The 64,845-nt window shown below is 47.4% G+C and overlaps 2 protein-coding genes across 3 annotated transcripts; both read left to right on the forward strand.

The window, feature by feature from the left end:
* Positions 1 to 3,266: 3,266 nt before the first annotated feature.
* LOC310693888 (uncharacterized protein) lies at positions 3,267 to 35,759 on the forward strand (the record flags this gene model as incomplete). The annotated part of the gene is made up of 20 exons (XM_083476283.1): positions 3,267 to 3,671; positions 6,281 to 6,384; positions 8,047 to 8,201; positions 10,007 to 10,175; positions 11,301 to 11,424; positions 12,291 to 12,409; positions 14,110 to 14,324; positions 14,674 to 14,782; positions 15,272 to 15,475; positions 16,418 to 16,494; positions 20,860 to 21,380; positions 23,035 to 23,138; positions 24,561 to 24,715; positions 25,695 to 25,863; positions 27,043 to 27,166; positions 27,784 to 27,899; positions 28,773 to 28,987; positions 30,739 to 30,847; positions 31,740 to 31,943; positions 35,168 to 35,759. The coding sequence occupies 20 exons, from the start codon at positions 3,267 to 3,269 to the stop codon at positions 35,322 to 35,324; spliced, it is 3,555 nt and encodes a 1,184-aa protein (XP_083332409.1). The 3' UTR covers positions 35,325 to 35,759.
* A 4,573-nt stretch (positions 35,760 to 40,332) lies between these two features.
* Positions 40,333 to 59,853, forward strand: LOC310694639 (solute carrier family 22 member 6-A-like). 2 transcript variants are annotated; one of them, XM_083477939.1, is made up of 10 exons: positions 40,336 to 41,076; positions 44,671 to 44,774; positions 45,226 to 45,380; positions 50,239 to 50,407; positions 51,789 to 51,912; positions 53,433 to 53,548; positions 55,079 to 55,293; positions 56,512 to 56,620; positions 57,940 to 58,143; positions 59,307 to 59,853. In XM_083477939.1, the coding sequence occupies exons 1-10, from the start codon at positions 40,660 to 40,662 to the stop codon at positions 59,401 to 59,403; spliced, it is 1,710 nt and encodes a 569-aa protein (XP_083334065.1). In that variant the 5' UTR covers positions 40,336 to 40,659; the 3' UTR covers positions 59,404 to 59,853. The 2 variants fall into 2 exon arrangements, with proteins under 2 accessions (XP_083334066.1, XP_083334065.1); XM_083477940.1 differs by lacking the exon at positions 59,307 to 59,853 and having other exon boundaries at positions 40,333 to 41,076; positions 57,920 to 58,089.
* Positions 59,854 to 64,845: the final 4,992 nt, after the last annotated feature.

The following is a 64,845-nucleotide window of genomic DNA, read 5'->3' on the forward strand; positions in this document are numbered from 1 at the left end:
AGTGTTTCCCAAACTTGGGTTTCCAGGTTTTGTTTTGTTTTTGGACTACAACTCCCATCATCCCTAGCTAGCAAGACCAGTGGTCAGGGGGACAATGGGAATTGTAGTCAAAAATCAGCTGGAGACCCAAGTTTGGGAAACACTGGGTTGTGGATAGATTCTAAAGATAGCTCAGTTGGTAGAGCATGAAGAAGAAGAAGAAGAGTTTGGATTTGATATCCCGCCTTTCACTCCCTTTAAGGAGTCTCAAAGCGGTTAACAATCTCCTTTCCCTTCCTCCCACACAACAAACACTCTGTGAGGTGAGTGAGGCTGAGAGACTTCAAAGAAGTGTGACTGGCCCAAGGTCACCCAGCAGCTGCATGTGGAGGAGCGGGGAAGCGAACCCGGTTCCCCAGATTACGAGACTACCGCTCTTAACCACTACACCACACTGGCTCTCAAATCTCAGGGTTGTGGGTTCAAGCCCCACATTGGGCAAAAAGATTCCTGCACCGCACAGTGTTGGTTTAGGTCAGTGATGGCCATACTTGGCCCTCCAGCTGTTTTGGGACTACAATTCCCATCATCCCTGACCACTGGTCCTGTTAGCTAGGGATGATGGAAGTTGTAGTCCCAAAACAGCTGGAGGGCCAAGTTTGGCCATCACTGGTTTAGGTGATCCTCATGGTCCCTTCCAACTCTATGCTTCTAATGAAAGCTGGCTCTGTGCTGCTGTCACCGTGAAATGTGGGCAGCCTCGTTCATATCAAACGAGGACTCCAGGTAGTTACAAGTGCTGGTGCAACAAGTGCCATTTAAGGTTTTACAGTTGGGCCCATGAAGAGTTTGGCAGTGCGTGTTGAGGGCAGGGCAATTTTATCCACCTAGAGAGCATGTTACTATAGTGGTACCTCTGGTTACGAACTTAATTCACTCTGAAGGTCCGTTCTTAACCTGAGGTACCACTTTAGCTAATGGGGCCTCCCGCTGCCGCCGCATCGCTGCCGCGCAATTTCTGTTCTCATCCTGAGGTAAAGTTCTTAACCTGAGGTACGACTTCTGGGTTAGCGGAGCCTGTAACCTGAAGTGTTTGTAACCAGAGGTGTTTGTAACCCGAGGTATCACTGTAGTGTCTGCAAGTGACACGGAAGGCACCAATGAAGTCAAAGTTGCACCTCATGAGAGCTGTGTTTATGTCTGTGAAAGAAAGACTTCTGATGAATGTAACATCTCAAGACTTCTTACTAGTAAGATATAGTACATTCCTTGAGGAAGGGTGGTAATAAAGACCACTTTCTATGGTGGGCTACGTACTGGTGACCTCTGGCCCCATTGTAGGCATTGATTTTGGAGCTCTGATTTTCCCTTTGATATGTATGTTAATTTTATTCTTATACCTATTCCTGTTTTTAAGAAAGGGAGGTGTGTGGTATGACGTCCCTGTAAGATTAATGAACAGCTTGCCAGCACAGGTGAAAAACATTTCAACAGACAAGCTCATTTCCTCATGGTGTGTTATGTTTGCACCTGCTTATCTCTGGATATGTGAATAAACTTGCATGCCGTATTTATGATGCATTTATTAAATGTGTATAACTGCCCTTCATCCAAAGATCTCAGGGAGGTTCCTAGAATAAAAATACAAAATAAAAATACAAAATACATAATAAAAACAAGAATATGAACAAAACAAGAACCCTCCGTCCCACAAACACATCTAAAAGGACCCAGCCAAAGGCCTGGTTGAAGAGGAACGTTTTCGCCTGGTGCCAATGAAGGCTTCCCTGGAGAGAGCATGGCACAAATGGGGAGCCACCACAGAAAAGGCCTGTTGTCCTGTTGCCGCCCTCCGAACCTCTCATGGAGGAGGAGGAACAGGAAGAAGGACCTCAGGTGATGGTGGTAGGGTCCAGGCTGGTTCATATGGGGAGAGGCAGTCTTTGTGGTATTGCCATTTGGGAAGCCTGGGCATTATTGAGTTGGTTCCACAGAACCTTTGAGAACCAGATCTTGAACTCTGACAGTGCCTCTTGCTGGAGGATGGAGAGGTGAGTGTGGCCTGTGTACATTGAACCCTCTGGCATCTAGAATGAGGAATCTTATGGCTAACCTAGTGTGCTACCTGTCACACGATGTGTTCACCTTCTGGAGCTCTGCTCAAGCGTGCAAGGGAATATGGGCAACACCAGATCCTGTGATTGGCTGGCAGCACGAAGCCTTAGCATTGGCCAGGCATGTTATAAATACTGGAAGCCTGGCCAAGAGAGCAGTGTTCTTCTTCCTGAATTTCAGATGCAAAGCTTTGCAAAGCATCTCAGCTGAAACTGATGCCCCCAGTTTCAGCCCTTGACCTCAGAGACCCAAGGCTGGAAGGAGACACACTCTAGGTCATGGGTGGCAAACCTCAGGGTTCAGTGGTGAGGAGAGTCAGGAGAGAGGGAAGAATGTCACAAAGGGTCTCTCCTGCACCCTAAGTGCCCAATATCCTCCTCCATTTTGACAGCTCCAGATCACTCTGGGTGGATCTGACTCAATGGGGGTGATCAAAGGCTGTTTCAAACCATCCATGGACCGGCCCCTGGTAGCTTCAGGATCCAGGATTCATCCAGACTGGATGCAAAGCCCTAGATCTAATCCCTAGCTCCATCTCTCTGCTTTGTAGCCACCACTAGTCGTCCTCAAAGCAAACCCACTGAGATTAATGGGAATAACTGAATCCCATTCATCTCTGTAGGTCTTCTCTGAGAATGACTTAGCGCGATAGCTCTTGTTATGTCACCCGTGTGATGTAACATGCCAAGGTCCACTGCTCCGGTCCACTTCCCCCTTTCCCAATAGATGGAGCATCTTCCATTTAAGCTGCCACCGCCCCCTTGGAAACTGCTCTCAGAGGTAAAAAATTAACCGGCCCGAAGCTTTTATACAAAGTGCTGGCTTTTCAAAGCATGTGGATTGGCCAGGAAGGGTCCTATATACTGAAGGCATCTTCTCAGCATCAACACGTAGAGGCCCTGTTCTTAAATTCTCTTGGGAATAAAGGAGAGCTGGAGAGAAGAGCAATATTATTGATAGGTGAAGAGAAAAGCAAGGGGCGACAGCGGGCTTTTGGTGATTTCAGGCCACGCCATCTGGGAACTGTGGATTGCCACGTTTCTGCCTTCTGAAACACAAGAGGCCAGTTCTCTATAAACTCCAACCAGTGTGCAGAGGCTTGAATCCCATCAGGGTCTCCTGGGAGCCCCTCTCCTCCAGGAAACTCTACTCGGCTGACCACCAACACCACCATGACTTTTGCAGATATCCTGGACAACCTGGGAGGCATGGGCCGCTTCCAAAGGATGTCCGTCGCCTTCCTGGCCATCCCTCTGATGTTTCTGGCCAACCACAACCTCCTGCAGAATTTCACGGCAGGGATCCCCGAGCACCACTGCCGGCCCCGCATCACGGCCAACCACACCCGCCATGCCAGCAACCTCACCCAGCAGCTGGGAGCCGAGAGCTCTCTCCGGATTTCCATCCCGATGGATGAGAACAAGCAGGTAGAGAAGTGCCGCCGCTTCGTCACCACCCAGTGGCGGCTCCTGGATCCAAACGCTACCCTCCCCAGCAACACCGTGGTGGACACTGAGCCATGTGTCGATGGGTGGATCTACGACAGGAGCATGTTCACCAACACCATCATCAGCGAGGTGAGAGAGAGCAGCCCTCTATCTGGACCATCCTTGAGAGAGTGGGGTTGAGGATAAGTGGCTGGCAGGTCCATCGTGCAGTGGTAGAGCACCTGCTTGGAGTGCAGAAGGAGTGTCCCCTGCCTGAAACCCTGGAGAGCCACTGCAAGTCCACTACATGGACCAGTGGTCTGATTCAGTAGAAGGCAGCTTCGCAAGCTCCTTTGTTAAGAACCATGAGGTCTAGAATCTTAACTTTTTAAAAAAGGAAAAGGAGCATATATTATTTACATACAGAAGGTCCCTGCTTCAATTCCCAATGGCACCTGGAAAACCACTGCCAGTCAGTGCAGCCAGAGTTCCCCAAACCTGGGTCTCCAGCTGTTGTTGGACTACAACTCCCATCATCCCTAGCTGGGAAGACCAATGGTCAGGGAGACCCAAGTTTGGGAAACCCTTGTGTAGACTATATACTGAGCCAAATAGACCAATGGTGTAACTTGATGTAAGTAAGGCAGTTTCCTGTCCTGCCATGGACAAATGAGGCAACAGTTTTTCATAGAGATGAAAAGAGTCATAGGGCTGGAGGATAGGTTTGCTTTCACCCAAAGGTCCTTAATTTGCACTTTCCGAAACAATATGCAAACCCCTAAGCAGCTGTCCTTCAAAATTCACACTTCTCCAGAGATTTGGGTGCTGTTCGCTTGCCAAATAAAGTGATCAAAAATATGTGACTCGCGGGAAGCTGCACATAAAAATCCACCCGTTAGCAGAAAGAGCATGCAATATTGCATTATATGAGGAAATTGCTTGCAAAAATGTGTACATTAGGCAAAATTACACATACGTATATTAGAAGAGAGAGTCACACCAAAATGCTGATGAATTCTAAAGAGCAGCTTTAAAAGACAAAAGAAATCAGAACAGATGCTCATTCAAGACTGAACATTTTATATTTTTGGCATAAAACTTGTGTGAGCAAATCAGTTTTTGTACACCTCATTCAATTTTGTAGACCCAAAACACCTTATAGCAACAGATCTGTCAGGGGTGTCAGCTATAACAGCCAGAGGTTCAGAGTGTGTGGAGTCAAAATGTAACAGCGAAAGGGAGGGATTTCTTCACATCTGGCACATAATGCTATGGTGTTTTTCAAGCCTAGGAATCTGTATTTCAGTCTCTACAAGTGGGATCTGTAGCAAAATGTCCAAGCTTCCTGCCAGCCATGCCTTTCCTCAGAGATCCCATCCATTCTGCATTGGCTCCCAGTGCATTTCCGAGCACAATTCAAAGTGTTGGTGCTGACCTTTAAAGCCCTAAACGGCCTCAGTCCAGTATACCTGAAGGAGCGTCTCCACCCCTATTATTCAGCCTGGACATTGGGGTCCAGCTCTAAGGGCCTTCTGTTTTTGTTTTTTTAAAAAGATATTTATTAAGGATTTTAAACATTCAATTCACCAAACACATATAAAACCATCACCCAAGTACAACAAACAAAGAAAAACAGAAAAAAACAAAAAGAGTAACATATAATAGAAAACATACAACAAGATCAAATATCCAACAACCATATTTTCTTAACCTTTTGGACTTCCTCACATCTCCCATCCCTGCGTTCCCAATTATAAAATTATAAACAGCAATTTATCACCTTGTTTCAACTCCTATTTTGTGATTTTCAAATATTATGTCTCCGACTTTAAATACTTTTATCAAAAACTTAAATACTTAATTTAGACATAATGTTATTCCAAAATTTATCTTTTTCTCAAATATCACTTATTCTCATATTTCTTTCAACTAAATTGCTGGTGCCGTGTTGCCAGCTCTAAGGGCCTTCTGGTGGTTCCCTCACTGCGAGAAGTGAGGTTACAGGGAACCAGGCAGAGGACCTTCTTGGTAGTGGCGCCCGCCCTGTGGAACGCCCTCCCTTCAGATGTCAAAGAAATAAACAACTTTCTGACTTTTAGAAGACATCTGAAGGCAGCCCTGTTTAGGGAAGTTTTTAATGTTTAATGCTGGGGAAACCCAGCCAGATGGACAGGGTATAAATAAATTTTTTATTTTTATTTTTATTTCCCCCCAATCTACCAGCTAGCATGCTAAGTGCAAATTGGACTATGGGGGGGGGTGTTCCTCTGAGCCAGATTCCTCCCTCCTTGTGCATGGATTTTGGATGCGTGAGAGAGCGAGGTTACTATTAGTAGGTAGGATGAATCGGTAGCATCAGAAACATGGACATAAAACGTTTGCACCTATTTGTAAATGTACAAACAAATAAGCAGCTTCCTTAAATGATGACTTCCCTAAGTTACTCCTTATCCCCTTTCAGCACTCTACCTTGTTCACAGTTATATTATCTAAAGGGGGATATTTAGGTATGATAAGGATTGTAATGATTCATTGTTTTCAGCACCTTTGTAATGAGTCATTGTTTTCATTGCCTTCACCTAGAGCCCAAAGTTCACCAGTCACATAATTTTTCCTCTGGGACACTGGAAACAGATTCCGCGAGGCACTGAAAATAGATTTCCAGGCTCAGAAATTAAGCCTCGCTGTGAGGCTGCCTCAAATGTTATGTCCACCTTTGTTCTCACAAAGTCTCTGCTCCCCCCCCTCTCGATTTTTAGTGGGATTTGGTGTGCGATTCCCGGACCCTGAGGCAGATGGCCCAGTCCATCTACATGGCCGGAGTGCTGATCGGATCGGTGCTGTTTGGCAACCTCTCGGACAGGTGAGGTCCAAGGCCGGTTGCCATGGCTACAAACAACAAAGCTGGATGAATCTTCCCCCATTCCCCAGTTCAATCTGTGGGGGGTTGGTTGTCCCCTTCCTCTGGGGTATAATAACAACTCTTGAAATCAATGTGGTTGGGGTTGGGGGTGAGAGATGTGGGCGTGGCCTGTTGCGTGGCCTCCTGGGTCAAGGGGTGGAGCCTAAAGCAGGTCTTATGGTGAAGCCAGCGGGCCTCTCAGGCTCCAGCAATGCTGAAAGTTTAAACTCTCTGCAAGTCCAAATACTTCTAGGAATCCTAAAGAGCTACTGTGGGCAGGGACGATGGTAGCCCCAAAACTGTCATAGAATTCTACTCAGTATTGATCCAGAGCAGATTCCAACATATAGTTAGCAGAGTTAAAAACTTAACCATGTTGCAGGATTGCCAAAAATAAATAAATAAATAGACCAGAGGTGATTAATATTTCATCCAGCAGAGCTTTACTGCTACTGAAGGCAAATGAGCATAATGGTCACAAATCCAATACATTCAGGATTGGCCCTTCCACAAGAAATCCAGTTGCAACAGACTTAACTTAAACTTGCAATAACTTATAATAAGACTAAACCTTAGTCTTGTGGTACCTTGGTTCTCAAACTTAATCCATTCCGGAAGTCTGTTCCAAAACCAAGGCATGCTTTCCCACAGAAAGTAATGCAAAATGGATTAATCTGTTCTAGACTTTTTTTAAAAAACCCCTAAAACAGCAATTTAAAATGAATTTTACTATCTAACGAGACCATTGATCCATAAAATATAAGCAACAAACAATGTACTGCAGTCACACAATCAATCAATCAGTAGTTGAATTGGGTTCCATACACTCACAAAAACAAAATAAAAAGAGCCGCAAAAACAAAAACGCAAAATAAATTGCAAAAACAGACAGACCTCAGCATAACACTCAAAACAAAAGTGTGGCACTCATAACGGAAGTGTAACACTCCAAAGAGAGCACGTTCGGCTTCCGAAAAAGTTCACAAACTGGAAGACTTACTTCTGGGTTTGGAGTGTTTGGGTTCCAAGTTGTTTGAGTACCAAGGCGTTTGAGAACCAAGGTACCACTGTATACAGAACACCACACCAGAGATAGAAAGAGAAAGTGAAACCCAGGCTCCTTCTGACCTTTCTTTTATGGTCAGCATGACCTTGACAGAAGAGATAAGAGAACCCATTTAAACCAGCTGTACTCAGCTTCTCTGAAGGAATAACCCAAACATCATGAACCTTCTGCTTGCTTCTTTCACACAGAGAAGCTTCCAGAACCCTCTTGAATTAATTAGACTAAGAAAGATCTCTAGACATCAGGTCAATACTTTCTGCACTAAGAAATGGAAATTGGCAACAACATCAGGAGGGTCCCATCTCTGCAGTGAAGAAGGGAGACGGGCCGTAGCCAAATGGAAGAGTATCTGCTTTGCACACCTGAGTTCCCAGTTTCATCCCAGATGTGTTCAGGTGGGGTTGGGAAGCTCCCCTGCCTGAAACCCTGGAGAGTCAATGCCAGTCCATGGAGACAACAGTGAGCTAGATAGACCAATGGCCTGATGTGGTATATAAGGGAGTTTTTTTAGGCTCCTCTTAGCTTCACATTAATACATGTTCAACTCCATCATTTAGGTTTGGCCGGAAAGCCCTCATCGTCTGGAGCTACCTGCTGATGGGGGTGGCGGGCACCTCCACTGCCTTCTCGCCAAACTACACGGCTTACTGCGTTTTCCGCTTCCTGTGTGGAATGGCCATGTCGGGGATAGCGATTAACTCCGTCTCCCTGTGTGAGTACTTCGACGCTCCTCTCTCGCTGGCCAAGTCCTCAAGCAGCCCTTCACAAGCCACCTGAGAAGAACAGGCCCACTCCCATTTCATCCTACAAACCGGGGATTGGGAACCTCAGGTCCCAGGGCCAAGGGTAGCCCCCAAGGCCTGTCTAACTGGCCGCCGTGACTCTCCTCAGACACACACACCCCTTTCCCTAGGCAATACCTTTCGCTGGCCCTGAGGGGTTTTTGTCTGGAGGGAACGTGCCCTTGCACTCTGACAATGCCTCTTACTTGTGGATATTTGGTGGAGCATGAGACTCTTCATTTCAGGGTTGTGGGTTCGAGCCCCACATGGGGCAAAAAGGGGGTTGGGCTAGATGACCCTTGTGGTGCCTTCCAACTCTCTACATTATATATATATATAACCAAACCCAGACCCTCTCCACAGATAAATTACAGACACCATCCAGTAACCAAACCATAGTGGCACCTCCGGATGCTGCACCCCCCTGCAATCCCTACACAGATCTGGCTGGCACAGGGCACAAAACCACAGCTCGCCCCTATACACGAAGCCAAGCCAGAGCACAACTAAGTGCAGTACAGCCATCTTCCCAGAAAAACTCTTCACAAATTCAAGAGGTCAAGACACGAAGGCTTTAGCAACTAATCCACACCTAATGACCCACCTAAGTGGTACTCAGAATATCACTCAAGAAATCACTCAAGATATCCCTCAAGTAATTAAGGAACAAAAGAAGAAAAGAACACTAGCCTGGGAACTTCCCCTCTGCCCAGAACTTTTGAGGCAATACACCACACCCCTCTACAGTATTTATAGGAACTCAAACACTGAGATCCCGCTCTGTTCCAGTAACAAGAAGCCGAAAGCACCAGCCTGAAGATGACGAGTGAGACCTCGTCGAAACGTCGCCTAGACACCCCAACTTTTACACGGGAAGACACCCGAGGACACCAAAACCTGCATATATATATATATATATATATATATATATATATATATATATATGTTTTTAACATCTTCAACAGTTATTAAACATACTTTTATATCTTATACAATTTTTTTTACTTCCATCAATCACATCTGAAAATTTTCCAATCTTTTCCACTTAATTTACATTTCTTACTTTCACTATTACATTTAAGTATCATAAGTAATGTCTCTCCTCTTTATCTTCTTTGCAATATTTCATATATTCCTCCTTACAAAACTTCTTGTAGTCCTACTAGCGTAACTTGCTCTTCAAATAGTTCGTATATTTCTTCCAATCTTCTGTGAATCTCTTGTGGTGCCTTCCAACTCTATAATTCTATGACTGTCTGGATGGAAAATGGAGAGGGTGTGTGTGTATTTAGAAACAAACCTACTTTACAAGGGTAAAAGTTTATATTTTAACTGTACTAAGCCAGCACTTCTACACACTTTACTTTTGTATTTTGAAACATTTCTCCCAGTTTGAAAAGAACTACCTACCCCTTTTTAATCTACGTGACTATAACAGCTCTGTGTTTCGGTGCCCTGTCCACTCAATCAACTCCCATGGCACTTAATCAACTTGAATTTGAGTCAACAGCTCAGGTTCAAAGGTGCATCATGGGGAAAAGAAAACGATATCCTAGCTAGGCAACTAATGTACGACTCCTACTCTGAACAGCAAGAATTGCGGCAAGAAAGTGGTACCCATAATTGTTACCTGCACACTTTTATTGTTTTTACTCACCCTGCTCCTCTGACATCGGTTGCCAACCTGAAAAAAGCAGCTTTTTTAAAAAAAATGTATCCTTTTCTCCTTCCCCAGGCATGGAGTGGATTCCGACCAAGTACCGTGCCATTGTTGGCACCATCAACGGTTACGGCTACACCTCTGGGCAGTTCATCCTGGCTGGACTGGCGTATGCCATCCCTGGCTGGCGCTGGCTGCAGCTGACAGTCTCCCTGCCTTTCTTTGTATTCTTCCTCTACTCCTGGTAGGTCAATGTGGTCTGCTGGCAGTGGTGCCACCAGGGCAGGACTTTGGGGCAGAGAAGCCCAAAGCTCAGGAGCAGGAGGGCTCAGGCCGCCCCATACATCAGGGCTGGCTTGACACATTTTGCAGCAAGTGAAGTAATACACATGGCTGGGTCCTGCTCGCCACAGGTCCCAATCCCAAACACTGAGAATGGAAGGTGCTCCAAGCTCACTATGGGTTACTCTGCATTTTTAAATCGGTCCCAGTATATCCTTCCAATAAGGGTGGGAAAACATTTCGGTCCAAGGGCCACATTCCTTGCGAATGACTTCCCTGGGGCCACAAAACAGTGGTGGGCAGGGCCAAAGGGAAAAGAGGGCGCGGCAGCAGGTGTGAATCTTACCTTTCTCCAGGAGGCTATCTTTCAGCCACGCCAAAATCAGACTTCTCCATCCAGGCAAGCAACAGACAAATACTAGAAGGCAGAAGCAGTCAAGGAGTGGTGGGATGCAGAGGAATGGTGGGAGACACAAGGTGGGGAATCCCCAAGGGAACCCCCAGGGGAAGAAGGCTCAGAGCCCAAGGAGTGATAGTGGGATGATAAGAGGTGGACAGAGGGAGCAGACAGGGAGGAGGAGGTGTCGGAAGCAGAAGAGGTAACAGGGTTTAGTGAGCAGGGAGATTCAGTGGCAGAGAGAAGTCCAGAATTGGAAGCAGCAGTGGAGGGAGCCCAAAAGGCAGAGATGAGTCAGGCTGGTGAGGAACTCAGGGTCTCTCTCTCTCTCTCTCTCTCTCTCTCTCTCTCCTGCTGCACCAAGCTCCCCTCCCCCATGGTCTCCCAGGACCAGAAGAGGTATGAAGAGGGAAGAGCAGAGAGAGGCACATTGGTGTAGTCTCAGATTGTCTGGGAAGGATCTGGGAAAGGAGGGGACTTAGGCAGCTGTGGGAAGGCAGAGACATTCAGCCTCCACAACTGCCTCATAAAGGCAAGACCAATAGAAAAGAGTTGCTGTGCTCATTAGGCCTGGCTCCCCTGAGCAGGCATTTCTTCTGATAAAGAGTTAACTGCTCCCTGCTCTAGCCATTCCTTCCTTCCCTCAGAGAGCTACTGAAAGAATCCCCTTTCCTTGTGTTTGGTCTGCAGGCTGTATGTGGAGTCGGCACGATGGCTGGCAATTTCAGGAAAACACGAGCAGGCAGTGAAAGGCCTCAAGAGAGCCGCCCAAATAAACGGGAAGAAGAATGAAGGAGACAAACTTAGTGTGGAGGTACATCACGCTGGGGATGCAGGACAAGGAAGAAATGCAACTTTTTGCACAGGCACAAAATTAGGAAGCAGCTGTGTGTGCAACAGCACTAGCAAACTAATCGGTAGAGTTCAAATTCAGGCCTCCCATCCTGAGACACCTGAGGACTGGCTGCAGTTGGCTGTGATGGAAAGGTACTCTGAGCATGCTCAGAAGTATTATTTCATATATCCCTAGGGCTCAGCCATTTCAGTTCACTTCAATCAGTTATCCATTTTTCATTCATGAGTGTTGCCAAATAAACTCATATTTAGCTAACCATGAGATCGTTTGGCCATTACGAATCCAGCTTGGGAGGCTGGCGAGTCCCTCATTTGCCAACATATTTTGATGCCTTTCAACTATTTCATTCCACTTTTAATTTCTGTACCACCTTTCTATATAAGCTATGCATGAGCTTGCTAGATTAAAATTTGATTTCAAAAGCAAAACGCTTTGCTGCACAGCTCAGGTTCATTGTCAGCCAACTTGTGTCGGGAGCTGTAAAGCATTTCATGCCCCTGTTTTCTCATTCTGCAACAAGTCTTGGGAGACAAAGTGTCAGTAGATTAGGCTATCTGTGGCCATGGGCCAAGATGGCTATGTTCTGCTTCCACAGTTAGGGGCACCATGTCTCTGAATATCAGTTGGTGGGAATCACAGATGAAGAGAGTTGTGACTGTGCTCAGGTCCTGTTTAGGGGCTTTACAGAAGAGGCGTCTGATTGGCCACTGGGAGAACAGAATGCTGGCTTGGATGGGCCTTGGGCCTGATCCAGCTGCAGGGCTGCGTTGGTGACCTTCTGTCCCCTGCTTGGTTTATCCCAACTTTGCTCTCTTCCTGCTCAGGTTTTGAAATCCAGCATGCAAAAGGAGCTCTCCTCCGCCACCAAAGCCAGCCACGGCATGGCCGACCTGGTGTGGACACCTGCTATTCGCAGAATCTCCTGCGGGATCTCCCTTGTCTGGCAAGTGCCTTCTTTTCTTCTTCTTGCTGGGGCAAAAAAAAAAGGAACACAAACTTTGCCCCCCCCCATGCAATGTCGGGGACTGGCTGGATAAAGAGAAGCGCTAGGAGGTTCCAACCGAAGAACTCCCCCAGGAAAACAGCAGAGGAGGAAGGCTCACAGCCAAGATTGTGGTGGTGGGACTCTGGAGACAGGTCAGAGATGGAGGGAGGCTGGGAGGCGCAAGGAGCAACAGGCTTGAGGGGAAGAGAAGAGCCTGAGGCAGAAAGCCCTTTGAGAGCAAGACAGAGTAATAATAATAATAATAATTTATTATTTATTCCCCACCCATCGGGCTGGGCTTCCCCAGCCACTCTGGGCAGCTTCCAACAAAATATTAAAATACCGTAATACATCAAACATTAAAAGCTTCCCTAAACAGGGCTGCCTTCAGATGTCTTCTAAAAGTCTGGTAGTTGTTGTTCTCTTTGACATCTGGTGGGAGGGAGTTCCACAGGGCAGGCGCCACTACTGAGAAGGCCCTCTGCCTGGTTCCCTGTAACTTGGCTTCTCACAGTGAGGGAACTGCCAAAATGCCCTCGGGGCTGGACCTCAGTATCCGGGTAGAACAATGGGGGTGGAGACGCTTCTTCAGGTATACTGGTACAGATATATGGGTACAGAGAGAGAGAGAAATCAGGCCCTGGACCTGAAAGAGAGAAGGTGGAAAGGACAAAAGCTGCACCAGCTTTGCAGCAGCTGCCCGGTCCCTCTGTGTTGAGCATCCCTCCCGTTTTGACTCCAAGGCCATGCAGGGCTTTACATATAGCCGAACAGAAAGCTCAGAAAGGTCAAGGGCCTGCCAGAGTTTGAACCAGTTTGGGAGACATCCAGAGGAGGAGATTTAGGTGGAAGGAGGAGGGGCCAATAGCTAGTCTTGGCAACGTTGCCACTGAGAGCAGCCATGCCTGCGTGCTCCCTGCTTATATGCTATTTTCTTGAATCAAAAGCCAGCTTTACTTTGAGTCTCTGTTCTAACTGGCCAATGACCCAGCCCTGACATGCAAGCAAACAAATAGGGGGTGCAAAAGGGGGGGGGGTGTTGGAATAAGGAGAATGCAGAGGGGCTGAATGAATTATTTGCATCTGTCTTCACAGTGGCAGGTGGAGGGTGGATGCATATACCTGAACTATCTTTCTCAAGAAGGAAGTCTGAGGAATGGGCCTTTTCAGTGTTGGCTCCCTGTTTGAGCAATGCTTTCCCTAGGGAAGCATGCCAGGCACCATCATTCACGCATCTCTGAATTTTGAAAGGCAGTTCTCCAGCCGGGTAATGTGTACACACATGCATATACTAGGGCAAAGTGTGCACTAAAATGCCTAGATTAGTGAAAATCACATACAACACTGTATTCTCCAGGGGGAAATTGATTTACGAAGATGTGCAAAATCACATACAAATGTGACTCTTTGGAGAAATTCACACTAAATGGTTGGTGAATTTTCGCAAGATTGCTTAAAAATAAAACAAAAACTGCAAACTGATATGGAAATGTGGAGAACAGAATTTAAGATTGGAAAGAAAGAACTGTCAGAAACTGAAATCAACAGATTATTGGAATCCGTTTCAGACGAGACAGGAAGAGCTTTTGCATTGTTGGCAAGCAAGGAAGTTGGGGGCGTGTTGGTTGAGCATCCTGACTTGTGATCTGTCACCCCAGGTTCTCCACCGCCTTTGCCTATTATGGGCTGGCCATGGACCTGCAGAACTTTGGCTTCAACATCTACCTAACCCAGCTGGTCTTTGGCGCTGTTGACTTCCCAGCCAAGCTGGCCTCAGTGTTGACCATCACGTTTGTGGGCCGCCGGTTCTCCCAGGCTTCGTCACTTATCCTGGCAGGGCTTTGCATCCTGGCCAACATCTTTGTGCCTTCAGGTGAGGATCTTGTTATGAGTGCGGCACAGAAATTGGTTAGTGCAAAGATATAGTGTCTCCCCTCCCCACTGGCCTCAATCCCAGGCATAAGAAGAGTCCTGGTGGAACAGGTCAATGGTTCACCCAGTCCAGCACCCTGTTCTCACAGCAGCCAGACAGATGTTCCAATGGGAAGCCCAAAAGCGAGACCCGAGGAACTCTCCCTACCTCCAGTTTCCAGCTATTGGTGTTCAGATGCATATGTCTTCCAACAGCAGAGCTTCAGCATAGCCATCAGGCTAGAAGCCATTGGTAGCCTTCTCCTCTGTGAATTTTTGCTTCCAACTGACAATTCTCTCTTAATTCTTAGATCTGAGCAATCTGCGACTGGTTTTTGCTGTGATCGGCAAAGGCTCCCTTGCGGCCTCCTTCAACTGCGCCTACATCTTCTCCGGAGAGCTTTTCCCAACTGTGGTCAGGTGGGTCAAAGGGAGTCCTGGAAACCTACAATGCAAAATTCAGATAACTGTGAAGGTTAGCTGTGTTTCGGTTTGTGTATTGTTTTGAAAAGTGTGTTTAAGGTAGATTTGCCTTTAAATGAAAACGGAACTTCTCCTTCATCCCCATTGAAAAGTGTGGAATTAATTAATCATTAAGAGGAAGACGTACAAACGCCTCACAAGCAAGTCATGGTGAATGCATTGCTGTATAGTCTCCCTGCCAAGAAATCAGAATGAAAAGTTCAGTAAAGCTGTCTAGCTGCCCCTTAAGCTTTGTGTGAGCAAATCAAGATGACTGCTCAACAAACAGGTCATCTGGAAGAGCCCTGCATTTCAATTTTGTATCGTGTGATGCTGCCCTAGAAAACTCTAAGCAAACTGACGGTCATGCAATCCACATTCAAACCAGAAGCTCTAGAAAGAGCTGGAAACTGCAGATCTTCACATCCGTTTCCTCTCCTGCCACAGGCAATCGGGGATGGGCCTGGGGGGTACCATGGCCCGTGTGGGTAGCATGATAGCCCCTCTGGTGAAGATGACTGGGGAAATATTCGCACCGTTGCCGCTGATAATCTATGGAACGGCTCCCATTATCTCTGGCATTGCTGCCTGTTTTCTACCAGAGACCCGGAATGTCCCACTTGCAGAGACAATTGAGGAAGTGGAGAGACGGTGAGTTTCAAGATATATCTAACGCTTTGGGGAGGTTTCTGCCCTGGTGGCCCTGCCCTCAAATTGGGCTGGCTAAGGACGAAAACAGGGATGCGGGAGCTCCTGTTGCTCAGTCCCAGCTCCTGCCAACCTAGCAGTTTGAAAGCACGTCAAAGTGCAAGTAGATAACTAGGTACCACTCCAGCAGGAAGGTAAATGGTATTTCCGTGAGCTGCTCTGGTTTCGCCAGAAGCAGCTTAGTCATGCTAGCCACATGACCCGGAAAAACTGTCTGTGGACAAATGTTGGCTCCCTCACCCAGTAAAGCAAGATGAGTGTCGCAACCCCAGAGTCGGCCATGACTGGACTTAACTGTCAGGGGTCCTTTACCTTTACCTTTAAGAAAGAAAACAGAATTCTATATACTACTCAGAGACACTTAAAAAAAAAAAAGCACCCCCTCCCTTCTTTAACTGACGAATTTATAAGACTTTTAGGCTGGAATCCTATAAACATTTAAAGATAAAGGGACCCCTGACCATTAGGTCCAGTTGTGGCCGACTCTGGGGTTGCAGCACTCATCTCGCTTTATTGGCCGAGGGAGCCGACGCACAGCTTCCTGGTCATGTGGCCAGCATGACTAAGCCGCTTCTGGCGAGCCAGAGCAGCGCACGGAAACGTTGTTTACCTTCCCGCCAGAGTGGTACCTACTTATCTACTTGCACTTGATGTGCTTTCGAACTGCTAGGTTGGCAGGAGCCTATACACATTTAGTGAACAGTAAATGCCTTGTGGGATACCTTTGGGAGAAGAAAAGGCGAAGGAGTAAACCCTACACAAATCCAGAGTGGAGTCTCTAAGACAGTTAGATAAACATGCCCATTTCCTTCCGCCATTTCCGCATAGGGCATGATCACTACCTCCTGTATTGCTTATTTCTGTTCAAACACTTTTACTTTTAAGGTCAAGACCCCTCCGAGAGGATGAACAACAAATGAAGGTTCTTCTTGCCTCCACCAAGTCTGATCCCATCAAAGATGGTAGCTAAGAAGACAAAAGACACAGGGGCTATTTCACTCCACCCTCACCTGCCCACCCTAGTCTTCAGGCTTCAGACCCCTCCCCAGGTCCTCTCAAAGTTAAATCTCAGTGGGGAGGGAATCGATGGAAGCGGTGGGATATGCATACACCTACGGTACAGGCATGTAAATTTCACGTGCTCGCGTGGACACAAAATGTCAGCGCACTCTTTCCAGTCTTAAATTCAGTTCTCCACATTTCTGCATCAGCGTGCAATTTATTTATTTTTCAAACGCCTGCTTGAAAACCCATCAGCATTTTATTGTGAATTTATCCTGATATGCACATTTTTTTATTCAGTTTTGGCAAAATAGATAGTTTTTGCAAAGCAATTTTCTCCAGTATAATGTGTTTTTGTACACTACTTTCACCAATATACGCATTTTTATGCACGCTTTGTCCAAGTATATGTATTTTTGTACACATCACTTCGCTGGAGAACTGCACGGCAAAATTTGGAGAAGTGTGAATTTCAAAAGGTGGCTGTGTTATGATTCATGTACTGTTTTGAAAAGTGTGAATTGGAGTTTGTCTTTAAATACAAACTGATTCAGTTTCCTTCCCCATCCCTTATCAGAGATGATGGGAGTTGTAGTTCAGTAATATCTGGAGGACTGCAGGCTTCTCTCCTGCCAAAGTTGTTCAGGGATACACTCTGCAACTTGACTTGACTCCACACTAGGCAGCCTCTGACTGAACTAGAATTCCTGTGGCAAGTTTGATTCTGTGTGTCTGTGGCTCAATTGGAACCAGGGTTTCCTCTCATACCTGGTGCGTAATTAATGGAACAAAGTTTGGAAGATTGCCAGTTGCTACTGATGAAAATGGTTACTGTGCTTATTTTATTGTATACACCTGAGATTTGCGAAGAAATGTCAGACTGTACTTTCTGCATCCTGTGGCCTTTGGGCCCCACTGTTTACAGTTTTCTCTATACCTATATATATATGTGTGTGTGTCAGCCATGAGAGGCTTTTTCATGCATATGATGCCATAATAAATGTGTTAGCCTTTAAAGTGCCACAAGGCTCTTTATTTCATTTTGCATTGCTTTGCTTCAACAGAACAACAACGAACAAACCTATGGTCACGTAAAGCATGCTCAATAAACACACAAGACATAACCGGCTGTGTTCTTAGATGAATAAGGTATACTATTCATTGTACCAAATTATAAATTTCAACAGAAGTAACTCATAAAGTTCAACAAACAAACTAAGCAGAAGACCCAGTGGATCATATCATTCTCTAGTCAGTTCATTACATCCATGTAATGGTGTCTCTTCCACCTGTCTGTTCATAAAGTCCAAACCATCCACATGAAAGGTTGTTACAGTTCCGCAAAATCCTCTCACAAAGACAAGGATTTCCGGAATATTGGCCTTGTTTCGCTGTCCTGGGCTTCATCAAAAGTTAAAGCTCATATGTGATATTACAGGACAGCGGATCTTATGCCATAGTAGTAGCTGCAGTCAGCAGACAGCATTTTCGATTTGTACGGCTACTCCTCTGGAAACTGTGATAATAAATCCGTTAAGATGTCACTGGACTCTTGGCTCAATCCATGGCAGCAGCCCTTGGTGCTTTGGATAAAGGGCTGATCTAGACAGAAACACAGAAAGGTACTTGATATGGAGGGCTGCCGCCAAACTGGTGGACTGTTGTTTTGGTTGGAAATCACTGGGGAATACCAGTTAGTCCTGAAGTCCCATGTGTGTGGGGAACTACAAAGAAAAAATGGCTGGGGAAAAGGGGTGCGAGGCTTGACTCACTCTTTAGGAAAAACAGTCCCTAGCAGAGTTGAAAACACAGATCATTTGCAAAGCATAGGAATTATACGTTGTTAGAGCTTTAACATTTTAACATTTGCAAAGCATAGGAAATATACGTTGTTAGAGCTTTAAATATGCCACTATTTTTTAAATAATAATAATACTGTTTTTATTTATTTTCATGGTTCAGAAGATAAATTTTGAGAAAACAATTGTTACAACAGTAAGCAACAAGTAACTTGTCCTGATAAAATTATAGAATTTTATCATGCCATGTGTTAAAGTTTCACTTGATTACTCCAAGAGATCACGCCACATTTCCCCAAGAGTGCTGGGTGGATTCCTGCCACGGTCTGAACAATTTATGTATTCAATAAACATTTGTCATGTTATAAAATGTGCCAGTATTAAGCAATTAAAATTCTCCTCCACCCCTTTTGGAGTGAATAGACCATAAATGTTAGCAAGTTTAAATACTTTGCTCATGCATTCTCCAACACAGGTAACATCAGAAACAGAAACAACACAGGTAACATCATCTTCAGCAGTACAAGCAGTCTCCCCCCACCCCTGCTTATGTGGGGGTTATGTTCCAAGGCACCTTGCGCATCAGTGAAATTGCATATAATTGAAACCTACAGCAGAAATCCTGTCTGCCAGGATACCTGATAATGGTCACTGGTTGCATTACCTGGGCAGTCTGGCCATTCTTTTTTGATGGCTAATACTTTAGTTCCTGAACTGAGGTCACAGGCTCACCCTATTCATACACAAATACACCCTTAAGGCAGGATTTGTAAGCAAAAGACAATGGGGAGGCTTTTCCATTTCCTTCCTTCTTGCAGAGAAATATTTGAGGTCAATTTGGGAGAATCAAAATGGCTTCAGGATTGCTCTCCTGTACTATTTCAGACATGTGGTTTATATACTTATGCATATGTTTGCCTTGTACATTTATGAACATTTAATTTATATATGAGACCTGTTCCTTGCAGTTGTGATCACTTTTGCAGAGCTGTGTAATTAATGCCCATCAGCGCCTCCCATCAAGCGCTGGAAATTATTGGTTGCGCTGTAAATTGAGGGCATGCACCACCCCACATGCACCACCCAGAAAGGATAAATTCATAACCTTTTCCTCTGAAGCAATAGGTTTTTTTATGAATGGAAAACCTTGCTTATGAATGAAACTCATGTCAAATGATATAGTAAACCCAAAAGTGAGCAGTGTTTGGCCCACACCTCACCCCAGCAGCCACCTCTGAAGTCACACAGCCAGGAAACTAGGAAACCCCTCAACTAGCTGCGAATGTCTTACCAGTTGGAGAGGGTTGCTTGTCCACAGAAGAGGGAACTGTCATTTGCTTATCAAAGAGGGGAATGTGGGCAAGAGCAAGAAGAATAGATCTGGGAGGGAGAAGGAGAGTGGATGTTTAGATGCCTGGAGAGGGGAATAAAATGTGTCTGAATTTGAATGGCGGTTCAAGACAGGCAATTCACAAAGTATTGTGATTGACAAGTTCCGAAACTATGTACTCATGTGTGCTCCAGTGTCACTAAACACCTCCTCTTTCTTTGTGATGTTTTCATTACATTTTGGGTGGTCTTTCTGACAGGGCTGGGCAGTTTCCTTTCATTTTAGCTGGCTGTCGACTCTGTTTCCTTCCACTGACCAATAGCGGACATTGCAGGGTCTCCCTTGAGAGAGCCCCATTTTTCGTGACATGTGGATGTGTCAAAGGCAGAAGGGTTCACCATGCAGACTGATACATTCATTGGGGATTCGTGACGCGACCACAGCGGGAAGCATCCCAGACCAAGAGAAGGGTGGAAAAAGTCTTACCAAACACCCAGAGCAGCAAACAATCCCCCCCCCCCCGGATCTGCAAAGCCCCCATAAATAAAGCTTATCGTTGTGATGTTTTCTTTGATACCAGGAATGCAAATGACTTCAAGGGGAAAAGTTCATATTCCAGGCCTGACTCAGCTCATTCCTCTGCCTGTTACCACCATCTCGCCCAAGTTCGCTGGAAGTGAATGTGCACCCCTCCCTTTTCACTAATACCTCCATTCTTAGGAGATGTGGGTCTAATGGAACCGACTAAGCCGTCTGAAACTCAGCAGGAGCTTAATCAGAAGCACAGAAAAACAAGCCCCTCTCCAGAGCCTTTTCGTCTTGCTCTGGCCTTTTCAGCCTCATTCTACCTTTCATTCCTGCAGGCAGAGGGGGGAGAGGGAAAGGTACCCTACTGGTTCCTTCGTAGGAACTGCACATAAGCAGCGACGCATTTCTGGGTGACCTTGGAGCAGGCTCAAATATGAAATGCACACGCAGGAGGGCAGAGGTCCCGTCTGTTTGCCCATCAGCAGGAGGCATGGGAAGTGTCCTTCTTAACTGTTTCATTCCTTCAGTACAGCTCCAACCACTGCAAAGGAAATCAGCCGTGGAATCATTTTGACAGCCTCCACCGGGCCGGTTCTTGGAGGTTTCCATCTCTACGTTTTAGCAAGTCCATTTGTGATTTGCACCTCCAGATCGCCAAGCAAACACCTAACGTTTGCAAGTATATATACCGGTATATATTTTCTCCTTCCCCTGCTGCCATTGCATCTACATCGGCCAACGTGCCTCGTCCGATTCAGCCGGGCCCGTCCTGCGTCTCTGGGCCGCGATGACTTTTGCCCAACTTTTGGATCAGGTTGGCGGCATGGGCCGTTTCCAGGTCCTCAACGTGCTGCTGCTTTGCTTCCCGATGGTCCTCATGGCAGCCCACAACCTCTTGCAGAATTTTACAGCAGCCGTCCCCGGGCACCGCTGCCGCACTGGCATTAACAGCACATGCGGCGGCAGCAACATCACCACCGAAGGCGCAGACTGTCGGGATCCTCTGAGAGCCTTCATCCCGACAGACGGCAACCAGGCGCTGCAGAAGTGCCGTCGCTTCGTCACCACCCAGTGGCACTTCCTCGAGCCCAATTCCACGGAGCTGGAGAGAACAGAGGCAGAGTTGGAGCCTTGCCTTGACGGCTGGACCTACGATGGCCAAGTCTTCACGTCGACCATTGTGACAGAGGTAGGAAGGCCTTAGGTGAGGATCAGCAATGCCTCACCACATTTTCTGGGATTGGATTGGGACTGAAGTGGGATTCTGGATGACATGGCTGGATTTGTGTAGATCGGGGGGAACTTGCTGCTAGACTACAGTCCCTGGTCTAGGCATAGCTGTCAACTTACAGATTTGAAAATAAGGGACCAGCAGCCTCGAAAATAAGGGGTCAGCAGCCAAAATAAGAGATTTTCCGGGCACAGGTATGTTCAACTTCTGAGCCACTCCGAGCCAAAGGCAGAAAGCCCAGCCAGCAGCCAAATGAAGCCTCATCAGTAAGGGACAGCAGCGGGACAAGTCGCTGGGATAAGGGACTGTCCCGCCAAATAAGGGACGCTTGACAGCTATGGGTCTGGGGTGATGGGAATCGGAGTCAGTGCAGATGTTAAGTGTGTGGGAAGAGGACCTGGGAAACCAGGGTACAAATCCCCACACAGCTGGGTGACCTTCAGCCAGTCACTCTCTCTTAGACTGGCCTACCTCCCAAGGTTGTTGTGTGGAGAAAGCAGAGGGGGGAATACGCATGTTTAGCCCCTTGAGCTCCTTGGTGGAAAGGCGGGATACAAATAATAATTAAATAATATGGAGGGTCCCCAACAATGATGCAGATGACTTCCTGTAACAAAATTTTTCACAAATAAAGGGGGGGAGAGATAGGCCACATGTCCACATTCAATATGAAATATGACTATGCCCAAGATTGATTTTAAGGGAGCAATGTTGAGTAGCTAAATTGTGATTATCTATTTGCAAAAGTTTAGTGATTTAAATAATCCTCCCCCCTCCTGCAACCCCCCTCTCCTAATCCATCATTCACGAAAGCTCTCTGCGAAGAGTCTCCATATAAATATGGGGGGGTTGGGGGGCGTCTATTCTTAAGAAGTGGAGGACCAGCTTTGCAGGAGGAAAATCCCAGGTTCTGTATCTGGGGTCTCCTGCACAGTGGCGTAGCGTGGGTTGTCAGCACCCGGGGCAAGGCAAGTAATTTGCACCCCCTAACCCGTGGATTTGCGCCCCTAACCCTAACCCCCAGATGTTGCGCCCGGTGCGGCCGGCCCCCCCTGCACCCCCCACGCTACGCCACTGCTCCTGCATTTGTCTAAATTCAGCAATTTCCTACTCAACACAATTGCCACAATACAGTGGTACCTTGGGTTAAGAATTTAATTCGTTCTGGAGGTCTGTTCTTAACCTGAAACTGTTTTTAACCTGAGGTACCACTTTAGCTAATGGGGCCTCCCACTGCCGCCGCGCCGCCACCATGCGATTTCTGTTCTCATCCTGAAGCAAAGTTCTTAACCTGAGGTACTATTTCTGGGTTAGCGGAAGCATCTGTAACCTGAAGTGTCTGTAACCCGAGGTACCACTGTTCTTGCCAACGGGATTTAAGGATTAAAGTTTTTGCAGTAAAAACTGCCTCGGCCACCTATGGTTCTAGGAATGCCTTTTGGAGCTGCGGAGCTTGAGCACACACCATCTTCTGTGCGAGGTGGAAAGTTGGAAAAGGAAATGGAGCTTTATAGATACATATCCCAAAGTCAACTTTTCTGCTTCGCATTTCGGAAAAGCCAAGCGATGGTGATGCTTCTGTGTTAACCGCCCTCCCCCCTCCCTCCCGCAGTGGGACCTGGTGTGCGACTTTCGGACGCTGCAGCAGATGGCCCAGTCAATCTACATGGCGGGGGTGCTGGTGGGTGCGGTCGCATTCGGCGGCCTCTCAGACAAGTAAGGCATTTTGCGCATTGAAAGCACGTCGCGAATGCACGTCAGAGCGGTTGGTTCTAGCTGGGCCAAGGAATCCTTTGTTGTTGTTGTTTTAAAAAAATACATTCATACTAGATTAATAAGTAGAAGCAAAATGGCAAATGGCAGGTTGTGGGGACAGGGGCGCCATCAAAGGAGGGACTGGGGGGCCAGGGCACCCCCATATTTTCAAGGAAATTCCATGGCAATCCTCAAAAGGATGAGCCAGGATGAAGAGTCTTTGCCTTGGCGCATCCCTTTCATGAAGGTAATGTGGCTGTTCAGGGTGGGGGGGGCATGATGGGCCAAGTCGGCCTGGCCGGGTTGGGAGGGCAGCACATGTGTGATGTCATGCCACAACCCCGCCCCCATGTTGGGGTCAACTCGGTGTGTGTGTGTGTGCAGGGAAGAGGACCACTTTTTTCCTAGCCAGAAACTGACTTTCCCCCAGTCCCAGAGTCTTATCCGGATTACAGTGGTACCTTGGGTTAAGAACTTAATTCGTTCTGGAGGTCCGTTCTTAACCTGAAACTGTTCTTAACCTGAGGTACCACTTTAGCTAATGGGGCCTCCCGCTGATGCCGCTGCGCGACTTCTGTTCTCATCCTGAGGTAAAGTTCTTAACCCGAGGTACTACTTCCGGGTTAGCGGAGTCTGTAACCTGAAGCGTCTGTAACCTGAGGTACAGACTGTGGGCTCAGGGCCAGTGGAAGTATCTGACTCTGGACTCATCTACATTTTCATTGGCCCCGTAATTTCTTCAATTCGTCCCATGATCCTCACAGGTTTTAGTTTTATCCTGCCACTTTCCTTGGGGAAACCCAAGGCGATGGGTGGCAGCGACATGTAAGGGCGGCTGGTGGCAAGATGCGGGGGAAGGTCATGTCCTGATTTGCCCTCCCAGGATGCTGGCAGCTACGGTGTGTTCTCTTTCCATTCTCCAGCCATTACGCCTTGGTGCTTCTAGAGTAGCTCTGGGGTGGGAAGCCTCAGGCCCGGGGGACAAATTCTGCCCTCCATTTCTCTCTTTCTGGCCCTCAGGAGCCTCCCCAGGCCACCCCAGCCAGACCATCCTTGAGTGTTTATGCCTGGCTGGTGTGCAACCTCAAACTCTGATACCGCCTCTTGCTTGTCTGGGTCGAGGAGAGAGAGCCGTGTGCAGAAACCGGCCCATCGTACAAATATAATATTTACATTCCTTGCTCCTCCCACTTTTGCCTCTGGTCCTGCCCACCACAGGCATGTGGCCCCTGGTAGGTTGTGCAGAAGGGAACGTGGCCCTCAGGCTCTAAAAGCTCCCCCACTCCTTTTCCAGATCATTCTTCCATTCCCGCCGCTTCCAGATTTCACCCACACAGAGACCACCACCCTGTCTATAACAAGACTCGTTCCTCCCCGGTTTAGGTTTGGCCGGAAAGCTTTGTTGATCTGGTCCTGTCTCCAGATGGCTGTTTCGGGGTCCTGCGCTGCTTTCGCCCCCAGCTTCACAGCTTACTGCATCTTCCGCTTCCTGTCAGGAATGGCTCTCTCAGGCATTGGGCTGAACTGCGTGTCGCTGTGTAAGTAAGTTTCCTCTGGTGACTGGTTCCAAGACTTAAAACATTAGCCAAGCATGCTGCAAATCTGCCCTGAGGCCTCTGGGCATGTGCAAAGGGCCCAGTTCTCCCATTAATCACAGACAGTCATAGCCACCAAAGACAACCAGTTACAGATGAGAGAGAGTTTGATTCTTGGAATCTCTTTTTTCAGTTGTTGTTTTTCTGAGAATATGAGAAACTTGCAAACTGATGTGGAAACAAGGAGGACTAAGATTGGTAAAATGAGAACCCGAGAGAAATGCCAATCATCATTGACAGATACACTCATCCCTCATTACCAATGGGGTAAAATGAGTGATGACTACTTCCCAGCCTTGTGATCTGGGTTCAGGTCTGATTTGTGCACACAAACCCTGAGGCACGATGTTGTGTTGTAGTGAGTGTTGCACAGAATAAGGGATATCTGGGTTTAAATCTCCACTCATTTAGCGCATACGATATCGGACTAACAAAACCTGTTCTTCATTATTTACATGTGTGAATTCAAATCATGGGATTAAACTGCCAAAATATTTAGAAGTGATAAATCTACCTAAATATAGCAGTGCCTTACTGTTAGCTAGGTTTGTGTTTTAACTTCTCCACTGCTGCAAATAAGGTTTTTGGGTGTTCCTTTTGATGTACATTTATGTCCCAGAGGAACTGGAGAAATTCAATCTGTCCCATATGTTTTATACGGTGTTTTTTTATATAGAAAGGGGGGGAGGTACTCACCATGAAATTGTTACAGTAAGTACCACACTTTTAACATGGGGAGGGGGGCAGAAGGTGCCAGTACTGTGTAACCTTGAGTACTTCCAGGAAGAAAGTACTGGTTTTATATTTTCTGTTTGACACAGAGTTTAGGTCAAAGTTCTTGTTAGAAACCCCAGAATCAGTTAGGTGGGTGTTCACTCCTTTGAACATTGCTAGACGGCAACATGGGGTTTTCCTCTTCCAGCGGTAGAGTGGACCCCAATGCATTCCCGGGCCACCATCAGCATGGTGACTGGATACAGCTACAGCGTCGGGCAGTTCATCCTCGCAGGCATAGCTTATGCCATCCGCGACTGGCGCTGGCTCCAGCTGGCCGTCTCCTTCCCTTACTTCGCCTTCTTCCTGTACGGCTGGTAGGTGGCGCTGTGGCCCTGCTCTCTTGTCTGCTGTGAGTGGCAGTGGTGGGAGTTCCTGGCCCAAAACGTTGACATTAATTGTGTGGGGAGGCTGGGAACTGGTGGGTGAAGGCGAGGAAAGCTGAGGTTGTGGGAAAGGAGCTGGGGAGGAAGGAGGGAGCTGTGGAGGACACCGGTCATTTGAGGAATGGGAGGAGTGTCACAAGGAAGCTTCTGGAAGGGCAGACTAGACAAGCAAGGAGGAGAAAAAGGGATGTCTCTTCTTCTCTCTCACAATCCCCATTTAAGGATGCCACTTTAAAGATAAAGATATAGGGCTTATCCACACTTTCCAGGAACAACCCACGCTTTAAAGCTCTGTGTCCGGCACCCTCTTTATTTCTCTCTAAAGCTTCTCCCACACAAAAAAAGCTCTTTAAAGCTGAATCGGAGCAAAGAGCAATCTGCAGAAAACCTAGACTGCCATTTGCTCCCATTCAGCTTTAAAGAGCAGGTGCTGTGTTTGCATCATTGACAAACAGCAGTTCAACAATAAAAGCTTCCCCAGCACATTATCAGAGGGAAGCTTCAGCTGTTGGTTTCCTGCCTTTCCTACAGCCAAGCGTGCTGACTCGGGAGGGTGATTGACGCAGCTGACATCGCGTGTGATGCCGTGATGTCACGAGTCGCATCCGGGCATCATGCACGATGTTGTGATACTGCACGTGACGCCCAGACATCGGACACGACACCAAGACACAACGCCATCGTGCACAATGTCTGGGTGTCTGGGTGGCTCCAATGCCATGAGCCGGGGGCTGCTCCCCCACCATGGAGGGGGGAGGGGGGAGGAGCCGCCATATCCCGGACAAACATTGTGGGAACTGTGTCCCCCGCTAACAAATATTGGGGTGGGGGTTCAAAGGGGTTCAGCCTCTAGGAGTCAGCACCCCTGCTTACAGCCATTGGAGGCAGAGAAGTATAAGCCCTAAGGGGGGGGGGAAAGCTAGCTGAACCTAGGGAGGGGCTTCTTGGAGAAGGAGATGTTGGGGTGCAGGGCAGAGCTGTTAAACAAATACCCAAGGGCTCCTTCTGTAGAGCAGGATGGGCATTACCTAGGGGTTGTATATACCTGCTTTCGCCTCACCGTGTCCCTGTTCCCCCACCTTGCTGCCTCTCTGTTTTTCTCTTGCCCAGGTGGTTTACAGAGTCTGCCCGGTGGTATGCCACAGCTGGCAAACTGGACCAGGCACTCAAGGAGCTGCAAAAAGTGGCACGGATAAATGGGCAGAAGGAGCAAGGGCAGAAGCTCAGCCTCGAGGTAGCGAGAGAAAGAAACGTTCCTTCCTTTTCTTCCTGGTTTACGCTTCTAAGCCTTTAGCATCTGCACAACAGGTAGTGATTCAGCAGTGCCAGCTCCCCCCAAAAAACATACACACACAAAAATGCATCTCTCTGCTGTTAAAAAAACCAAAAAACAGCACCATTTGAATATCTGCCTGCCAAACATCTACAGGGAACAGGAGCCTGCCTGGGAGTGCAGGTGGGGAATGGTAGCAGCCTTAGGAAGAAGACGAGGTGGACCAGCCATCCAAAAAATGGCTGTGCGTATTTTGCGACAGTCTTGATTCCGCAGTCAGAATACACTAATTTTGCAATTGGGGTGCAAGTTGTGGATTCGCCTGTTTGGCCTCCAACCTCACTAGCCTGCTGATCTGTAAGGTTTCCAATGGGGCTTTCCCCCTACCTCTACCGAAAAAGGTTGAGGATTGAATGTGGAACCTTCTTTATCCAAAGCATGAACGTGGAACTCTGGTCCTTCCCCTTAAACATTAAGTAAGTTTCCAGGCGTCTCGTCATTCCATCCCTAAATGTGCGGAATTTGGCCGGAGACCACAGCAGGCGGCGGGCAACCCCTTGCTTGTCTTTTTCTTGCAGGTCTTGAAAGCCAGCCTACAGAAAGAGGCACCCTCCGCCAAGTCCAACTTCACGGCAGCTGACTTGGTGCGATCGCCTGTTGTGCGTCGGGTAACGTGCTGCCTTTGCTTCGTCTGGTAAGTTTGAGGTGGAAGCAGCTGGTGGGGAAGGCAAGAGAGGGAATGAAAGAAGCGGAAGAAGAAAAGCCAGGTCGCTTTAAAGATCGTTTTCTTGGGTCAGTATTGGGGGGGGATAGCTCAGTTGGTTAGAGCAGGGGTGTAGTGTGGGGGGCTGGGGGGCTGTGCTTTTTTGAGAGGGGGCATGACCAGCCCCCCCCAGGCTCCTTCTCGGACTAACCTACCTCACTGGGTTGTTGTGAGGGACTAAATGAGGGCAGAAGCCACAGGTGCCACCTTGAGCTCTGTGGAGAAAATGTTGGGATATACAGTGGTACCTTGGTTTTCAAATGTAATCCCTTCCAGAAGACCGTTCAGCTTCCGAAACATTCAAAAACTGAGGCGCAAAGGGAGAATTCCAATTTCAATGGAGAAAATTGAAAAACATGCAGCGGAAGCCATTTGACTTCCGAGGTGCATTCAAAAACGGAAGGAATTACTTCTGGGTTTTCGGCGTTCGAAAAACCGAAACGTTCGGCTTCTGAGACACTCAAAAATGGAGGTACCACTGTAAATGGAACGATAGGTGGTTGGTTGTAAGTCACTTTGGGTTGGAGGCGACTAACAAATTTAATAAATAATGGTGCATAAAGAATAATGATGGAAAACAGAGTCCAAAAACATCTGGAGGGTCAAAGGTTGAAGAGCATTGAGCTAACTCAGTATCTACACTGACAGGAAGCGGATTCACCTGGTTTCTGACAGGGATGTCCCTCCGTTCTACCTGGAAATGCTGGAGACTGAACCTGGGACTTTCTTTACGCAGAGCAAATGTTCTGCCCCTGAGCCACAACCCTCGGCTTATTTGTGTGTTTTCCCTGTATCCGCCACCAGGTTCTCCACCAGCTTCGCCTACTATGGGTTGGCTATGGACCTGCAGAACTTTGGGGTCAGCGTCTACCTCATCCAGGTGATCTTTGGGGCTGTCGATATCCCAGCGAAACTCATTGCCTTTGTTGTGATTTGCTACTTTGGCCGCAGGATCACCCAGGCATTGACTCTCATCCTAGCAGGCCTGTCCATTGCCGGAAACATCTTTGTCCCCCAAGGTGAGACTCCAGATAAACCGCAGTTTAGGGGCTCCTCCAGACCATTGAGCGTTCGTTCTGATTTGCTTTCACAAAGCTTATGCGGAAGTTGGATTTATTGAGCACTTGCTCCAATTCATTTCCTGGGAGGTTATACATTGACAACAAATGTTCATCTTGATTTGTTTGCAAGGTGTTCATGCATCTTCCTGTTAGTCACTATTCCACCCCATACTTTTCAATGTACGGTACGTCCCCATCCCTTTCCAAACTGCAAACAGTTTGTTTCATATTTATTTGCTTTATGCATTAAATTTATATCCCATGGCTCTTCCTCCAAGAAAATCCCAGGGCATCTTATTTTTTCAAGTGGGTAATAATGTAATAATAATAATAATAATAATAATAATAATAATAATAATAATATTTTATTATTTGTACCCCACCCATCTGACTGGGCTGACCCAGCCACTCTGGGCAGCTTCCAACATATATAAAGACATAAGTATGCTGCACTAGGGATACAGAATGATTTCATCCACTTTATTTATTTATCCACCTATTGATTTATTCAACATCCACTCTGCCCTTCTTCTTCCTAAAGGAGCCCAGGGTGGCAAACCACCAAGCAGCAAAACAATACAATTCAAAATAAAACAAAACATGCTTCTGCAAACCTATGTTTCCTGGTATGTGCTAGAGTTCCTCCCACAAAATAGAGAACAGTCTGTTTTTCTACTCCTTGAGGGGTTTGGGTGCCCTCCAAAGACCTCTTGGGAACTGTAGTCTGGTGAGGGTGCTGAAAGCAGATTCCTAGGGTTATAGGCTCCCAACAGGGTTTCCTGTGGAGGAGGAAAGGCTGTTTGTTTTCAGTGTGAAATGGGCTTAAGTCCTAGAACTGTGTGGCATAAGACCTTGTGACTGAGACTACAGGTTCATGCTTCTGGCTCAAAAGCACGTGGAAGAATAGGTGAAAGAGCCCCTGAGCATATGCGGGGTGCATTTTTCTTACTAACAGCTTCCTTCCTCCAGGCAAATTTTAATTCATTAATTCATTTGCTTATTTTACATTTGTGCATAATACCCAACAGCTAAAGTTTTCTGAGTGATTTGCAGGTAAAAGTTGAAAACCATAAAACAGAAAACAAGAAGGTGAGGGAGGAACTTTTTGTTGAAATCACAGCATAGTGGGAAAGGATTAAACCACAGCGCCAGCCCTGATCAGCTCCCAGCCCCATCCCAACAGCTGTTATTTTAAAACCACAAACAGACATTTTAAATGCAATTTCTTATTTAACATAATGCGTCGTTTCACTCAAGGAAAGTGCCTTGACTTCACTCCTGCTGGTGATGGGAGCATCAACATTCACAGTGTCAATGCCAGTGTTCACCAAAGGTTGCCGAAAACCTATATAAAAAGGCTTAAAATGTGGCTGTTGCCTGCCACCTTCAGGCTGCCACCCTTGTTATTGGCTGCGCTGCAGGTGAGACACAGAATGTTCACAAATGCTCTAATAGTTCTGAGACGAAGACTGCTGGTGACACAACACTGACAAACTGAGGAAGGTCATTTGGCTGGTGACAGAGGGAGAAAACCTTATCTTAAGACTGAGGTGGTGGGGGCAGGAAATGTATGCCAAATGCAAAGTGGAACAGGAAGTCAAATAATGGCAAGAAACCAAAGGTCAAAACGGTAACAGAATTTGTTGGGGGGCTGAAGGGCTCTGAACAATAGTTGTTTGCAAAATCATTTGAGTTGATCTTCTCCCCAGATATGCAGATCCTGCGCACTGTCTTTGCTGTCTTTGGGAAAGGGTGCTTGGCAGCCTCTTTCAACTGTGTCTTCTTATACACGGGAGAGCTTTACCCCACGGTGATCAGGTACCTCAGACTTAGTGGAAGCTCTTAACTGTGGGCCATTTTATATGGGCGGTTATCCTGGAATACCATCAGAACCGTCTTGCGTACCCGGAAATAAATGCTGTTTTCAGCGCAAGATATCAGCCTGAAGTCATGTGAGGCACCCAAAATATCAAGCCCGAAGTCATGTGAGGCACCCAAAATGGCCGCCGCACTCTTCTGGGATGTGGGGAAATGAGATGTCCCAGCTTTTCCAGGGCAGTTGATGGGTATACAATGCTGCCCACTGCTATTCCTTTTACTTTCTAAAGTGGCCTCTGTGGCCTGAGCACACACAGCTGCGGAAGCCCCCTAGACCCAAGCTATTTAAGGCAGGCCCATCTTTTAAAACAGGCAGGTGGAGCCATCCTTCAAGTAACCTGGCTGCTGTGGAGGCTGGCCCATTTGGGTGAATGGGGCGCTGCCCCACCAGTCTCAGTCTGCCATACGCCAGCCGCCTTCCACCAGTCTTCATATTCCCAGCCACCCCAGGGATTGGCACTGCTTGGCAGCTTCCTCCTCCTCCTCAGTCTCAGTGTTGCTCCATGTAGAACTCAGCAGGGAGGAAGAGGAGAGCAAAACCAGAATGAGTCGTCTCTGCCTGTCGTTGGCTCTGGCTCCCCCTAGTGTTGGGCTCCCTGCCTTTTGCCCTACCAGTCCCAATGAGCACCAGGCACCAATCTATTTAGGCCAGCAATAGGGAGCCTGTGGCCCTACAGACATTGCTAGACTGCAGCTCCCATCATCCTGGGTCATTGGCCATGCTGGCTGGGTCTGATGGGAGTTGAAGTCTGGGGTCATCTGTTGGGGCAGCACAGGTTTCCCAGGCTTAAGGCTTTTCCCCTTTGTCAACTTTCTGTCCATTGCATGGCAGGCAGACCGGGATGGGGTTTGGGAACACCATGGCTCGTGTCGGCGGGATCGTGGCTCCCTTGGTGAGGATGACTGGCGAGTATTCCCCATCTCTCCCCCTTCTGATCTATGGGGCAGCTCCCATCATCTCTGGCATTGCCGCCTGCTTCCTTCCAGAGACCCTGAACATGCCACTACCTGATACCATCGAAGATGTGGAGAACCAGTAAGTAGATCTGCCTTTCCCCCTCCTCATTCCTTAACCACATTTGTTTGCTTATCAGCACCAACCCTTGGTACCTGGCATTGTTTGGGAATTCTGAGAGACCAAAAAAACCCCCCACAACAGTGCAGTTTTAAAATCAGTGGCTAAAATTGGCACAGTTTCGAAAGGTTCAGTTTGCCTCAGCTCAGAAAGGGTATTGGAGAGTTGGAAAAGGTTCAGAAAAGTGATGGGAATTGGTAAGGGGACATATTCATTCTATATAATCAACAAAGGAAAAATGGCTGTGAGCCTGTCTTCCAAAGTGCAGGGCTTGCACACAGAAAGCCCCAGGAGTTGAGTTTGAATTCTTATCCTCTGGGGGGGCATCTGGTTGGCCACTGTGAGAACAGGTTGCTGGACTAGATGAATCCTTGGCCTAATGCAAAAGGTTCTTAGGCTCTTATTCCATGTATCCAAACATAGACAGAAACCTGGTCATTGCTCATGATAATCTTAAGGTGTTCAAATATGTAGCCAACATAAAGTAGATGTATTCATCGCATGTATCCAAGAGCTTTTATCCAAGGACCTCAAGTTGGCATAACTGGTCCCCCACAATTTTATTCACACAACAACCCTATCAGGTAGGCTAGGCTAAGAGTGATTGGCACAAAGTCACCCAATGAGCTTCATGGCCCTGGTCTCCCAGGTCTTAGTTGGACACTCTAACCACTGCACCACGCTGCCTTCCTTCCATTTAGTAAGCCACCAGTGGCGGAGAAGTGACTTGCATCAAGGAAAACACAACATTCCAGCATTTTACCTAAAATAGTCAAAGGACACATAAGCAACGCTTATAGAGCTATTATAATACAAACAGAAGAGATTGTGCCTTTTCATGTCATGATTCATATTCAGGAATTGTCATCATTTCGGCTACCCCCTCTCTTAATTCAAAACATGGAATGGGCATCATTTGGCTTGTCAGTGTATGCCAATCGTAACCGCATAAATTATCTGCCTATATCATGCAGATTACCCACAAAGTGTGCAGATAATCAACTTACACAGATGAGACTGGCTTATGACGCAAAGAAGCTGAATTTGCTGTTGCCATTGTCACATGGTAGACATGATATTAAACTCCCACAAAAAGGCCCAGGGATAGGTTCCCACAGTTTAGGGACCAAGAGCTGTTCCCCTTAGCACCAGATTTGGCAATCAGATAAATCGGGTTTGTTTGCTCTAAAACATCTTTTTACCATGCAGTTTTGCATCTTATTTCCATTAAGATACAAATTTATATGCATGCTGTATAGAAGTACTGGTATATGCATTTCGGTACGCATTGCTTAGAAGAGGAACAACATTGCAAAATTCAGAAAAGCGTGCATTTCGAAAGATGGCTGTGGGTTGATTTGCATCTTGTTTTCCGAAAGGTAAATTCCCCTTTAAGTGCAAACGGAATCGGATTTCTGCCCAACGCTACGGGGAGGTCATCTAATCCAACCCCACCGTGACTCTTATCTTCTGTTTAAAATTGCTTTGAGCAATTTGGCGTGAAGGTAAAGTCTGCATTCAGGCCCTGGATTACCTCCGTTAATTTGCAGAGACAAATGATTAACTCAAGGTGCCTAAAAACGAAATAACCTTGGACCCCACGGAAATTTCCTCCTGCAAATTTGGGGGAATGGCTGCATATTCCTGAGAGAGAAGTGATACTTGCTTTTTCTTTGCTGATCAGCATCTTGACATTTGAATCCAAGAGTGCGGCAGAGCAGTCGCCAGCTGCTCCGCTAGCTGAAAGACTAGCTTGTGAGGAGAAGCAGTCCAGTTGCCGGCTGCACATACCCCTTAATCAAAAAAATACCCCAGATCAGTACAGAACTCAAGGAAAGCTTTTCTTTTTCTTTTTTTATTAATTTATTTAACATAATTATTACAAAATCTTGCAAATACATACATACATACACACATACATACATATATATTTCAGAGAAGCACACATATATAAAAAAAGAACAAAAGAAGAAAAAATAGAGAGAGAAAAGAAGAAAAGTTGGAAGAATTTCTTCCAAATTTATTCTACAAATATCTCAATATGAAAATATTAATAAAATTTCATTGACTGATTTGTGTGAGATTGTATGGGAATAATACGGAATAACAGATACAATCTGCCTTAAAATGTATATAGGAAGTGCAGTGTAAGCGATGGGAGTCAATCAAGGAAAGCTTTTCAACACATCACCTGGCACGTTCATGGAAATCACATGGGGGGGAGTGCTGCTGTACTGCTTGGGGGCTTTCCATGGGGGCATCTGAGTGACCACTGTGAGACTAATGGGCCTTTGGCCTGATACTGCAGGAATCTTCTTCCATTCTTATGGCAGAACAACCTCCCTTGAGCAAACAGCAACTCCAGCTGAAGTCAGCTTGGATTACACGGACAAGAGGGTCCTGTGTGCCTCTTAAAACATCCCCTGCCTTCCGAAATACTTTTTTTAAAAAACAGAAACGCAAGCCTGAAGTTCAGAGGCCTTTAGTATCAAATCCAGTAGGACTATGTGGGGAAATGAAGGTTAAACCAGCTAAGGCACACCTGCTCCAAAGACCTATCTGGGCCTTCTAATCCAGGGGGAGGGCCAGGGGGGTCGTAGCCCCAGGTGCATGGTTTTGAAGGGGTACGAGGCAGGCGCCCCCATGCAGGGATCCCCATCCTGCCTGCCGCTAGAGGACTCTGGATCCTGGAGCCTAGCCTTCCCGCCGTGTCCCAAGTCTCTTTGCCAAGGGCCAGCCGGCCAGGCTCCCCTCTGCTGAGGCAGGCAGACAACAACAACAACAACAACAACAACAATAATAATTTATTTATACCCCGCCCATCTGGCTGGGTTTCCCCAGCCACTCTGGGCGGCTTCCAACTGAATATTAAAAATAATAGTGTGTCAGACATTAAAAACTTCCCTAAACAGGACCGCCTTCAGTTGTGGTACAGGTGGTACAGCTAAGCCCCATGAACCTTCGGTGTGCTGAGCAGCAGCAGTGAAACATTAGCTGGCTTGGCGAGTTTTCTTCACCCTCCATCCCCAGCCCCTCATTTTCTTATTGAGCTGAGCTGGGGAGGAGTCAGTTTGTAAGACTACCTGGACCTAAGCAGAAGGATTTGCAGGAACCCATAATATTCCCCCAATCGTCTCTCTCTCTCTCCCCACCCCCATCCAGCTTCATTATTTGTCTTCTTCTAGGAACTTGGAGCAGCAGAAAGGCGACGAGGGTTGCAAAGGAACCCCTTCCCATCAGGACGACATTTTCCTGGACATGAGAATGTTTAAAGATCCCAGGCCGCTTGAAAACACAGGGAAAGGAGATGGGGCAGCGGCCGACCCAGCCAAAAGTAGCTGAGCCTCAAAGGTGTGGCCCCAGGCACAGCAGGGCCTCCACTGCCTGCAATGTACCACCTTCAACAATAAAAAAAACCCTAAGTGCCTTCTTCCACCAGCATAGCAAAGTCGAGACATTCTGTTAATCGTAATAGGCTAGGACACCATTCTAGCCTGGCTGACATGTCCAAGTGTGAAAAACTCACAGCTGGGGACCTGCAAAAAAGTGGGGGGGGGGCAATCCTCATCTCCTTAAAGGGCTTCTTGTGTTTGAGGATCTGACCAGCCAAGCCCTCCACCCTGCAAGGACACTTTAAGGTGGAAGGGGCTTAGGCTAGTCTCTGCTGCAGGGACCCACCAAATCTCATTTTTCCAGTTTACCAGTTCAGTTCCTAGCATGTCTACAACATTTTGGTGTTTTTTTTTAAATCCTCCTGAAAATTCAACAGCATTTTTTTTTTTTTGTGCACTCCTAAATAAAGATGGAAAGAGCTGTCAATCTTGGTTCTACATATGCTTTTTTTTACCATTGTTTACTTGGAAAACTGCAAGGCAAATTTTGTATGAGGGTGAATTTTAACAGATAGCTGTGCTTTGGTTCACGCATGGGTTTCGCACAGTGCAGATTTGATAGATTCAGCTTCAGATGAGAACTGAATCTAATTTCTCCCCAATCCTGATGCAATATCCCCTAATAGAACGCACTGTTGATGTTATACTAGGGACACAAATACATGCATTTTAAGGCATGATTTTCCTAGTTATATGCATTTTGGGGGAGGGGAGGTACCCTGTGCTTTGGGTTGCATATTGTTTCAGAATGTACAGATGAGGTTGGTTCAAATTAAGATGCAAGTGGTGGTTGCAGGTGCCATCAGATCAACATTTTCAAAGCAATGAGCTCTCCCTACTTGGGCAGAGGAAGCCTGCAGGAGAGGAGGAGGAAGGGAAAGAGGGGAGCAAATAAGGCCAGAGGGAAAACCAGCCATGGCCAGATCCAGTGGGCCGTTCACCATCCCTGCCTTATCATGTGGGTTTTCTTGGGAGGTGAGGCTCAGCAAAACAACAGGACTTGTTTGGAAGCCATCAAAGAAATGCATCAGCACACAGAGCGCCAACTCTCAATTATTGTCAGGTTAGGATGGAATAGTGTCCAGTTTTTACTTTGGGGTCAAACAAGGACTTTCAGCAGGGTGCTCATTTCTGCCGGGAAATACTTGAACTATACAAACATATTCACAGTCTTGTGGAGGGCCATTGGTTCCCCATGCCTGCTCCCAGTGGCAGCTGGTGCCCATTGGGTGGAGCAGAAAGCAGGGAGGGCAAAGTAGGCGGAGCCAGAGTCAATGACAGCTGGAGCCACAGCCAATGGTAGGCAGAGCTAAGGAGCTCTTGTTTCTGCCCCATTAGGGACAGAGGAAGAATTCAATTCAGTATGCATTCAAAGCCAAATATATCCAACTTGCCCTTTCTGAAACCACGTGTGAACCGAAACAGAGCTATCCTTCAAAATTCACACTTTTCCCAATTTCAGGTTACAGTTTTCCAACCATTTTTTAAAATGCACATTTTAAGGGAAAGCATGCATTAAAAAAAAATGTAAAAAAGACACAAAAATGCATTGCATTAGGGGAAATTGCTTGGAAAAATGTGTACGTTCACCAAAACTGCATATGAAAATGTGTTTATTAGGAGAAATTCGTACTAAAAATGCTGGGGAATTTTCACGGGGAATTTTCTATAATCAATAAATTCCAAATTGTTGCAAAATGTGGGGAACTGGATTTAAGAATGAGAAACTGGGAGAACTGGAATCCTTCCATCCCTCGTCCCCATCCTCCTCCTCTGCCTGCCTTCTGAGCTCTGCAAGACGGCCGCCCATTTGGCTGCTTGTAAGTAAAAAAGGCAGGCAGGTGGGGGCTGGCAGAGGGCAGACTCAGAGCAGTGCCCCATTTGCCCCAATGGACCAGCCTCCAGTGCCAGCTCCAACTGAAGCACCTCACCCCTTCAAGGTCCCCTTACTGGCACACTGCTTAGATAGGGTTGCCATACACCTGGAATTTCCCAGACATGCCCGTAATACTGCGGTCAGAAGCAGCGTCCAGGTAGAATTCGGCAAGAAAATGTCCCGGAAAATCAGGAGATATGGCAGCCCATATTGGCAGTGTCATTTTTGCCAATTTCCCATAAAATATCTCAAAAAGCACACGCCATCTTTCCGCCCCACCACTACTCTCACCCTACTGTGGCCTCAGCTTCCTCATGGGGCTTCTCTTGCCCATAATGCAGCTATTGGCTCTGCTGAGGTTTGGTCGGCCGTGGAGGCAGCTCCCGGTTCCAGCCTAACAATCGCCTCCTCCGTTTCTCCGGACACATTTGGCGGAAAGCTTCAGAGAGAGGCTTCAGCGGTGGGCGTGAAGGGCGTGAGGGAAGAAGGGAAAGGAGGGGCGTGGGGAAAGGGGCACGCAGAGCTCCTCGTGATGGCTTCAACAACTTTTGTGTCCGTATTTACACTTTTTGAAATATGGCAACTCTAGCTTAGAATGGCATTGCCACTCTGTCCAGCCTGTCAAATCTGACTTGATAATGACATCACTGAGAGCGAGTGAGGGCAATGGCAAGCGAAGACAGTGACAACAACAAAAAACACGACCCAGTTCCCCCAAAATGTTAATAAATTGTCAAAAAGGAGACGCACCCACCGCACCCGGCAAGATGGCTTAAAAGATTGACAAACTTTCAGACTCGGCCCACATCTTGATGGATTGCTCAGTTGGTAGAGCATCAGACTCTTAATCTCAGGGTTGTGAGTTCGAGCCCCACACTGGGCAAAAGATTCCTGCATTGCAGGGGGTCAGACTAGATGAACCATGGTGACCCCCTCCAACTCTACAATTCTATGATTCAACTCTCCTCCAAGGAGCTCGAGGTGAAATAAATGGGGGGGGATTCCTTTTTATAATCACAACAGGCATATAAGGGAGGCAAAAATAATATGTTACAATGGGCAACTTCCCCAGCCTGGCAGAAACCAGGAGGTTGCGCAGACCCCTCTCCTTTCCCCATCCAGGCAAGCAGACACACAGTCAGACTTGAAGGACACATCCTGGCAAGCAAAAGCCCTGAAGGAGGGCCAGCGAGAGGGTGTGGCCTGGGAGGAGTCCCAAGGGCTGGGCAGAGAACTCCTGGGGGCCACATTTGACCTCTGGCCTCAGCCCACAGCCCTGCTCAGGGTTGGAGGAAGGGGGTGCGGTGGGGGCAGGCTGCAGCACGTGTCACCACTGAGGGAGGTGACAAAATGCTGGGTGGCACTCACCGTGGGGCCTGAGCCACGCGTCTCTCCTGGGAGTGACGCGGTGGCTTGGGTGCCCACCGGCTCCCCGCTGCCCCAAACGGTCTGCCCACCGGTTCCCCCTCAGCTGTAGGGCGGAGCGTCCTGCCCCAGCTTGCTCCGCCCATGGGTGCAGGGCATGCGCGCTGCCCCAGGTGCCCGATCGGCTTGCTCCACTGCTGGCCCTGCTCTAGACGATGACTGGAAATGGTGAACAAGGTTCATTGGACAGGTCAATCTTGCCCTGCAGCACACATTGCAAGGAAGCATTAAATCTACTGGGGGGATTTGTTCTTCACTCACTTGAGTCAGCAGGTAACTTCAACCGGCCTGGGCAAGGTACCCTTTGTGTTGAGTGCACACCCCAGAACACGTCCCAGAATCCTTTGCCACACACAGTGGAACACCACGCTTCATCACTTGGGGTGAAGTCAAAGCGGCTGGTGCTCCCCGAAGGCAGAAATTATGAAGCACACTGCCCTGCTGAATAATTTTACTACACTATTTGGCTGCTTTGACTTGCGTCTGTCAAGAACACGGCAGTCACATTTTTCACACATTAGCATCTCGGCCACAAAAGCTAGAAACCGTTTTTCCCCCTTCAAAAAAGCAGACGGGTTGTTAATAATCACAACTCTGTTCTTTGTACAGTGTCTTCAGCCAGCAAATAAAAAGATAGGGAATAAATCAAGGTTGCAGGAGCATTTTTAGCCTGGGGGCTACATTACCCCCTGGGCTAGTTTCTGGCTGATATCTGCACATACACACACTCCCCTTAAATTGATACGGCCACACCAAATTTGAAGGCCTCACATGCTCATAAACTTCCCTTATTTGTGCAGCTCCCGTTTATTTCACTGAGTCACGCGTGATAAGAATTTGGCACTGTTCCCCACGTGGGCCCTTTGTGACACTGGTGCAAGCAGCTGCCTCACCTGGGCTGCCTCTTGGCAGCTTTCCATCCTCACACAGCTCTTTCCCAGGCAGAAAGGGGCAAAATCATAAAGCGCTCTGTGTAGCTCAAAAGCTTGCACACACACCAATCGGAGCCTGATGGGGGAATATAGGAAATGTCCTTCTGCTGAGTCAGAGCCAATGGTCCATGGAGCTCCCTACTGTCCATACTGACTGGCAGCAGCCCTCTGGGTTTTTGGACAGGTAATCTCCCCCAGTGCTACCCAGAGGTGCTGGGGATCGAACTCTGGACCTTCTGCCTGCTGCAACAGAGATGCTCTACCACAGAGCCACTTCCCACTGCCTGATGAGAACAATCATTCTCTCCAGTGCTGTGCCATCCTGCCTTTGTCATTCCAGGGCAGGCGATCTCCAGCGGTCCGCTTTTTAAGATTATGAGCACGGAACAAGAAACAAAAAACGATGCTTCCTGTAGCCAAGAGAACACAGCCAGCTCCCCCTCTTTCCTTTCTCCACACGCCTCCCCCCCCCAAAAAAAAACCTAATACTTGTTCCATGCAACACCCTGCCCCACATTTACTGAATGCCTTCATTTTCTCCTCCTTCCTATCCCTTTTGGACTAATCCTTCAAAGCCTCATTAGAACTTTGACCCAAGTAAAGTGATTAGGGCTTGCATAATCCCATGGAGAAGAGAACAACCCCCCTTTTCTGAAACCTAGCCCCATTGGTTCCCCCCTCAAGGCTATGGCACACACACACACACAGGGGAAAAAAGGGACTCATAAACACCCCATGCAGTTTACAGCCTGTGTGAGGAACAGTCTTGGAGGGATGACTTGAGTTCACAAAACAGGTTGCTGGAAATGTGTTTTTTATTTCCCCTGCCAGGCCGGCCTGCGATGTTTTCAGCTGCGGCCAAGATGGGGGCCGTCACAGCTTTGCCTTGAGAAAGATCCTGACCCTGAATTAGCAAGAGGAAACTTCTTCCAGCAAGGGTGGGAAGGGTTTGCCTGGGGCTGGCATGCGTTCCGGAGATCCCGGCCACAAAAGATCGCTCCTGAGCCCGGCCACTCAGTCGTCCCCCTTCAAACGTTCCTCCCTCTTCCACCATGGCGTTTGCTGACCTACTTGAGAAGATCGGGGGCATGGGCCGCTTCCAGGTCCTGCAGGTGGCCTTGCTGGTCACTCCTGTCTTGCTGGTTGCCAGCCACAACCTGATGCAGAACTTCTCCGCCGCCATCCCGGACCACCACTGCCGGATCCGGCTGACCGGCAACGCCACCAACCCTGGCCATGCAAACAGAACTACTCAAAAGCCAGGGGTGGAGGAGGACCTCCTGTGGATCTACATCCCCAAAGACGTGGCCGGGAAACCGGAGAAGTGTCGCCGGTTTGTTACACCCCGCTGGCACCTTCTCAATTCCAGTGCCGATGACAGCCAGAATGTGACACAGGTGGACACGGAGCCGTGCTATGATGGGTGGATCTATGACAACAGCGTTTTTGTCAACACTATCATCATGGAGGTGAGAGGGCCTGGGCGGCAGGTCGGGTGGGGGTCAGGCTGCCACGGCATTCCACATGGGTTCCATGTGCAGTGATGTTTCATAGGGGATTGCTTTTCAAGGCAAGCATTTAATAAATGACTTGCACCACATCCTCCTGCAGCCCCATGGTGTCTGGGACTGGTGGGGATTGTAGTCCTGGGGGCCACAGTCCCCCCCCCAGCTCAGTCTCTGCTAATTGGAGACATCCGAGGGCCAAGGCGGACATGGCGTTGAATGTGTCTTTGCATTTGATGGGCAGGTCTTTTCTCCCACTAGAACTAGCTGCTAATTATCAGGATCTGTGGCAGGGAGAATTTAACTATCTCCTAGCCCAGGGGTCAGCAAACTTTTTCAGCAGGGGGCCGGTCCACTGTCCCTCAGACCTTGTGGGGGGCTGACTATATTTTGAAAAGAAAAAGGGGGGGGATGAATGAATTCCTATGCCCCAAAAATAACCCAGAGATGCATTTTAAATAAAAGGACACATTCTACTAATGTAAAAACATGTTGATTCCCAGACCGTCCGTGGGCCAGATTTAGAAGGTGAATGGGCCGGATCTGGCCCCTGGGCCTTAGTTTGCATACCCATATCCTAGCCCATTGTGCTGGTAAGGAAAATTTGGGCGCTGAAAGTGGCTAGTGGCCTTTTTGGGGAGTGTGCCAAACCTCAGAACAGACCTCTCTTCTCTCTTGCCTGGTTCAAGGCTGCAAGCCTGTTCCTCATCAGCCTGGGCCCAAGCAGACAGGGCGTGGCAAGGCTTGGAGGAGCAGCTGGCCCTCACAGGCTCCTAATCAGGGACCCCAGTGAAGGCACGGGGGAGAAAGCCGATTCTGTTCGTATTTATAATTGAGCCTGCCAACTTTGCACATCCCAGAGCAACGTGCAAACTGAATCACAGCCACCATCCTTTGAATGGTGCGCTTCTCTGAATTTTACAGTAAAATTCTCCAGACATGCAACCTGCACACAAATACATATATCCTCGAGTAAGTTGCATATAAAATTATATACACTTGTGAAGATTGTATGCAAAAATGTAGGGAACGTTGTTTTGCAAAAACGTGTATACTAGGCAAAACTTCACAGAAAGATTTGTATATGTGAATCAATAATACAGTGGTACTTCAGGTTAAAAACTTAATTCATCCTGGAGGTCCGTTCTTAACCTGAAACTGTTCTTAACCTGAAGCACCACTTTAGCTAATGGGGCCTTCCACTGCTGCCGCCGCGCCGCTGCTGCACAATTTCTGTTCTCATCCTGAAGCAAAGTTCTTAACCCAAGGTATTATTTCTGGGTTAGCGGAGTCTGTAACCTAAAGTGTCTGTAACCAAAGGTATCACTGTATTGGGAGAAATTCGCACCAAATTGCTGATGAATATTCAGGAGGACTATTTTTTAAAAAATTGCAACCTGGCATGGAAATACGGAGAACTGTACTTAAGATTGGAGGGCTGGGGGCTAGGCTGCTTTTAAAAGGGGGAGGGGCGTATTCAGTATAGGTAGCAAATACAATCACCATCATGCTTTATATCTTATTTTGCTTGGCTACTGAAATCCTGCCACCATCAGTTGCTAACTACAAGAGCAAAGTGAAACTGCCACAGTCAGCAGCAGTCTACCTCTGATCACCAGAGGCCAGGGAATAACAGTGGAAGAGGGCTATTGCGTGCATGTTTGGCTTGTGGGCTTTCCATAGGCACTTTGGCTGTCCAGCGTTGGAAGTAGGTTACTAGGCCAGATGTATATTACTGCTGTCTTTCAGCAGGACACTTGCTTTCATGCTGCAGGGAACAGCCACATTGACTGCCAAAGCGTAGGAAGGTTAATGTTTCAAATGATTTGATGCACACTGATGTTTTCTGTGCATGCCATCTGCCTGTTTTTCATGTAGTAATTCTTTTTATATGTATATATAAAAGGTTAACGTGGCAAAAAAGGTAAAATGTACTAAAGCAGCAGCAACGCTGTGTTTCAGTTAACCATTTTTCTCACAGCTTAATTCAACGAGCAAGAGGAAGGGGGTGTGATATCAGCTAACAGCATGCAGAAAATTCCACTGAGGAGGGGGAAGCATGGGAGGTCAGAAGTTGACAACCTTTTTAGGCCTTTGGGCACATTTGGATTTTTGAGCAAGTGCCACAGGCATTGGTTGCTCTCATCACTGCTCCCCCCCCCACTCCACCAAATCAGCACCTGCCTACTTTGTTTTTCCAAAGGATCAGGGCAAAAGTCCCATCCAGCAGAATTGACCAGAGCTTTGAAAAACACATAGAGCTGAAAGCGGAAGTGAGAAAGAGCGTCACTCTTTCAACTTCCTCCTTTAGCTCTCTGTGCTTTTCGACAGAGAAATGGATAGTGGTCCTCACCACCTCATCACCGCAGAGGCGGGGTGGGGTCTTCTCCAGAGAGAAGACCTCAGAGGTGCTATAGTGCCCACAAGTGCCAAGTTGGCACCCCCTGCTGCAGACCCAGAGATCATCAACTACAGTGGTACCTCGGGTTACATACGCTTCAGGTTACAGACTCCGCTAACCCAGAAATAGTACCTCGGGTTAAGGACTTTGCTTCAGGATGAGAACAGAAACTGTGCTCCGGCGGACGCAGCAGCAGCAGCAGGAGGCCCCATTAGCTAAAGTGGTGCTTCAGGTTAAGAACAGTTTCAGGTTAAGAACGGACCTCCAGAACAAATAAAGTTCTTAACCCGAGGTACCACTGTACAGCAGAATCCTGCAAGCACACAACTCTGTGTGAGGCTCTCTCCTTTCAAACAGAATCTCAGCACTATGAGGTCTGACCAGCTGCTGGGAGGGGGGCCTCAGCATCAGCCCCACCTCCCCCCCCCCAGATGATTGGCACTGTCACTGCTAGCTCTCTATTTGACAATATTCACATCACATTCTTTTGTGCTCACACAGACCCAGTGGCGTAGCGTGGGTTGTCCGCACCCGGGGCAAAGCAAGTAATTTGCGCCCCCTAACCCGTGGATTTGCGCCCCCTAACCCGTGGATTTGCGCCCCCTAACCCTAACCCCCAGATGTTGCGCCTGGTGCGCCCGGCCCCCCCTGCACCCCCCACGCTACGCCACTGCACAGACCACATCCAGATGGGCAGCGGGGTGTGTGCTGAGGCATGCCTCCACACTCTGGGCGGCTTCCAACACATAAAAACATATCACCAAACATTAAAAACCTCCAGTTACAGGGCTGCCATCAGATGTCTTCTAAAAGTCGTGTAGTAGCTTAGATCAGGTGTGGGAAGCTTGTCAGGCCCTCTGGGTATTGTTGGACTACAGTTCCCATAATCCCTGACCACTGACCATGCTGGCTGGGGCTGATGGGAGTTGGGAATTCAACAATATCAGAGATGGCATCAGATTCCCCAGACCTGCTTTAGACCTCCCACCACCCAGTTCTCCTCTAGGGGGCGACACACTGAACCACACCTCCCCCTAGTGGTAGGATGTTATACCTACTGCATTTAACCGACTGACACAGGTGGATTGTGATTCCTCTTCTTGTGCGAAAGGGTTGCTTTGCCTACATTTTAAACCTCTTCCATTCTATCCATGCAGTGGGATTTGGTGTGTAACCTGCGGACCCGGAGACAGATGGCACAGTCCATTTACATGGGGGGAGTTCTGGTGGGCGCTCTCGTGTTTGGGAGCTTAGCTGACAGGTGGGTATCTGTGGTTGTTCAATATATCTGCTCAGGGGTGGAGAAACTCAGGTGAACCAACTCAGGTGGAGGAGGGGAACAGATGAAGACGTGAACTGCTGCCTCAATTAGGCTTGACGAAACGCTGGCCTCAGCAGCACTGTTCCCGCAAAGGGGCATTGTGGGAAATCAAACTGGCAGGCCGTTTCCCATCCAAGTACTAACCAGGCCTGACCCTGCTTAGCTTCCGAGATCAGACAAGATCGGGTGTGTTCAGGGTAGTATGGCCGTAGACAGGCCATTTCCAAAATCAGTTGCTAGCATCCAGGAAACCTGCAGCTTGAGAAGCACCTTGCTAGACTCTGCCCCCCCCCCCATAAAAAAGAATCTGGCACCAGTCCTGCTGTTAGTATTCAGATTGTTGGTACTGTAGCAATGGCAATATATTCATGCAGTGTGTCCTGTGTTGCAGATTTGGGCGCAAGCCAGTTTTAAGCTGGTCCTACCTGCAGATGGCCATTGGAGGACTGTGCACCGCTTTCTCCCCGAATCTCACAGCCTACTGCGTCTTCCGCTTCCTGGTCGGCATGTCGTACTCTGGGATTGTCCTGAACTGCATGTCCTTAGGTAAGCGTCGCAAGGCCCAGTCCGATGAGGCCAGTTGAGCACCATTAGCTCAGAGTCCCAGCGATGGCGGAGAAACTGGTTCGGCCTGCATTTTGAAGCAAGCCATCCCAATTCTTGGGTGCCTGGATTAGAAAGCATCTATCAATTCGATGATGCACCTTTCCAAATTTTGCAAAGGAATTTTTGGTTCTAAAAAATGCGCATTTTGCAGGAAATGCGCCAAAAAGAAAAGAAAAGGTAAATGCATTTATTAAAACACGCACACAAACCTAGAGTGGAAGTGATTGCATGTATGCAAACTCACACAGAATGGAAACAGCCAAATTCATCCATTCCCTAGCTGGGACAGGGTAGATGGAATGGTACAAATTAGAAATTTCATAAGATTTCAGAATTTGATTGTGGACCTTGCGAATTTTGTTCAAATTTGTGGGTTGATGCCAATTAAGCTTTATTCAGAGTAGACACGTTACTATTAATGGTCCTACGTTAGTCATGTCTATTCATTTCAGTGGGTGAACTCTGAGTAGGTCTTCCATTAAATGCAACCCTCCATTTTTAAATGCAACTTTAAGGCCACTTTGGATGGAATTCAACTTTGTGCTAGTTCCATCAAGGAAGCATTTCTGTTTGCCAGGTGGAACAATCTCGACCCTCTTCTGCCAATGTGCTGATCTTGGGGTTCTCCTGATCCTCCCGAGCAGATTTGGGGAGGGGAGGCCAGTTGCAGAGGTTTCCACTAGTGCAGCAACATCGTTGGATCGGCCCTTTCAATCTTGTTTCATGATTTTAAGGCTATGATGTTCAGCACCAGCTAGGTAAATTCAATTCCTCCACACCAGAGGTAGGGAACCTTATTCTGCCCGAGGGTCAAGTTCTTCCATGAGCCACCTACCAGGGGCTGTCTGCCAGTGTGGGATAGGGACCAGAGGACCAGTGAAGCAACAGGTGAGTCTCTTACCTTTGCACAACAGACTGCATTCCAGCATTCCAGCCACACAAAAACCAGAGGTTTCTACACACAAACATCCCTCTCCCTATCCTTCACCCAGGCAAGCAAAGAGGCATTATCAGAGTTCAAGGGCACAATTCAGCCTGGCAAAAGCATTCAAGCAGGGTGCAAAGCAGGAACAGTGAGGGGTGTGGCCTGGAGAGGGGGTGTGGCCTAGAGGACTGAGGGTAAGATAGAGAGGCCTGGAGGGCCACATTTGGCCCCAGGCTTAAAATTCCCCAGCCCACTATGCTATTAGCTTTAATCACTGAATCATAGACTCACTGAGGGTCACTATGGGTCACAATTACAGAAGGGGAGAAATTCAATTTTGTTTCTAATTATTATATAATTATGAAAAAAGCTACCAAATCCTCATTTTAAAAAATCTAATACATGAACCAAAGTATCCTTCTAAACAAGCACTCTTCCGAATTTTGTGGTCCAGTTCTCCAACCAACGTGCACAACAATGGACCCTAAAAGCTATGTGTATCAGTCAAAAGTGTGTACAAAACCGTGTATGTTAAGAGAAATTCATACTGAAACGCTGCTGAATATTTATGAGGGCTTCAAATGCAAACACTCACACAAACTGATGTGGAAATGTGGAGAACCGAGCATGAACGTGGAAACATGAGGAACTGAGAGAAACTGCCATCATCCTCAGCCACTGGCCATACTTGCAGGGGCTGATGGGAGTTGTAGTTCAGCAACTCTGGAGGGCCAAAGGTTTCCCACACCTGCTTAGACCCTCACCCAAGCCACTAGGAAGGAGAATCAGGGAACTCTGCAAACTTCCTTAGAATCACCTGGCTGTGTTTGGGAAGAACCTTGAATCTGGAGCAAACTAGCTGTTATTGCAGCTAGTGTTATATGTCTCTAAGGGCTAGTAATCAAGCTTCTGCATTTTGCAAAATCTGGGTGTCTTCAAGGGAGGGTCCACACAGAATGCATTACAGTAGTCTATCTTGGAGATTATCACTGTGGCCAGACTGTTCAGGAACAGCCGTAGATGGCAAATCCAGCAAAGCTCATGAATGGTGGTCCTAGGACTCCTAGCCATCAAAGCCACTGGTCCTCCAGTGACAATGTTGAAACCAGGAGCACACCCCACCCCCAGACTATGAGGCTGCACCTTCAAGGGTAGCTCAATGCCATCCAGAACAGGCCTCTTATCTAATTCCTGGTCTTGGGCACTACTCACCCACAGGGCCTCCATCTTGTAAGCATTCAGTCTCAGCTCATTGGCCCTCACCCATCCCACCACTAAAATCCAGCCACTGGGCCAATGGCTTCACTTGATTCAGACACCAATGAGTAATAATAATAAATAATAATGAAATTTTTTTTATACCCCGCCCTTCCCGGTTCAGAAAACCGGGCTCAGGGTGGCTAACAACAAATTTAAAACACTTAATTGTGATACACCAAAAAACTGTATAAAAGTGTGAATAACAATAAATTCAAAGTTCTACAACCAATTTAGGGGGAAATCTATCCAATAAACATTAGGTGATCACCAGGGCTAGCTGGCTAAATTAGTCCTATTTGGGCCAGCAAGGAGGCCAGGGGAGAATTAGCTGTGGGATCCCAGAGCAGGTAATCTTCATAAAAAGGGGAGGGGGAGGGAAGGAAGGGGAATAAAAGATAGGCTAAATTAAAATTGAAAGCCAGGCGGAATAGCTCTGTCTTACAGGCCCTGCGGAAGGAGGTTAAATCCTGCAGGGCACTGGTCTCATGGGACAGAGCATTCCACCAGGTCGGAGCCATCACTGAGAAGGCCCTGGTAGAGGATAATCTGACCTCTAAACTATGATTATTCATGGACCTTAAGGTCCTCTGTGGGGCATACCAGGAGAGGCGGTCCCATAAATAGAGCTTTGGTGTCCATCACCTTGGCTCTTTCTTCCCCTCAGCACTGCCCCTGCCCGCCTTTCCTCTGAGGTGCTCAAGTTGGTGCACAATTCAGGGATGGGCAGAAGATAGATTGGGATCGATTAATAGGCCTCTGGGTGGTTTGCAGTGGGTGGACCAGCAGTTCTGATTCCCAGCAGTTCGAACAAAGAGCAGCAGATGTTTTTCTCCAGAATTAGTTTGCTGAAAGAGTATGCTTGGAGGAAAACCAGGAGTGGATTTTTATGTAAAATGACTTGGAAGTTTGGTTCTGAACTTAGCCTGTGTTCAAAAAAACACCCTGTTCCTTTATTCTGCATGACTGAGATACTGCTTTGTACCTGGCTCCTGGCTTGGGGTTGTAGCTAAACAATGAACAAAGTCGGTTCCACAATTCTGAGCCTTCCCCGTATTGGTATACATGGTTTTCCCCCATTTTATCCTCACAACAACCCTGTGAACAAGTCTAAGAGATGGTGACTAACTGGGTGTCACCTGGTAAGCTTCAGTGGTGAGTGGGGATTTGAACCCAGAACTCCCTGGTCCTGTTTCTACACTTGTCTAACCACTGCTGGCTCTCTTGTAAGAGAATTAACCATCTGAAAAGTTGTCAAAGAATTTCAGCAATGACTATCCTGGAAAACATTGTTCCATTTCTACCCTAAGCCCAAATGTGAAGATCCTTCTCCCTGTTTCCCCCACCCCCACAAAAACTCGGGGGGGGGGTAGGTTAGAGAGAGGGGAGACTGAATCAGGCTCACCCATTGAGCCTCATGGTTGTCTCTACCCACTGAATCACACTGCCCCTTGCTCTGTAATTCCAAACATTTCCGCTCACAGACTTAGAGGCTGGTGCTTTTAACACCTGCAAGACAGGTCGCTATGTAACGGGTGCAGCTTTTACTCCAGTGTGGAAATGGAGCAGTGGCTGAAGCTAGACCTGTTGGATTTCTGCCTGCCAAACAGCTGCGGGAGGTGCAGGGGAAAGCTTGCTTTTGCATGGTGGCATGTGGAAGAGTGTTTTCGTGTTTGCATTTTCTTGCATTCCTGACTCCATTAGCTGTGTTTTGCCCTCAGCATGTTGCTGAGCTGTACAAATATTTATCCCCCTGGTTTGGCATACCTGGCTCTCATTTGCTTTATCACACGCAGAGAGGAGAGGCGCAAAGGGTGGGTGGGTCACATGATGTGGAAACATTGGAGACGGATTGTGGGGGGAGAGAAATGCCAGGCTTGTTTGGTCATATGGGAATAATTAATGCAAAACAATATCTCATTTGATCTGCCCTGTGCTAGATTTGCCAACTGACCAGAAAAACACACAACCTGGCCTGCTCTTCTGCTCCTTAACATCAGCTTGACAAGGTGCAGAAGGGAGCAGAGAAGGTTTTTTATGGGATGAAGAAAAAGCAGCATTCTCAGCTTGTAATATCTGCAGAACCAGTCACTGTTAAAAGTAGAGGAGCAGAGGGCAGGAAGAGAGTTGGCAACCCTTGCTGCACCCCTACTTTAATAAACATGCAAAGAATAATCATATAATTCTATGATTCCTATCTTCCTAGTTAGATCAGCCCTTTATCCAGAAACACAAAGACTAGAATCTTACTTTATTTTTATGAAAAGGACCATAGCTCCGTAGCAGAGCATCTCTGCAGAAGGCCCCAGGTTCATTCGCCGATGGCATCTCCAGCTAGAGGTGGGAGAGGCTCCTTGTCTGAAACCCTGGGCAGACTCTGCCACTCAGTGTAGACAGCGCTGAGATGTATGAATCCCTGTAGAAAATATATGTGTGTTGTAACACTGTGACACCAGAGGGCGCTGTAGAGCTGAAATTAGAACTGAATGAATTTTTACATTGTGAGCTGTAAAACGTTTTTTCCAGATCATTTGCAGAGCGTTTTTTATAGCTGTGTAGATGCAGCCCCTGTTGCTATATAATGATTGATCTTCGCTCTCTCTGTGTTTCCTTTAGTCCTCGAGTGGGTACCAACCAAAGTGCGCACGATTGCTGGGACTGTGGTGGGATATTCTGCAACCACCGGGCAAATCATCCTTCCTGGACTGGCCTACGCCCTCCCGGACTGGCGTTGGCTCCAGTTCGCTGTTTCAGTGCCCTTTCTCGCCTTCTTTGTCTACTCCTGGTGAGCACACATCATCCCTTTGCAGAAAACACCCTTAATTAAACCCTTAAACCCTAGAGAGCAGCCAGGGTCTCACCCAACAGCTCCTGTGATTTTTGCCATGAATTGCTGCTATGCGAGCATTTGGCTAAATGGCTCGTTCACACGGCAGTCCTGCTACAAGCAGGGCTGGTCCACCCAGGGGCATCTTGCCCACAGACGTTAGTGGCGCAGGGCACCGGGGCGCCAGATTTTGGAGGGCACCACAGGCTGAGTGTCCAGGAGGGAGAGTCAGTCAGGGCTCGCTCCCTTCCCAGCTCTGGGGCAGCCCACTCCTCTCCTCTCAGCCACCCATCAGAACACACTGCTTCCGACTCAGGGAAGCCTCTTTGCGTCCCCTCCCGCCGGGGCTGCCTAGGTGCCTGGCAGGTGCAATCGGGGGTGGGTGCAGGGCAGGCATGTCTCTCCCACCCCTCTCTGGCCTCGTCACTGCCTGCACGCCTCCCTGGGGAGTCTGTGAGCAGAGCAGAGAAGCACCCAGCGGCGTAGCGTGAGTTCTCAGCACCCGGGGCAACGCAAGTAATTTGCGCCCCCTAACCCGGGGCAAGGCAAGTAATTTGCGCCCCCCCCTAACCCGCGAGTTGCCGCTGGCTCTGCCGCCCAAACGACGCCGCTTGCCCGGAGGAGGAGGGGGGCAGAGAGGCGAGGAAAATGCAACTGCCCAGCAGCTGCAGCAGCACCGGCGGAGGCGGGGCTGTGAAGAGGGGCTGCCTGGCGCGTCCTCCGCGGCGAGCGCTGAGAGCCGCTGCCTGCCGGGCGCCTTCAGCCCGGACGCGCGCACAGCTCGGCGGTTCCGCGAGACATGCGGCTCCGCTACAGCCTGCGCCCGAGGCTCTTCAGCGACTCCGGAGGCAGCGAGCGCGCCCCCCCAGATGTTGCGCCCGGTGCGGCCGGCACCCCTGGCACCCCCCACGCTACGCCACTGGAAGCACCCTGTGCAATCCTGGCACTAAGAGAGAATGGGGCAGCCGGCAAGCCACCTGACCTGCTTGCTGGCACTCCTGTTGCGCGGACTTCTCCAGATGGGGGCAGGTAAGGGGCACCGGGCGCTTAGAGGGAGGCAGCGCGGGAGGCCATCTGGGCTACGATCCGGGTATCTCTTACCTACATGCAGCGCCGAGCAAGCGTTGGACCACATGATGTAAACGAGCCAGACCGAAGTCCCCGCCCCCTTAAGAAAGGTCAACAACTCTGGGAAACGGGGGGGACGGGACCAGAGAGATATTTGCACCACGGCGCTGGATATGCTTAAGGCAGAAAGCAGAAGTTGCCCGGGGCACTGGTCCTACTGTGATTGTGTCTCCAACAGTTTGAGATTTGACTTTTTTTAAACCCTGCCTAGGTGGTTTGCAGAATCCGCACGGTGGTTAATACTCTCGAACCGACTGGAACAGGCTGTGAAAGTTCTTAAGAGGGTAGCGCAGATCAACAGGAAAATGGAAGAGGGAGAGAAACTCAGCACAGAGGTACAAAGATGAATTGAGGTTGTTGATGCAACCAAATTCACAATCAAGGAGTGCGCACATTCTGTGAATCCGTGTCTGTTATGTTGGCTGGATTTGTTGCTGTTTTTTTAATGTGAATCTTTGAATTTTGAAATATTCGAATGTGACTCAATTTGGAGGCACCTTTAGGGAAAACACAATACAGTCGTACCTTGGATCTCAAACGCCTTGGCTCCAGAACAATCGAAACCCAGAAGTGAGTGTTCTGATTTTCTTTTGGAAGCCAAAAGTCTGGCAGGGCTTCTGCGGCTTCCGATTCGCTGCAGGAGCTTCCTGCAGCCAATCGGAAGCCACGCTTTGGTTTCCAAATATTTTGGAAGTCGAACGGACTTCCGGAACGGATTCCATTTCACTTCCAAGGTACGAATGTATTAACATATTGGGGTGGGGACACACACACCATATGAAAACACTTCCTTGCCAACATTAGTATCAGCATTATTTATATATTACATCTATCTGTCACTTTATACAAGAGATAAAGTCTCAAAGTGACCTGACAAAATGAAATAAAACAAATAAAAGCAAGTTAGAACCAGAAAGAAATTAAACAAACAATAGAAAATGCTCAGTGGTCTAGCTAGGCCAATATTGTCTACACTGACTGGCAGCTTCCCTCCATGGTTTCAGAGACGAGGTTTCTCACAGTCCTTTCTGGAAATGCCAGGGAAGGAACCAGGGACATTTTGCATGCAGGGCATCTGCCACTGAGCTTACAAACTCACCTGTCCATCACCTGACATTGCATGATGACACGCACAGGACAGGTAAAGCAACAGTTTCAAATAGCACCAAATGCATGCTGCAAAGGCAATGGAGCATTTCTTTGCAGCTGCAGCTTAAATTCAGCAAGGAAAGGTGCCAATTTAAAAAGGGAAGGAGCGTTCCTTTACAGTTCAAGGTGGGAACCTGATATCATATGATGCCAGGTGACAGATGGGTGCACAGCTTGGCCCACTGCTCAAAGTGGTCCACCCATTCCTGCCCGCCCCCCACCCGAAGCTTTGCAACAACCCTAACAGATAGGCAACATTCTACTTAAACGCCTCCAGCACAGGATTTCTGGGCATGTTCTAAACTCTATCTTTCTCTCCTTTTCAGCTGAGTACATGTGTATTTACTGGAGTGCACATATTTTAAAAACTGTGAACCCAACATTCTCCATCTTTGCAAGTGGGAGTCATTCCCTGTACTCCTAGAGTTTGGTGGTTACGTGCCGCTTCTTAGGGAGTATTGCACTATGTGACACACGGACAATCCCAAGCAGGTTTGGTGACTCTTCAGAAACTCAAGAGATAGGACTGGTGAAGGTTGTCAGTCACCCAAGGCCAATGGCAGACTTCCTGAGGTCCTTTAGGCTCTGCTGCCAGTGCCTCTGCCAGCCTTTGCCTTCATTCTTTCCTTAACTCGGGGCAGTCCAGGAAAGCTTCTGCATCAGTGACGAGTAAGATCAACCATTTGTTCTCCTTTTCTTCCTGTAGGTCTTAAAAGCTAGCATGCAGAAAGAATTGTCTCTGACACGATCATCCTACACAGCCGTCAGCTTAGTTCGTACACCCACCGTGCGCCGGATCTCCTGTTGTATTTCCAGTGTCTGGTACGCTTTGACCGTTACTTTTCATCCCTCCGCTCCTAAAATTCAAATACTCTCACCAGGGCTAGAAACTTGGTTTTAAGATTCTTTTCAAAATGCAACACTAAAATCATCAAGAGGCTGAATTCCTAATTACTAAATTTTAGGACTCCAATGCTTTAAAGGTAAAGGGACCCCTGACCGACTCTGGGGTTGCAGCGCTCATCTTGCTTTACTGGCCGTAGGAGCCAGCGTTTGTCCGCAGACAGCTTCCAAGTCATGTGGCCAGCATGACTAAGCCGCTTATGGCGAACCAGAGCAGCACACAGAAACACTGTTTACCTTCCCGCCGGAGCGGTACCTATTTATCTACTTGCACATTGACATCCTTTCGAACTTCTAGGTTGGCAGGAGCAGGGACCGAGCAACGGGAGCTCACCCCATCACAGGGATTCAAACCGCCGACCTTCTGATCGGCAAGTCCTAGGCTCTGTGGTTTAACCCACAGCGCCACCCGTGTCCCCATAGTAGTAGTAGTACATTATTTTTAACCTAACTGCTTACAAAGCTATGGCTGTCACACACTTTCTCTCCAGTTTCCTTTTTCCAATATAATTTTTTAATTTAATTTCCAATTCCCCCCCAAAAAAAGTTTTCAAATTGAATAGTTACATTGTTTCATGTATTGACTTCCCACCCCCACCTCCAGAGTGTTTTTGTTCAACCCCTTTTTCTACTGCATTACTGTATATATCAAAACTTTCTCTCCAGTTTCATATCCACTGTGAGATAAGTGTACATTGTCTAAAACCAAAACAAATGATCTCCTCCTCCCCCCCGCCCCCGTTCCAGAACAGTTGCTTTAGTCCTATGAAAAATTATGTAGATTAAATGGATTAAATGTTACGGCTCATAGAGTTAAACCAATACTTCGATCCTTTAGAAGACAAGTTTATCCCCAAATCAGATGATATATTTGTGCCACATATATAAAAAAGAAGAGTTTAGAAAGAAGGTACAGTCATACCTTGGTTGTCAAATGCCTTGGTACTCGGACGTTTTGGCTCCTGAACGGCGCAAACCCAGAAGTGAGTGTTAAGGTTTGCAAATGTTTTTCAGAAGCCAAACATCCGTCGCGGCTTCCGCTGCTTCTGATTGAGTGCAGGAAGCTCCTACAGCCAATCGGAAGCCATGCTTTGGTTTTTGAACCGTTTTGGGAGTCAAATGGGCTCCTGGAACGAATTAAGTTCAACAACCAAGGTTGTATTTGGTGTTTGTAGCATCTTTTCCAGGGCAGGTTGTATCTCAGGGCTATGGAGTGATGAACAGTGTGAGTGATGCAAGATTACGTCCTGCTGGAATCTCGTTGCATTCTGTCAAATTGGTAACAAGCAAAATCCACACAGCTCTCAGCTCCAAAAGCCATTACTTTGTGTCAGAAGTAATGGCTTTTGGAGCTGAGAGATGTGTGGATTTTGCTACCCACCACAACCAGAACCTGCACATCCCTTGCCTTTCTTTCTGTGCCATCTCCTTTTTACACCCCATTTCCAGGTTTGCCACTAGTTTTGCTTACTACGGCCTCGTCATGGACCTCCAGAACTTTGGCTTCAGCATCTACCTGATCCAGGTGGCATTTGGCAGCATCGACATCCCGGCCAAGCTGGGGGCCGCCATCGGGATGAGCTACATCGGACGGAGAACCACACTGGCCTCTTCTGTCATCCTGGCTGGCTTAGCCATCCTGGCCAATATATTTGTGCCCCAAGGTAAGCTGATGTCAGGCAGAAGTGGTGAAAGTCATCGCTGCTTGGCTCTGTGCATAGCCACCACTTGCACCCGTTGCTCTGAAAATCAGTCCCATGAGGTGGTTTGGCACTTAGTTGGTAAATCCCCTCTTCTCTTTTATATTGCTACAGTCACCGGATAGCTTTCCTTTGTTAGGGTTGCTTGTTGGTTAATCCATCAGACTGACTCTGGTAGACGCTTCCTTGATGGGAACAATTGGATGGGAGAGCTTTCTGGAATACTTAAAATGTGAGGTTTACTCACATTGAAGTCTTGCCAGGATTCAAGAGATGCCATGATAAAAAATAGACAGGCAATAATCCTTAAATGTTAAAAATGTCAATAGTCCAGTTCAAAATGGAGATTGCTCTCTGGAGGACAGCAAAGAAATGTCTTCCCACATTGAAGGTAGGAAAAATAATAAATAATAAATAAATCTGTATTTGTACCCCGCCCACCCTGGCCGGAGCCGGGCTCAGGGCAGCTAACATCATAAAACTAACACAGTATACAGTGGTACCTTGGGTTAAGTACTTAATTCATTCCGGAAGTCCGTTCTTAACCTGAAACTGTTCTTAACCTGAAGCACTACTTTAGCTAATGGGGCCTCCTGCTGCCGCCGCGCCGCTGGAACCCGATTTCTGTTCTTATCCTGAAGCAAAGTTCTTAACCTGAAGCACTATTTCTGGGTTAGCGGAGTGTGTAACCTGAAGCGTATGTAACCCGAGGTACCACTGTACAATGAAAGAATGGGTGTTAATCTAGAGAGTTTCAGCAACTCAGAAATAATTTCAAATCAGCAGAATTCACAGCGCAGTCCCATGCATGTTTACTCAAAATTCCCACTATATTCAATGGGACTTATTCCCAGATAAGTGAGCCTGGGATCTCAGCCTAAGGCTGCAAACCAATATAGAATTATCTGAGAGTAGAAAAAGAATGTGTAGTGACAGGAAGAAGTATAAATAGCATTTTCTGTTGTTCTCCTTCCCGCAACAAATGTCTAGAGGCTATGACATTGTAGAGTCCCCTGTTGGTGACTATCTATCCACCATGCTTTCTGTGATTTAGCTGCAGATCCCCCTGCAGTTCCCTGGACTTGTTGGTAGCTAGGAAAAATAAAATAACCATCAAGGTGTAAGGGATGGAAAACTCACCATAACCCCATATGTGTCTCCTGACTCTCTTTTCCACACAAGATCTATACGCCTTGAGGACCTCCCTGGCAGTGCTTGGAAAAGGATGCTTGGCTTCATCCTTTAATTGCCTCTATCTCTACACAGGCGAGCTCTACCCAACCGTGATCAGGTAAGTCTGCACCTCGGACTATCACCTCCCCTTTAGATTATATGGAACAACTGGCAACATTTGAGAAAAATTGGAGCCGGTGGGCTTCTTATCGCTAGAGTATGATATCTCTTTTGCCCAACATGTCACAGAAATAATTGCCTGGTCAGTAGCAAAGCTCATTAAGAATATGCTTGTTACCTGGATGCCCCATGAGCAAGGTGCCTATTTGCATGTGAGAAAGAGAGATCAGAGATATCAAAGACCACAAACATTCACTTAATGCTGTCTCATATAATTTAGGAGCACAGGAGGCTGTCTTACAGTGAGTTAGTCCCATAGGGACTAAATGTCCAACCACAAAAATCATAGCAGATTTGACTTCTTCACACCCAAAAACATATTTCTAAGGCCCCTCACTGAAGAAATTTGCAAAAATTAAGCTTCACACCCCCTAAAATGGCACAACTTATTGGCAGTGGTGTAGCGTGGGTTGCCAGCGATCAGGGCCACACCAAAGGGGTGGATGGAAGGGAGGGAAACAGACAAACTGTGCTTGCGATCCACATCACCCAGGGGATCATAGCTGCCAAGATAAGAAAAGAAGAGTTGCCCCATTGTCTGGAGAGGTCACTTCCTGATTTGCATGGAGAAGCTGTTTTCAACAAAGCCCAGCAACGGAAGTGCGAAGCTGTATTGAGGCAGCACCGGGTGTTGACATTTTACACCCCTAACAATTTTGTGCCTGGGGCAACCGCCCCTGTGCCCCCCATGCTACACCGCTGCCTATTGGTCCAGCTAGCTCAGTATCGCCTTATGCTGACCAGAAATATCTCTCTAGGGCAGCGGTTCTCGACCTGTGGGTCCCCAGATGTCGTTGGACTACAACTCCCATCATTCCTGAACTCTGGCTTTGCTAGCTAGGGGTGATGGGAGCTGTAGTTCAACAACATCTGGGGAATTCACAGGTTGAGAAAGGCTGCTCTAGGGTTTCTGGCAGGGGTCTCTCTCTCTTTCCTAACCCTCCTTGGAGATGTCAAGGATTGAACCTGAGACCTTTGGCATACAAAGCAGATGTTCTGCTGCTAAATTGCAGCCTTTAATGCTCATTGGTGCCTGTTCAGACATTCAGCCCAAAGAAGCAACTTGTGGCTCAGCCCCCAAAGCAGCTTCTCTGAATAATCAAGTCCCACAAAAAATACCCCCCCCAAAAAAAGACTCCCAGATCTTGGTTCCCTTTTTCTGATTTGTTTACTTGTTTAAAGAACCAAGATAAACCAACATTTTGTTTTTTACCATTTTATGGTTTCTCCTTTAAAGGTTGTTTTCTACACTTGCAGACAGACCGGGATGGGGCTAGGAAGCACCCTGGCTCGTGTGGGGGGCATAGTGGCGCCGATGGTAAAAATAACCGGGGAATATTTTCCATACCTCCCACCTCTCATATACGGGACAGCCCCAATTCTGTCTGGGATTGCCGCTTTCCTCCTGCCAGAGACACGCAACAGGCCGCTCTCAGATACCATCGAAGAAGTTGAAAGTGGGTGAGTCCCTGTTTGTGGCCTCCTGGAAAGGCATGGCCAGGGGGAAACTTTCGCAAGTCTCCATTCATGAGTCCACACACATCCCATCTTCGCATTTCTCCGCCATTTAAAAAAAAAAAATTAACAAAAAGCACAATTTGTATTTATAAATGCATGTTTTTGAGCCTGTTTCCTCACAAAATTTTATGCATTTCTAAATATATGCTTTATTCCAAAGTGGACATTTCCTAATACATTTGAATTTTGTTAAAGAAATTTCTTTATATGCCTCCAAGCGACTTACAGAAGGAAGTAAACCATGCCATGCACAGGCTGTCATACGTGTGGAGGAAAACCTTCACACGTTGCAGAGATTCCAAAAAATAGACCAGAGGCAATAGTATTTCATCCAGCAGAGCTTTACTGGATGCAATGTAATGGTCACTAATCCAGTACATTCAGGATTGGCACTGTCCACAAGAAACTCAGTTGCAGCACTTACAAAAACTTATAACACGACTGAAACTTAACTCTAAGCATAATATGTACAGAACACCACACCAGAAGGAAGAGAGAAAGATAAAGTAACACCCAGGCTCCTTTTGGCCTGTATTTATAGTCAGCATGACCTTAATTGAAAGACATAAGAGAACCAGTTCAAACCAGCTTCCCAGAAGGTATAACCCAAACAATCATGACCCTTCTGCCTGTTTCTCTCACACAGAGAAGCTTCCAGTAGCTTCTAGAATCCTCTTGTATTAATCAGAATAGGAAAGATCTCCACGCATTAGATCAATACTTTCTGCACTAAGAAATGCAACTGACACAGGCAACTCCCCATTTATGCACGGTCAAGGCATGCGTGGACCATGACAGCATGCATTGCCACATACACGGAAGTGGCATGAAAAGGGGCAAAAACGGCCCGTTTGATTCTGGCTGCAGATCCATTTGACTCAACTTTGCAGAAAATTCACATTTGCTCATTTATGTGGAGTGATGCAAATTAAAGCTGACTTTCAGAGGGAAAGCTGCCATATAAGGAAAGTAAAATAAAAATAAAATTGAGTTGAAAGGGAGGGGGTGGGGAGGAGCAGGAGATCCTGGTCCAAATCTATGGCCCCTGCAGTCTGCAGCTGCCTTGAGATGCCCTGACAATGTCTTACCTTTTTATCCCCCAACAGACAGGTGCCAGAGCAACATCTCCCTACCAAGGACCATGAGCAGGTTTTGCTGCAGAAGGTGGGCCCGGAGATGCCCCAGGAACCTGGACTGTGCTAGGATGGGGGCAGAGGAAGCCGCTGGCCATCTGCTGGGAATCGCCATGCCTTGAGCATCCTCTGGAGGGAGGGAGGAGGGAGGAGGGAGCATCAGAAATTGACATGAATGGACCAAATAAAACAAAGAATCAATTGCAGCACATCTCTCTCTGGGCACAGGCAGAAGATCAGGCCGAGCCTTTTTGCTTGTGGCAAAACAATGCAGAAACCGGCATTTGGGGTGCAAAATTCCAGATGTTCTTGCATGGGCATAGCCAGCATTTATGTGAGGGGGGCAGGAACACCCACCTGTCATCACCCTCTCTGGCTCTGTCTAGCAGATTCGGAACGAAACGTCTCAACAACAGTTGTTTTAAATTACTTTATTTTCACCCCAAGTGCTCAGAAAAAAAATCTGTAAAAATATTCAGTCATTTGAAAACTGGGAAGCTAAATAAAAAAATTAACATCAGGGAGTAGCTTTCATGTCGTTGTCAAGTATATTTTGGAAAATTACAAAGAACATGCCTTTTTTCATCTTGTTTGTTTGTTTGTTTAATTAAACTAAAACAAGTTTTCTTGGATTTGCTGAAAACCTTTTCAGCACTTCCTTCTCAAATTCCTATTTTCCAATGCAGTTTTTCTGTGCACACTCAGAAAGCACATCTCCCCTGCCATCAATGACCTTAGCTGGGTCTTTGCTCTCCGCAAGGTACTGAATGACCGCTCTATAGTACAAGTTGTGCATGGCTGAGCAAGACCTTTTTTTTGTAGTAGGTTCAAAGACGCCCATGGGTTCTTGGCTTTTGTTTTAAACAGAAAAGCAGCAAGTTCCTAGCCCCACTATGAAGGCAGGGAGTTCAAGTACCTGGGGCCAATGCCTGGTGCTCACAAAAGTGACCTGGGGGAAACAGAGATGTTATTTGGTGTCCTTTTTTGTCATTTCTCTGTGAAGGCATGCCACCCACCTCCATGCACAGTTTGAGGGATCAGGGCTTCCACCTGCTCTGGGGCTGGTCAAGCAGGTGATGGTCATGACAACATCACAAATTTTGCTGACTTGTAGTCCTGCAAAGGTGGTCAAGGTCGGTGAACAGAAAAATCTAAGCTGTCTCAACAAACCTGCAAGGTTGAAGGGGGAAGGCAAGGGATTGAAGCTTGCGGTGTAGGGGCAAGACCTTAATTTCCAGAGCTGTAAATTTGAGTCAATTAATCAGCAGAACCAAAGGAAACCTGTTCAGAGATTAAAAGGGCACGCAGTTTAACTGGGCAGCCACTTTAAAACATTTTTTTTTAAATCTCAAAGCTGGCACCAGCAGTGGGCAGGGTTGGGCATATCTCAGGACCCAGAGGGGGTTGGGCAATGCCACTCGGGACCTCTGCCACCATCCTCCCTACCAGGGAACACAGATGCATAAAAACTGCCAGGCCGTCAGCATCCAGCTCCCCACGGTGGACATTCGTTACTAATTCCCAAGTTGCAATGAACAGAAACAGTTGTGGGCTATGCGTACATTCTTAACCTGTGACCTCCACTTGTTGTTGGACTACAACCACCAGTTTCCTCACATCCTGATAATACTAAACCACAGCTGGGTCATTTGGTACCACTGAATGTTGGGAGATTCAGGGCTAGCAGTGATTTCTGCATTGCAGGGGGTTGAACCAGCTGATCCTTTGGGTCTCTCCCAAATCTACAATTCTAAGACTCTACAACTCCCATCACCCCTGAACATTGGCAAGAAGAAGAAGAAGAGGAGGAGGAGTTTGGATTTGATATCCCGCCTTTCACTCCCCTTAAGGAGTCTCAAAGCGGCTAACAATCTCCTTTCCCTTCGTCCCCCACAACAAACACTCTGTGAGGTGAGTGAGGCTGAGAGACTTCAGAGAAGTGTGACTGGCCCAAGATCACCCAGCAGCTGCATGTGGAGGAGCAGGGAAGCGAACCCGGTTCACCAGATTACGAGTCCACCGCTCTGAACCACTACTCCACACTGGCAATGCTGGGGCTGGAGGAAGCTGAAGACTACTATTGGACTACTAGGCTAGTCCAATCTAGTAGCCCAATAATCAGGCTGGTTTGCTGAAAAATGAAGATCAAGCTACATTCTCAAACGTCTACACCAACCATTGGCTAAATCTCTCATCCACAGAGGAGACTGGAAGTGCTGCAACATTCAGATATTTTACTCTGGACCATGAGTAGGGAACGGATGGTTCAATCAATTTCAGCTTTTCTCAGTACCTCATTCCCTGTCCCCCTATCTCACATCCTGTTCTTCACATTGCTGCAGTGATTTGCAATTTTTGTTTTTAATGCTCATGAAGATTCGTCAGCATTTTAGTGCAAATTTCTCCCAATAATGTTTCTGTGTGCAGTTTTGACTAATATGCACTTTTATACCAAGCAATCTTCTCCTAACGTAATACCTTTTTGGGTGTGATTTTTTACCCATGCGTGCATTTTTTAATGCACACAGTCCCCCTAATATGTGCATTTTTGCACACATGGTTGAGTTGGAGAAGTGTGTTGCAAAATTCAGAGACGTGTGGAATTTGAAGTATAGTTGTGCTTTCAGGTCAGAAATGTGTGCATTGCATAGTTCCTCATTAAAATGCAAGCAAAATCAAGCCGCTGTCCCCCCCCCCCAATTGCTAACCATGAGAAATCAAACCTTAAAACTCCCTTCTTTCTTCCACCAATAACTTTATACAAAGGCAGAAAGGCTAGGAAAAATTGCTTTGGTGAAAATAAAAGAAAGCGGAGCTTTTCTGCCTGCCAAATTGGGGGTTCCATCCAGCCAGGCTCCTGGATATGAATAGAGCACACAGGCCCTGCCAATGGGAAATGAGCAAAGAAACGTAGGAGAAAATAAAACACTCTCATCTCCGCTGTTTTCTGCAGCCCTTCTCTACGGCTAAGACCTTTTTCTCTCCATGAAAGGCCCAGCTGTGTTCTATGGCAAGCTCACCCCATTAATCTAGGCCCGTGTTCCAGCGAGTTCCCACATACAGCACTACTCTGTACAAAGGAGAGGTGTTTTAAATCTCACAGCTGTTTCCTGTCTGCTCTGCTTTGTACAGTGACTATGGAAATGGGCTTCTGGCCTCACCTAACTTTTTATTGTTGTTTCTCTGTCTCAGTGTCACCGATGCTACACCTCACCGTACGCTTAAGCTAACCATGGTTTGGAAGATCGGAAATGCACAGGGCACTGTGGTTTGCTTTGCCAAGCTAAGGTCTTCCCCAAAGAAGCTGAAGCCAGATCCATTTGTCCTCAGGAATGGACGGATATGTCCCTTTCAGTTTCACTCGGTTTCTTATTTTCCCAGTTTTTAGTTCAGTTTGGCACATTACTGATAAGTCTGCCGATTTTGGTTTCTCTCAGTTTCCCATTGTTCCAGCCTAACCTGTATTTGTTTCTTTAAAAGCATTTCTTTGAAAACAAAACTAAATATTTTTGTACACAGTCTTTGGATGGAGAACTGCATCATGAAACCTGCAGAAGTCCAAGTTTTGGTTTGTGTACTGTTTTAGGAAGTGCAACGAACGTGGGCTGAAATTTACACTGACACAACTGTTAAAGACCAGACAAGGCACATATTCTGTCGCACCTGTTCAGCATATCCTGGCTTGTGCTGACCTGGTGCTCTCCAGATATTTTGAACTACAAGTCCCATCAGCCCCAGTACAGCTGGAGGGTATGACATAGGGGAAGACTAGCCTAGACCAACCAGTAGTGATGTATGAAAGTGAGAGCTGGACCATCAAGAAGGCTGATCGCCGAAGAATTGATGCTTTTGAATTCTGGTGCTGGAGGAGACTCTTGAGAGTCCCATGGACTGCAAGAAGATCAAACCTATCCATTCTGAAGGAAATCAGCCCTGAGTGCTCACTGGAAGGACAGATCCTGAAGCTGAGGCTCCAATACTTTGGCCACCTCATGAGAAGAGAAGACTCCCTGGAAAAGACCCTGATGTTGGGAAAGATGGAGGGCACAAGGAGAAGGGGACGACGGAGGATGAGATGGTTGGACAGTGTTCTCGAAGTTACCAGCATGAGTTTGACCAAACTGCGGGAGGCAGTGGAAGACAGGAGTGCCTGGCATGCTCTGGTCCAGGGGGTCACGAAGAGTCGGACACTACTAAACAACAACAACAGCAAACAAGCCTAGACCAAGGCAAGCATATTAGTTTACAAGGAATTCACCAGAAGCAGTATTTTAATTGAATGCTGCTTCTCCATGGCAAGCTATGCTCAAAGCAGCTCACAATATCAGATAAATTCTGCACCATAAAATGTTAGGCAGCAACATTCCAGGATAACACACCAGCAGTTACAAAACGTAACAAAAGGTAAATAGCCAGTCAAATATCACTAGACCGAACAAACACCTCCTGTTAATAAGATGAAGCAATCTGATACCTCGGTTCCCAAACACCTCCATTATCATGTGTTTTAGTTCCCGAACACGGAAAACCCAGAAGTAAATGCTCCGGATTTTGAGCGTTTTTCAGAAGCTGAACATCTGACACGGCTTCCGCTTGAGTGCAAGAAGCTTTTGCAACCAATCGGAAGCCGTGCCTTGGTTGTCGAACATTTCGGAGGTCCAAAGGTCTTCCAGAACGGATTGCATTTGACAACCGAGGTTTGACTGTAATGATTCCTACTAAGGCCTAACCATATTTATTTAATTTATTTAAATCAATAGCCCCTTTAGCCAAAGGCTCTCAGAGAGGCTGGGGGGAGTGAGGAATAGCATTAAGACTGTTCACAACTAAAAATAAACATGGCACTTGAGGGGAAAGGAATGGGCTGGTTAGAGTGTGGTGCGCATGACACCAGGGCTGCAGGTTCGATCGCAGTATGGGACAGCTGCATATTCGTGCATTGCTCAGGGTTGGACTAGATTGTATTTTAGTGTTCTGTTGGAAACCGACCAGAGTGGCTGGGGCTGGGTATAAATAATAAATTGTTGTTGTTATTATTATTATTATTATTGATGATTGTCAAGGTCCCTTCCAACTCTACAATTCTATGATTCTAAGAAAAGCAAGCTCAAGCACAATTTCTTCAAGGTCTAGTTCTTCAAGTTAGCATCAGTGTCAGTTCCGACTGATAAAGGTAAAGGGACCCCTGACCATTAGATCCAGTCGTGACCGACTCTGGGGTTGCGACGCTCATCTCGCTTTATTGGCCAAGGGAGCCAGTGTACAGCTTCCGGGTCACGTGGCCAGCATGACTAAGCCGCTTCTAGTGAACCAGAGCAGCACACGGAAACCTTCCCGCCGGAGCGGTACCTATTTATCTACTTGCACTTTCATGTGTTTTCGAACTGCCAGGTTGGCAGGAGCAGGGACCGAGCAACGGGAGCTCACCCCATCACGGGGATTCAAACCGCCGACCTTCTGATCGGCAAGCCCTGGGCTCTGTGGTTTAACCCACAGCGCCACCCATGTCCCA

This window comes from Podarcis liolepis (assembly GCF_965112155.1).
Source record: "Podarcis liolepis genome assembly, chromosome: 15".
Classification (NCBI taxonomy): Eukaryota; Metazoa; Chordata; class Lepidosauria; order Squamata; family Lacertidae; genus Podarcis; species Podarcis liolepis.

What these genes read in the sequence shown, in the direction of transcription:
- LOC310694639 (XM_083477939.1), top strand. Translation starts at nt 40,660, where the DNA reads ATGGCGTTTGCTGACCTACTTGAGAAGATCGGGGGCATGGGCCGCTTC. An exon ending in GCCTTCTTTGTCTACTCCTG is followed by an intron (nt 50,408 to 51,788) that starts GTGAGCACACAT and finishes AACCCTGCCTAG; the next exon opens with GTGGTTTGCAGAATCCGCAC. An exon ending in TGTTGTATTTCCAGTGTCTG is followed by an intron (nt 53,549 to 55,078) that starts GTACGCTTTGAC and finishes CCCCATTTCCAG; the next exon opens with GTTTGCCACTAGTTTTGCTT.